The sequence below is a fragment of the Ziziphus jujuba genome, chromosome 10, assembly GCF_031755915.1.
Source record: "Ziziphus jujuba cultivar Dongzao chromosome 10, ASM3175591v1".
Lineage (NCBI taxonomy): Eukaryota > Viridiplantae > Streptophyta > Magnoliopsida > Rosales > Rhamnaceae > Ziziphus > Ziziphus jujuba.
Genome location: NC_083388.1, coordinates 20,520,177 through 20,592,265, shown reverse-complemented (window position 1 = coordinate 20,592,265; position 72,089 = coordinate 20,520,177). Strand labels below are relative to the sequence as shown.

General features: G+C 35.1%; 1 protein-coding gene and 1 pseudogene across 1 annotated transcript; one reads left to right on the top strand and one right to left on the bottom strand.

The window, feature by feature from the left end:
- Positions 1 to 13,916: 13,916 nt before the first annotated feature.
- LOC132799689 (glycine-rich cell wall structural protein 1-like) lies at positions 13,917 to 41,288 on the bottom strand. Its single transcript, XM_060812138.1, has 4 exons — positions 41,234 to 41,288; positions 14,881 to 15,069; positions 14,416 to 14,838; positions 13,917 to 14,334 (listed from the first exon to the last, which is right to left on the bottom strand). Exons 1-4 carry the CDS (start codon positions 41,286 to 41,288, stop codon positions 14,042 to 14,044), a joined length of 960 nt encoding a protein of 319 aa, XP_060668121.1. The 3' UTR covers positions 13,917 to 14,041.
- Positions 41,289 to 41,504: 216 nt separating this feature from the next.
- LOC107411765 (extensin-2-like) lies at positions 41,505 to 48,126 on the top strand (annotated as a pseudogene).
- Positions 48,127 to 72,089: the final 23,963 nt, after the last annotated feature.

The following is a 72,089-nucleotide window of genomic DNA, read 5'->3' as shown; positions in this document are numbered from 1 at the left end:
ATATGATATATCAAATAAAAATAATTAATACAGTATCATTAAAACAATCTTATAAAATCATATATACTTTTCCAACAATACTGCATCATAATAATACTTTAATATTCAAATTCCACCGCTTATTTAAATATTTCAAAATTTTTAAATCATCATTTCATGTGGAAAAACAGAAATACCATAGTGAAATATGTTCACCATAAACTGATTTTAAGCATCTACAAATTTACGAAATATTTGAACATGCTTAAAATCATAATAATTTTCAATATGTTTCTGAAATCAATTATTTTCCAAAATAATTTAAAATCACAATTCAAATACCAAGATATCTAATTAACATAATTCACAAGTTCACTATGAACCCATCAAAATTAAAAATCAATAAAAATAGTATTAAAATCCACATAAAATGAGAATTCATATAAGTGAAAGCAAATATTATATATGCATAAAGCAATCCTTTCAATCAATTTGTATATACGTAAAATATCCAACCACACATAAATATTATTGCATATACCCAAAACATTTAAAAATAATAACCACTCACAGTACTGCAGATGCTAACTCCTGTTCCCTTGCAGGACCGCCTCCAGACTTAACACGAGTGTCTGTAATATAATAAAATATTTCTCAGGCAATCCTCGACCATTGACTAGGCCATAGGAATTTCCCGTTAGGATAGGTGATTCTAATTGACACCCTCGAAGATTAGAGTTATTTAAACTCGGGTAACGGATCTGCTTTGACACAACAGAAATAAGTAAAACGAGAGATTAGACGCGGATGGGACGCACAACAATGCATAGTCCCTTAGGAATACTAGAACCTAGAGCTTTGATATCAACTGTCGGGACCCGTCCAAAATTCCTTATCGAAACCCTAGACAAGCCCTGATCCCAGGGAAACTCTCCCGGACCCTCCAAAGAAAAATCCGGCAGAACCTCCCCTAAGTGTAGGATTTACCTCAAAATTCCCTACACATAAAACACACTCCAATAAACACCACCTTATTCCTCCCACCTTACTACAATTTGTTTCCACAAATTTACAGCACTTCAAAATAATAACAGGGAATCAGTAAGCAATTAAACAAATATCTGTCCAATCCGTATACAGAGCGTTATACAAATAAATATGACTTTAGTACAATAACAGATAAAGAAGCAATACAAGATGGAGAGGAAAAAGGGAGAAAAAGCTTCTCTTGGACTTTCGGCAATGAATTGAGACGTCGGGCTCGTCCCGGATGATCAACGTCTACTAACCTGGACCTAAGGGAATGAAATTTAAAAATATGAGATGCTAATCATCTCAATGAGTAACCCAATCTACTATACAATAATAATAATAAAAGGGTAAATAACTTAGTTAATTGATTAATAATATGTAGTTAAAAATAATATTTTCCCTCAAAACCCTCACAATTCACTTGGTTGAAAAATTTTCCTTTTTAAAATATTTTCGCAAAACCCAACATTTTATGCCCCAAAAATCAAGAAATAATTAGTTAAATAAATTTCAAATAAAATACAAGAATTTAAGGATCCAAATTTATAATGGAAATATAGAATAAGACATCATTGGATAAAATAAATAAAATCATAAATAAACTTGTATTAAAGAAATTTGGCATAAAAAAAAAAAACCCAATATATAAATTATAAAATTTATTAATTAAATCAATGAAAAAATCAAAGAAACATTTTAAATCAATTTAAACATCTATATAAAACAAATGATCAAAATATAATAGAATTTATCTTAAAATACCAAATCGATTTAAATGATAAAATCAAGGCAAATAACTTTTAAACATTAACGAGAATAGGTAATAAAATCATGATAACAATGTAACACCCCGTCCCGAAGTACATTGGAAATTTCTCAAATTTGACCGAGGTTGACCGTTGACCAAGGGGTCAAAAGTTGACTTTTTGACTCGGATGGAATTCTAGGTTGACCAAGGTACCGTTACGAAGTACATGTTGGCATGAGTTCATAGACTAGTAGCACGTCGAAAACGGAGCTACGGTTTGAAAGTTATGAGCAAAACAAGTTGAGGTCCAAACTGTCTAAGGGTTGTCGGAGTTGACTTTTTATTCATGCAAAGTTGAGCTTTGACTCATGCATGGTTGTGAAGTACTCATCGATACGAGTCCGTAGACTAGCGGCACATCCAATTTGGACATGTGGTTTGAAAGTTATAGACATGTGAAGTTTTCCGAATACCGTAATATTTTAATATTTTTGAATCGGTGAACAGTAAAGCACCACGTGTCGCAATCTCAGCCATTCCTGTGAGTGCACAGTGGCACCCATGTGGTTTTTCTTAGGTGAGGTGGGAGAGAAGATAGAGAGAGAGCAAAGAGAGGAGAGAGAAGGAGGAGAGACAAAGAGAGGGGGAGAAAAATCGGCCACCACCAGTTGGCCATCTTTCGGCCATCGGAGGGCCACACACGCCACCCCACTGCCTCCACCTCCTCAATTCCGATCAGCCACCCAAATCTCACGGCCAACCGGCCGGTAACACGCCAGGATCGGAGCGTTTTCTGGAGATGGCCATTTTTCCCCTCCACCACCGGCCACCGCTGTTTGACCCATTTCCGGCCATTTTCAGGCCACACGCTCCAGCAACCCCTCACCACCTCCTCATCTCCGGCCAGCCCACCAAATTTCACGGCTACCAGACCTCCGATGCGCCGGGATCGGAGTATTTTCCGGTGAAGGGTCGAAAATCTTCAAACCTAGATCTCTTCGCCGTCCGGCCTCCGTTTGCCTCATCGCCAATCCCGTTGGAACCCTCTCCCTTCGATCTACAAACCCCCAAAAATCTCGGCCACCAGCCACCGGACGCACCACCGGCAGTGACGGTTTCCGGTGGGATTCGGCGGGTTGCCAGAAAATCCAGTTCCGGCGAGTACCCAGTTGCACCGCCGGTCCCTCCCCACTAATTCTGACCCCCTGAACTCAGATCCGGGGTCCTTTCCTCCAATTCGCGATGGTTTGGGAGAATTGAGGCTCTAAAGGCCGAGAGCTTTTCGGTGAGATTCCGGCCACCACCGGTCCGATCTTCGGGAAGTAAGACCAGATTCGTAATCCTCGTCACTCAAGCTTCGATTCGGTATATTACTCGTCAATTTTGGTTAACGTTTGTGTTTAACCCTCGGGTACCGGGTATTATTTACCCGAATAAAATAGTATTTTATTTGACTGTGTGTGAATTGTTGTTCTAGGAGCACGTGTGCATCGTGGAATTGATTCCATGGAAGATCTTAGGTTAATTGCGTGCTCCAGGTGAGTGACCCACCTTTAAAACTATTTTGGAGTGATTAATTATTTTTATTTGGTGTTAATTTGATATCTAGAATTATGCTCATGTGGTGGAATTTAAATATAATTGTGGAAAAAAAATATATATTATTTATATATGTACGTATATGTTTATTGCTGCTAAATGAAAATTTGGTTTATTAATGGATTTTTTATTATTATTATGATTTAATTGTATTTATTACGCATGAGTAATGTGTTTTCATTAATTAATTGTATTTGGATTTTAATATTATTTTTGGGCATGATTTGATTTTAAATATTTCAAGGAAAATATTGGTTTAAATTGGTGGTTTCAAATTTTATAATTATGCCCATGGAACATTATTTGATGGACTTGTGATACGAGAAGAATTATTTTTGTACTGGAAATGTTAAAGAAAAATGTGGGAGGTTGAGTTCGAAAATGGTATAATTCCCACGGTGGATTTTGGAAAAGTTTGCGTATCTTTTTATAATAAAATTTGGTTATTTATTTTAGACGCACTCATACAATACTGGTGTTCTGTACTGTATATGTGGATGAGCGCGCAAGTTATAATGTCTTCCGTGAGTTGCCATTGGACCAAGGGCAGGCAAGTTTTATATAATGCGCATCAGCCGCGCCCCTCCGTGGCCAGGATGACGGTTTAAGCAGCGGCACTGTCGGGATGCCGAAGCGACCGTATGCAAGTTTCTCTCTTTAACCCTCCCCCCCCCCCTCCCCCCCCCCCCCCCCCCCCCCGGCGCACGGTGCTCGGGACGCTGGGTATCAGAGGGCATCACTGGTATATAGTGTGGTGTGTTAAGTATAAATTTTCAGATAGAAATTTCAAACCCTAAAGTGTTCTAAAATTATTTATTATATTTTATTACATGTTATTTATATTTGGATTATTTAATTATTATTTATTAAATTAACGATTCCTTGATTTTGGGGCATATGAATAACGGGTTTTGCGAAAATGTTTTAAAAAGGGAACCTTTCCAACGGAGTGAATAGTGAGGGTTTTGAGAGAAAATATTATTTTCAATGAATTAGTATTTATTTATTTATTTAATTGTTTGGTATTGAGTAATTAAATTCCCTTTATTTGTTATACTATTAATATTAAAAATGTACAGTAGATAGGGTCACTCACTGAGATGATTAGCATCTCATATTTTTAAATTTCGTTCCCTTAGGTGCAAGGGGTGGTAGACGTTCTTCCGGAGCGAACTTAATCTCCATCGCTGTCAATAGTTCGAGAAGTTATCTTGTCTTCATTTATTTCAATTGTAATATCTCTTTCATCCTTGTTGTATAATTTCTATACTTAATAGTACTTCATGAAGCTCTGTATATTGTCTTGGACATTTATGTATTATTTATGCACTGATTTACTGTTATTCATTTGGAGTGCTGTAAATTTGTGGAATCAAATTGTAGTAATGTGAGAGGAATAAGGGGATGTTTCTAGAAGTGTGTTTTCAGTGCAGGAAAATTGTGGTAAGTCCAACCCTTAGGGGAGGTTCTGCCGGATTTTCCATTGGAGGGTTCGGTAGGGTTTTCCTAGGATCAAGGATTGTCTAGGATTCCGGTGAGAAATTTTGGACAGGTCCTGACAATAATTTCATAAAATTTGTGTAAAGCTTTAAATTTAAATAAATAATAAAAATAACATTAAATATATTCTTAATTTAAATACAATTTCAAATATTTATTTTGAAATCCATGTTCTGAAAACCATTTGATGCACCCACTATATACCAATGGCGCCAACGGTACCCAGCGTCCCAAGGTACCACCAAACAGGAGGTTAAGGAGAGAAACTGGCATACGACCGCGTGGCGTCCCACCGCGCCTCTGCAAACAGGCGTCCCGACCATGGAGGGGTGGCCTACCTTCATCCGATGGAAACCACAAGACAACCCCATAATCACCTGTGCGCTAATCACACCCACCTGTGCACTCATCACATCCACCTGTGCGCTAATCATATCCATGTATAAAGAACACCAGTACGTGTATGGTGCATCTAAAAATCATAAAACCAATATTTAAATTTTCAAATCTCAAAATCTCATAAATACCACCGGGTTTATTCCATCCAATTAAACCCGTAAATTTTCCACAATTCCTTTATAAATCATCGTCATAAATCCATTGCACAATTTCCATCAATTTCAAATGCATCAATTTCCCAATCCCAATATTCAAATGCGAAAGCATAATTTTTAAAGTAATATCCTTAAATCCTTAAAATTCAAGATAGGCATAATTTCATTAAAATCCCATAAAATTTTCAAAATTCACAAATCCATATAAATGCATTTTTATTAATCAAAATAAACTCACAAATAAATTCCACAATAAATCAATTAATATTAAAATCACAATTTCTTTAAATATCAAATTTTCATAAAATGAATTTCCATAATTTATCAAAATCGAAATATGCTTCGGTGCACACACATATACACATTTCAAATTGTCCAAATATTAGCATCCAAATTTAATTTGCAATTTATCACATAATTAATATAATATAAACATCCAAATATTAAAATATAACAAAATATAATTAATTTGACACCCGAAATTAATTTTTGAAGGTGGGTCACTCACCTCGAGCACACAATTAACACAAGATCCTCCATGAGATCAATTCCACAACGCACATGTGCTCCTAGAATAACAATATTACATAACTCAAATAAATTAATATTTTATTCGGATAAATAATATCCGGTATCCGGGGGCTTTAACACAAACGTTAATCAAAATTTGCGAGTAATATACCGAAACAAAGCTTATGGAATGAGAATCGCATTATTGGCCTCCATTGACCGCAATTTCGTCGGTGGTGGTCGGAATTTACCCGGGAAGTACTGGCTGAACTTCACATCCTCATGACTCACGAACCACTTCAAATTTAAACAATTGGAGACCATATTTGAACTCAGAAGATCTAAAATAGGAGGAAATGGGTGGAAGATCGGACTGGACTGGGCGAAAACGGCGAGAATCGCCGAAAAACTCAAACCCACCGCTGCTGACTTCACCGGCCCAATCTGGGCGCATCCAGTGGCGTTTGGCTGAGAAAATTGGAGGTTGGCATCGGTGGGGAATGGACTCCTTCCCTGGCCAGCGCGTGTTTCCATCCAGCCACTAAAATCAGGCCAAAACGATCGGTCAAAGAGAGAAGGGGAGAGAGTCAAAGGAGAGAGAGAGAGAAAAATCCCTGTGTGTTTTGCTGGTGCTTGACGGGCTTGGGGAAGAAGGAGAAGGGAAAGAAAGGAAAAGAAAAGAAAAGAAAAGTGTTTTCCCACGTGGCGAAAAGGAAGAGAAAAAAAAAAAAGACAAAAAGAAAAAGAATAAATATTAAAATCATAAAATAATAATATATAAAATAAAGACAAAATAATATAATATAGTATTTTCTTATTGCTGACATAAGTCACTTCTAAAATATTACACATGATGCATCCCACTTGGAGACACATGGCACAACTATTCACATATTTAAAAATAATATTAAAATAATACTGTATTTGAAAAACTCTACAGGTCCATAACTTTCAAACCACATATCCAAATCAGAGGTATTGCTAGTCTATGAACTCGTATCGATGAGTACTTCACAACCATATATGAGTCAAAGCTCAACTTTGCATGAACAAAAAGTCAACTTCGGCACCCCTTGGACAGTTTGGACTTCAACTTGTTTTGCTCATAACTTTCAAACCGTAGCTCCATTTTCGACGTGCTACTAGTCTATGAACTCGTGACAACGTGTACTTTTTAAGGGTACCCCGGTCAATGTGAAGTTCCATCAGGAGCAAAAAGTCAATATTTGACCCCTTCTCGGTCAATGACGGTCAAACCCGGTCAACCTTGGTCAAATTTGAGAAATTTCCAGTGTGGATGTTACAGGTTTGGACACTGATATAAAACTTATGCTTTAAATTTCTCAAAAAGATAACTTTTTATTCGTACCTCGGAATTTGGTATAGCACCAGTCTATGAACTCGTATCGATGAGATCTATATAATGGTACCTTATTCAACCCAAAAATGTTGCCCATTGAAAAAGTCAGCTTGGACCCACATATTGTTCACTTGATCAAATTTAGTTAAAATTGGTCAAACTTGTTAAAATATATGTATTTTTTGTATGGGGTGTTACAGTGGGTGGCTTTCCAATTGAGCCAAACTCACTTGGCAAAATGAATTTAATATTTATATCAAATTATATTAACAAAATAAATATCCCAACAATGCGATATTAGATTTTTTTTTTCTTTTATGAAAAGATAGCAAATGTTTATTGTAACATCCCACATCGGTTGGAAATGGTAACGAAGCATGGCTTATAAGCGTGTGGATACCTTTCCCTTCAAGAGGCCTTCCTGATAGGGAACGTAAAACCGTGAGGGGTAGGATTGGGCTCACCACCTAGCTGCCAAAGCAGACAATATCTCGGTTAGGCCTGGGAGGCCCGGGCCAGTGGGACTGGCAGGTGAAGGGGTGGGACCCCTAACTACTAAGAAGCCTTTTGCCAGTGGGACTAGCAGAAACAAAACCATGCGGGCTGGGCCCAAAGCGGACAATATCTTGATGTGGGTGGATTGGGCTGTTATAGTGGTATCAGAGCCAGTACCCGGATCGGTGTGCCAGCGAGGACGCTGGGCCCCAAGGGGGGAGGATTGTAACATCCCACATCGGTTGGAAAGGGGAACGAAGCATGGCTTATAAGCGTGTGGATACCTTTCCCTTCAAGAGACCTTCCTGATAGGGAACGTAAAACCGTGAGGGGTAGGATTGGGCTCACCACCTAGCTGCCAAAGCGAACAATATCTCGGTTGGGCCTGGGAGGCCCGAACCAGTGGTACTGGCAGGTGAAGGGGTGGGACCCCTAACCATTAAGAGGCCTTTTGCCAATGGGACTGGCAGAAACAAAACCGTGCGGGCTGGGCCCAAAGTGGACAATATCTTGATGCGGGTGGACTGGGTTGTTACATTTAATTAATTCTTTATTGAAATTATGGGTACATAAACATTCAAATATATATCATACTAAATTTTCTAAAATGTATATATATATATATATATATCTGCATGATTTTAATGTAGAGATATTCATAAACAATGTTTTCATAAAAACTGTCATCCTTGTGTGATTTACCGAGGATGGATTTTGAAAATCATCATTTTTGAATGTCACATTAATTATCGTCTTTTACTAAAATCGTCATCTTTGTGGATATCTACAAAATAAAATTGTATGGATATCTATATTATAGAAAAATCTATATCATACTTCATTAAAAGTGGCTTTGAATGTTGGAATTTGGCGGTAGTATGCAATATTAGTTGGAAAATAATGAAAATTAGTAATTTTATGATTGATTACTAGCTAGAGAGGGTAGGGGATTGAATTATAAGGAGAGTTAAACACATGTTACTGTTACACCAAATTAATTTTGACCTTCTTAAGTAACAATTAAATTAATTAATCACAATATATATATATATATTATTATATATATTATTCATAATATATATAAACAATAGCTTTTACAACTATATTATTGTTGCGTGGATTATATATTATTTATATTCAAATATCAATTGCTGATTATTTTTGAAAGAAAATGTAGAGCAACTTTAGTTTTCCTCACCAATTATATATGGTAGACTTAATTCAATGAGATGTTAACTTAATAGGATTGGTTAACATTTTTAGGGCATAATTCATTTTGTTCTTATTACTATTTTTATTTTAAAAAATTATTGGGTAGAATGGACCTACCACTTCAGCTATAGACCCGTCTAGTTAAATATTATTAATTCATTAAGATTTAACACATCACCCATTCAGTTTCTTTTTAAGGAATACTGTAACACCCCGTCCCAAATCGCACCGGAATCCGTGCACGTTGACCGAGGTTGACCGTTGACCGAAAGGGGTCAAAAGTTGACGTTTTGACTCGGTGAGAATTTTGAGTTGACTAGGGTACCGTGGCGAAGTGCACGATGCCACGAGTTCGTAGACTGGTAGCACGTCGAAAACGAAGCTACGGTTTGAAAGTTATGGACGAAACAAGTTGCGGTCCAAACTGTCCAAGGGGTGCCGGAGTTGACTTTTTTTTATGGAGAATTGAGCTTTGACTCATGCATGGTTGTGAAGTGCTCGTCGATACGAGTTCACAGACTAGCGGCACGCTCAAAACGGACATCCGGTTAAAAAGTTATGGACGTTTGAAGTTTACCGGATACCGTATTATTTTAATGTTTTTGGGTCGGTGAACAGTGAAATGCCACGTGTCAGCTTCTGATTGGTCCACGTGGCATGAACAGTGTCACGCGGGGTTTTTATTTGTTAAAACTCTCGGGAAAGAGAGAGAGGAGAGAGAGAGTCACCGGCCGCCGGTCATTTTCACGTTTTCCGGCCTAGTTACTGTACACGCACCGGCCATCCAGATTGCCAACCTCATTTCCGGCAAAACCTCCAAATTTCACGGCGAACGGCCGCCGGACGCGCCCGGATCGGACGTCCGAAGTTTGGCGGCGATTTTTCCCCCTCCACCGCCGGCCACCGCGAATCGGCACTGTTCCGGCCATTTTTCGGCCACATGCGCCTGACAGCCTTGATCCTCTCCTCAAGTCCGGCCTACCCACCAAAAATCACGACCATCGGACCACCGACGCGCCGGGATCGGAGCGTTTTCCAGCGAGGGGTCAGAAATCTTCAAACGGTGATTTCTCCGCCGTCCGACCTCCGTTTTGCTCACCGCCGGTCCCGTTGGATTGCTCTCCTCACGATCTACAAGTCTGCAAAATTTCACAGCCAACGGCCACCGCACGCACGCGCCGCCGGCGACTGTTGCCGGTGACCGAGGCGGCCCGCCGGAAAATACTGTTCAGGCGAGTACCCGAAATTTCGGCCAGCTCCAGTCCGCAGTGTTCGACCTCCTGAACCCAAATACGACTTCCATTTTCGCCAATTCGTGACGGTTTGGGAGAATTGCGGAGCCGAAACCTGAAAAGCTTCCCGATAAAATTCCGACCCCGTCGGGTACGATCATCGGAAATTAAGACCGGATCTGTGATTAGCATCACTCGAGCTTCGGTTCGGTATATAATTCGTAAATTTTAGTTATCGTTTGGTGTTCGCTCCTCGGGTACCCATTTGGGGATTACCCGAATAAAATATTAATTTATTTGACTGTCTGTGAATTTTGTTCTAGGAGCACCGGTGAGTCGTAGAATTGATCCCGTAGTGGATCGTGGGTTAATTGCGTGCTCCAGGTGAGTGACCCACCTTCAATTTTATTTTGGGGAATTTAATTGGTGAATATATTATGTGTGATTTAAATATTTGGAATTTAATTCCTATGTGCCAAATATTTATTGGATTTATTGTGGAATTATTTATGAATTTATTGGATTTAAGAAAATGGGCATTTTACAAAATTATATCATGTGAAATTATTTCATGGTTTTGAGGATTTTGAAATTGGTGTGGTTTTAATGATAAATTGGGCACGATTTGATTTTCAAATATTTCAAGGAAAATATTTGGTTATGTTGGTGATTTCAATTTTTATAAAATATGCCCATGAAATATTATGAGATTTGATTATGATATTTCGAGAATTATTTATGCTATTGGAAAAATGTGGATATTTGAATTGATGGATTTGGGAGTTGGTGGATTTGAAAATCATGGAATTTATGGTATTGATTATAAAGAAATTGTGGAGAATTTCTCGGTTCAAGCGGATGGATTATGCCCGCTATGTTTATGAAAAATGTGAAATTTGTTTTATAATTTAAATTGTGGATTTTATGATTTTAGATGCACCGTGCACGTACTGGTGTTCTGATTATGTGATATGGTATATGTGATATGGTTAGTGTGCACACGGTTGTGATTAGCGCGCAGGTGGGTGTGAGTAGCGCGCGGTTGATATTATGAGGGTGTCCTGTGGATGCCATCGGAGAGGGCGGCCACCCCCCTTTGGCCGGGACACCAGGTTAGCAGCGGCGCAGTGGGACGCCACGCGACCGTATGCCGGTTTCTCTCTATAACCTCCTGTCTGGCAGTACCTCGGGACGCTGGGTACTCTGGCGCCACTGGTATATAGTGGGTGCATCAAATGATTTTCAGAACTGTGTTTTAAAAATAAAATGTTTGGAAACTGTATTGGAATTAAAAATATAATTATTACTGTTCGGATATTTATTTGATGTCTTGGTTTTCGGGGAATATGAATAAAGGGTTTTGTGAAAATGTTTTAAAAGGGGAACCTTTCCAACTGAGAGAATTGTAAGGGTTTTGAGAGAAATTATTATTTCCAAATAATGATTATTTATACTTATTACTGTGATATTATATGGTATAGTAGTAGGGTCGCTCACTGAGATGATTAGCATCTCACACTCTTAAATTCCGTTCCTCTAGGTACCAGGTTGTCGGTGTTCATCCAGAGCGGACTTGATCTTCATCGCTGTTTTACTTCGTGAAGTACCCTGTTCTTCTTTATTGCAGTTGTACTATTTCTTTCACTCTTGTTGTATTTATCTTGCACTGGACTACTATATTTTTGTTTTGAAGTGCTGAAATTTGTGGAACCAATTTGTAGTTTGTGGGAGGAATAAGGGGATATTTTTGAAGTGTGTTTTCAGTGCAGGTAAATTTGTGGTAAGTAAATCCCTTAGGGGAGGTGCTGCCGGATTTTCCGTTGGAAGGTTCGGTGGTATTTCCCTGGGATCAGGGCTGTCTAGGGTTCCGGAGGAGGAATTCTGGACGGGTCCTGACAAATACTCTCATTTTAATTTAAATATTTTTGAAAGACAATTATATTAAAAGCATAAAGATATAAAAAAAATGTTAAAGATAAAAATAAATAAGAGATAAACATATATTAGAAAAGTAATTTGCATAACATAAACTGGTATAGATATGTATTTTGTATAATACCTGCTTATGCAAAACAAAATTAACTTGGGCACTAATATATATATATATATATATATGTAACACATATAAGTATTATATATCATACAAAAGGTTCGAGCATTATTATATAAAAAAAGAAAATGTACTTTACGCATGCAAAATATAATTTGATAAATTTATTTTTTTATTATTTTTTTGGTTAAATGTTTTGGTCTTTTTTGGATAATAAAATGTTTTGATAAAAAAAAAAAGTATTCCTTATAAATTTTTTTTTGAGAGAAAATTATTTTACAAGGAAATTGAATATGTTAAACATACTACAATTAAGCAAATTGATTTATCAGTAAAAAAATTACCAATTTTAAATTGATTATGAAGATATATATATAGATGATGTGTTAAATTTTAATGAGTTGGTAATCTTTAATTGAACGGTATGTACCACCTCAGTTATAGATCTGTCCTATCATATATCAGTCCTATCGAAATGTTTATTGATGAGATTAATACCACCACAAATATATATGCTTTAACATAGTAATTATCATACAATGTATTTAGTAATTATATGTAAATCATGTTAAATACAAGGCAACCAGATTTTGTTAAAATCTGAATATTTGGATGTGTAAAACAATCGTGCTTTAACAATGACATTCACAAACCCAAATATTAGTAATTACAAATATAATTTCAACATGAAAAATTGTAATATATATTTAAATTTCAAAATTACACATGCTCAGTACATCATTTATATATATATATATATATAACAAAACTATCATTTCTTTTGGAAAAGTTACGAATTCAATTTTAATTATTTTTTCCAGAATGAAAAATTTTCATTCCGAAATGTATTAACAGATTATGCATAAAGTGAATGAAATTTTGATTCCCATTTGCAACCATATTTAAAAAACTAAAAAAGAAAGCAGCAGCAACAACAACAACTCAGTACCATATGAAACGCAGTGTATACATAAATATGACACATATATACATATATATATATATATATATACATATACATATATATATATATATATGTGTGTGTGTGTGTGTGTATTCTTGAATATCGTTTGAAGGAGTACCCGTGCACACGTGTTTTTATAAATGATATACCAGCCACAACCAATTAATATTTTCGCTATCAAAATTAACTATAGTTCAAACTACGTACCGATTATGATACATCATTTCCTTTCTGGTTTTTTTCTTTTTTTGTATTTATTTGAAAAAATTATGAGATCGACTTATCTTATTAGTTTGTTTATATGTTAACAGAAATTTAGAACCAGCTAGAGCTATGAAGGCCGCCAAATTCTATATAGAGTACTTTATAGCTAGTATTACCGAAATGCTAAAAATTAACATATATAGTAATCTAAATGGTTTTATGTCAAAGTTTTAGCATGGATGGAATAGATTCAAACTACAAAGTTAAGAATAAAGAAATTGTAGAGTAATAGGTAGAGAGGGTAGGTAGCTAGTGAGATCCCTTCCCTTAATATGCAGTCGAATTAATGGTAAATTAAGAACTTGGTCAACCAAAAAAATAAAAAATTGTAAAATCAAGAAGTTAATTGGAGAAATGAGGATATAAATAGGTGATGCAACGGAGCAAGATCTCCTCAGTACTCACAGAAGTAAAAAGTGGAAAACAAAGATGGCGGTTAGTGGGGGTGGGTTTTGGGGTAATGTGGCAGTAGTCCTAATAGAAATCTTGATCTTCATCTCTATTACTTGTAGTAGTACCGCAGAAGCTAGAGACATTCCTCATCATGAAGTGGTTAAATCTTCTTCCTTGCCTGTTAATGATAACAAGATACTGTTTCCAATAAAACTGCCTCCACTCCTATTCCCTCCAATATTTACCCGCCCTCCACGACATCCCCCACCACCACCACCACGTCGCCCACCACCACCACCCTCACCATCACCGCCACCACCATCTCCACGGTATCCTCCACCACCACCACCACCCTCATCATCACCTCCACCCCCACCTCCACGATATCCTCCACCACTGCCTCCTTCACCTCCTCCACCACCACCGCCATCCCCAAAACCACCTACACCATCACCATCTCCAAAACCACCTTCACCACCACCATCCCCAAAGCCACCTACACCATCACCATCCCCTAAACCACCTTCACCACCACCTCCACCACCACCACCATCCCCAAAACCACCTACACCATCACCATCCCCTAAACCACCTACACCATCTCCGTCCCCTGAACCACCTTCACCATCCCCTAAACCACCTACACCATCACCATCCCCGAAACCACCTACACCATCTCCATCCCCTACACCACCTTCACCATCCCCGAAACCACCTTCACTATCCCCTAAACCACCTACACCATCTCCATCCCCGAAACCACCTTCACCATCCTCTAAACCACCTTTTCCATCCCCAAAACCACCTACACCATCTCCATCCCTGAAACCACCTTCACCATCCCCAAAACCACCTACACCATCACCATCCCCATCCCTGAAACCACCTTCACCATCCCCAAAACCACCTACACCATCACCATCCCCTAATCCACCTACACCATCCCCTCAACCATCTACACCATCCCCATCCTCGAAACCACCTACACCTACACCATCCCCATCCCCGAAACCACTTACACCTACACCATCCCCTAAACCACCTACACCATCCCCATCCCCGAAACCACCTTCACCATCCCCAACACCACCTCCACCACCACCTCCTCCAGGAGCACCACCGCCTCCACCACCTGGTCCACCACCACCTCCTCCAGAAGCACCACCGCCTCCACCACCTGGACCACATCCATATCCACATCCACATCCACATCCACATCCACATCCATATCCACATCCACATCCATATCCATATCCACATCCACATCCACATCCATATCCATATCCACATCCACATCCACGTCCACGTCCACATCCACGTCCACGTCCACGTCCACATCCATATCCACATCCACATCCACATCCACGATCTCCTCATCCTCCTAGACACACAGGTTAATCACCTCTGCAGTAACCGCCAGCTCTACTTAAGTTCAACTATACTACTACGTTCTTGTAAGTGAACACATTTTGACTTTTTTTTCTTATTCTTTCCATCTTCTTTTAATTATTTCTATTATCTGAAATTTTTCGACCTGCTTTACACTAAACTATATATTCCATCCGAAGAAAATTATATAATTACGAAATTCTTGCTTTTCTGCTTCTTTTTTCCTCTCGGCCAGGATAAGAATGAGATCTCATAATCAAGGGTAATAAACAGTTCAAATGCTCTAGAGGGTACCCAAAAAAATAAGAAAATGACATTGTAGTATATATGAAACAGATCAGGTTAACCAAATTATATATATATATATATATATAACAGAGGTTAGCCAAATTAATTAATGTTGGTCAATTTACTTTCAATGAAGAGGAATAGGACAGAATTGATCTTTTGACCAAAAAACGTTCCGTACGCTTTATGAAGATAGACGTAAACTTTTAATTATTGTCCTACGTACATCTTGCTGTTGATGATTTATTCAACGTTTTTTTTTTTTTTTTTTGATAATTTTTTTTTTCTGGTATTGCAGTTATAATATAGCTAGATTTGGTAATAAAACAATAAAATTGCCGCGAGAATAAAACTTCTTGTCTCGGCAATTTGCTGTGCACAGCCATTCAGCCTCATTACGTACGTGGGAAACCAGATTGCGATTAAAAGGAAGATACATGGACTTCATTTTCTGCAGCTACCTATTTTGCAACCTATATATATATAATAATAGTAATGGCTTGATATTTATGCCACATAATAAGGCAATTTGTAAAACTTTAATAAATTAATAAGTAATCTTATTTACATCGGAATTCTCTTTTTTCTTTTGTCTTTAATTATGAAGATATCAAGTAATTGTGTTCTTGAATCCAAGATGAGCATTTAATTATAGCATTCCTAATTGGTATTCCCTTTTTATTATAAAAACAGAGAGAATATTATATTGATTTTTGACATTGGAGAAGCACTTCTATAAAATTGTAATGCGCTGCAATTAAAACATTCAACAAGATAACAAAAGAATTAGAAAAAAAATAAAAATAAAATTGTTTTAGAGATGTAATTGTATCCCAACATATAATATAATACTCCATGTATATGTTACTTTACTAAAGAGTAAATTTATATGTTTTCTTATTAAATAATAAGGTCCTTTCGAAAAAAGAAAAGAAAGGACTAATTAATTAAATTAAGTTGTCAATCTCTTTCAACAACAATAATTAAATTAAAAATCTCTCCTTTTACTCTGTTTTATAAAATTAATTATGTAGCGATCTTGAATCTTTGACAATTATAATACTTTTAATAAACATTGTTTTGCTCTGTTTCATCATCTTCAACATCTACAATTTTTTTATGACTGAAAAATAAAGCTTTAGTCCTTGCAGAGATAATCCAATAGTAATTATAGTTATTGTTTTCTCGGACACATTAATATATGATAAAAGTTTGAATATTCTCATCCCAATATAATAGTAATTATAAGAAGAAGAAGAAGAAGAAGAAGGAGGAGGTTGCAACAGCCATTTTAGTTACAACTAAAAGATCTGATTACCCTGAACCCAATTTCATAACCAAATCTATTTTTAGCGACACATTTTGATCAACTTATAAACGTGTAGGATAACGTTTTACTCTGTAACTATTAAACAAAAGATCCGTGAGCAGGAAAAGACTAACATCTCACTGTGAAAAGATTAGAAGGAAAAAAAAAAAAAAAAAAAAAAAGGAAAGCATAAATCGAAAAGAAAAGGACTAAAAATCAGGGCAAAACACAAATTATAAGACAAAAGTTAATAAAAATGTGTCTTTCTGGCTTTGGCGACCTTCCATCCGATTGAGAAAGCACCCATTTTCATAAGTCAAAATTAATTTTTACAGGTAGACCAGAAAAATAAAAGGATAAGATATTTAAATGAACATACTGCAATAATAAAAAATCACGCAACAAGAAATCTGTTTAATTGAATCAATGTAGTGACTTTTTTTTTTTTTTTAATTAGTACTCAGGGTTCAATAAAAAAAAAATAAAATTAGTACTCAGCGTGTCTTTTCTTTTTAAAGGGAACCAATAACTTTTTTTTTTTTCCCCGCAAGAGGGAACTGGTAATTTTAGAAATTATTGAAAAACCCTACAATCATTAAAAATCTTGAGATGTGATTTATCATAACCATCAAGTACAACATGTCCATCTGTATACATTAAGCTTTTTTTTTTTATGATAAATTAAATTAAGCTTAACTTAACTAATGAGTAATGATATGAATATAAATTAATGCTATATATATATATATAGAGAGAGAGAGAGAGAGAGAGAGAGAGAGAGAGAGAATATATTCAGACCTAGTTCAGCAACTGAACTTTTCAACAATGGGAACTAGGATGTTTCATTGAAACTTTCCAAGGAAGGTTCCCAAGGAAAGTGATTGGGGAACATCTACTTAAAATTAATACAAAACTACTTCCTCCTGACAATTGAAGAATAATTGACACGATCTTTCCTTCATTTTGGTTTTTCAACAAATATATATATATATATATATATAGAGGGTTTCTATGGTGCGGACGGTCCGTGTACGTACATATCCAAAGCCGATGCTTTTTAAATGAAAGCGTCGGCTTTGTTGTACATATCAAAGCCGACAGTACCCGAAAATTAAAATCTAGCGACACTACGAAATAAATGTGTCTAAAAAAATAAAACCGCGACTCTGAGGTTAATGCGTCAGTAAGAATTCAATAAATAGACAACGCATACGAAAAATGTTGACGTCAAGAATTCGCTAGAAACAACAATACACGACGCATCCGTTAAGAGTCGCTGAATATTCAGCCCAACAGAGTCGCCTTTAATAGAGTGCGTATATTTTATATGAATTGTATTGTTTAAATGCTACACTAAAGAAAAATGTTAATCAATATGATTTTCTTTCAACTTTCAAAATAGGTGAAAATATTTAAGAAAATAATAGAGCTGGATTTTAATTTTTATCTTCATTCCACATTATTAATATCTGGCGACGCATAACAAACTCTATGCATCGCCTATTAACTTATTAAATTTTTTTTTTGATTTTTTGTAAATATTAATCAGTTGATTTTCTTTCAACTTTAAATAACAAGTGAAAATATTTAAGCAGCATCACAGAGATTTTTTCTTTTTTAACAAAAATATATACATCCGGCGACACATAGGCATATTGTGCGTCGCTTGATGCCCTTATATTTATTTATTTTTCTTTTTCATAAAATATTAATCAATCTGATTTCTTTCAACCTTAAAAACCAATGAAAATATTTAAGAAAAATAACAGTGCTGGATTTTTATTTTCTTGGAACACACATTATTGATATAAGGCGACGCATAATCAATATTATGTGTCGCCTGTTAATTTATTTTTTTTTTTTTTTGGTTTTTTGTAAATATTAAGCAGTTGATTTTCTTTCAACTTTAAATAACAAGTGAAAATATTTAAGCAGCATCACAGAGCTTTTTTTTTTTTGGTTTTTTTTCAAAAAATATTTGTATCACGCGACGCATAGTTATATTTTGCATCGCCTTATTCCCTTATATTTATTTATTTTTCTTTTTCATAAAATATTAATCAATCTTCTTTCAACTTTAAAAACCAGTGAAAATATTTAAGAAAAATAACAGAGCTGGATTTTAATTTTTTTTTCGTTCCACATTATTGGTATCCGGCGACCCATAACAAACTCTATGCGTCGCCTATTAACTTATTAATTTTTTTTTTGGTTTTTTGTAAATATTAATCAGTTGATTTTCTTTCAACTTTAAATAACAAGTGAAAATATTTAAGCAGCATCACAGAGATTTTTTCTTTTTTAACAAAAATATATACATCTGGCAATGCATAGGCATATTGTGCGTCGCCTGATGCCCTTATATTTATTTATTTTCCTTTTTCATAAAATATTAATCAATCTAATTTTCTTTCAACTTTAAAAATCAGTGAAAATATTTAAGAAAAATAACAGTGCTAGATTTTTATGTTTTTTGGAACACACATTATTGATATAAGGCGACGCATAATCAATATTATGTGTCGCCTGTTAATTTATTATTATTTTTTTTTGGTTTTTTGTAAATATTAAGCAATTGATTTTCTTTCAACTTTAAATAACAAGTGAAAATATTTAAACAGCAACACAGAGCTTTTTTTTTTTTTTTTTTACAAAAAATATTTGGATCAGGCGATGCATAGGTATATTTTGCGTTGCCTGATGCCCTTATATTTATTTATTTTTCTTTTTCATAAAATATTAATCAATCTGATTTTGCTTTCAACTTAAAAAATCAGTAAAAATATTTAAGAAAAATAACAGAGCTGGATTGTTATTTTTTTGCTCAGCATATTATTGATATAAGGTGACGCATAAACATCTCTATGAGTCGCCTGTTAACATATATATATATATATATATATATATATTTTGTAAATATTAATCAATTAATTTTCTTTCAACTTTAAATAAAAAGAAAAAATATTTAAGCAGCTTCACAAAGCTTGTTTTTGTTTTTTTTTTTTTCAAAAATTTGTTTATCAGGCGAACAAATGCATATTGTGCGTCGCCTATTCACTAAAAATTTATTTATTTTCTTTTTTCATAAAATATTCATCAATCTGATTTCCTTTCAACTTTAAATAATAAGTGAAAATATTTAAGCAGAATCAGAAAGCTTGATTGATTTATTTTTTTTGAACAAAATATTTGTATCAGGCGACCCAAAATCACATTGTACGTTGCCTATTACACTTTTATATTATTATTGGAATTTTTTTTTTGGTTTTCTTAAAATATTAATCAATTTGTTTTACTTTCAACTTCAAATAACCAGTAAAAATATTTAAGAAGCATAACTGTGTTGGATTTTTTTTTTTTTTTTTGGGTTGTATAAGGCGACACACAATATGGTTGCGCATCGCCAGTTACAATTTAATTTAATTTTATTTTATTTGTTTGGTTTTTAGAAATATTAATCAATCTGTTTTACTTTCAACTTCACATAATGAGTTAAAATATTTAAGAAGCATAACTGTTCTTGTTTTTGTTTTCTTTGCATTATTTGTATTAGGCGACGAATAATCGTATTATGCGTCGCCTGTTATCCTTTTATTTTTTTTGTTTTCTAAAAATATTAGTCAATCTGTCAGGACCCGTCCAAAAATATTAGCATAACAGTAATTTCTGGCGAGCCGCCGCGGTCACCGGCAACAGTCGCCGGCGGCGGCGCGTGCAGTGGCCGTTGGCTGTGATTTTTTGCAGATTTGTAGATCATGGGGAGAGCAATCCAACGGGACTGGCGGTGAGGCAAACGGAGGCCGGACGGCGGAGAAATCACGGTTTGAAGATTTTCGGCCCCTCGCCGGAAAACGCTCCGATCCCGGCGCGTCGGTGGTCTGATGGCCGTGAAACTTGGAGGGTCGGCCGGACTTGAGGAGGTGGTGCTGGCTAGCTGGCGCGTGTGGCTAGAAAATGGCCGGAAATGGGCCAATCGGCGGTGGCCGGCGGTGGAGGGAAAAAGTCGCCGCCGATCTTCGAACGTCCGATCCGGGCGCGTCCGGCGGCCGATCGCCGTGAAACTTTGAGGTTTTGCCGGAAATGGGGAGGGGAACCTTGCTGGCCGGCACGTGTACTGTATATCGGCCGGAAAATTTGAAAAATTTCGGCGCCGGTCGGACCCTCTCTCTCTTCCTCTAGAATTTTATCAAATAAAAGCCACTGTGTGATACTATTCATGCCACGTGGACCAATCAGAAGCTGACATGTGGCATTTCACTGTTCATCAACTCAAAAACATTAAAATATTATGGTATCCGGTAAACTTCACGCGTCCATAACTTTTTAACCGGATGTCCGTTTTAAGCGTGCCGCTAGTCTGTGAACTCGTATTGACGAGCACTTCACAACCATGCACGAGTCAAAGCTCATTTCCCCATAAATAAAAAGTCAACTCCGGCACCCCTTGGACAATTTGCACTTCAACTTGTTTTGCCCATAACTTTCAAACCGTAGCTTCGTTTTCAACGTGCTACTAGTCTACGAACTCGTGCCAACGTGTACTTCGTAACCGTACCTCAGTCAACCTAGAACTCCAATCGGATCAAAAAGTCAACTTTTGACCTCTTTTGTCCACGGTCAACAGTCAACCTCGGTCAACGTGTGAAAATTCCGACATGGTTCGGGACGGGGTGTTACAAATCTGTTTTACTTTCAACTTCAAATAACCAATTAAAATATTTAAGCTCATAACTGTCATGGTTTTTGTTTTTTTTTTTTTTTATTATTTGTATCAGGCGACCCTCAAGCATTTTGTGCATCGCTTGTTCACCTTTTATTGTATTTTTATTTTTTTTTTGGTTTTGTAAAAATATTAATCAATCTCTTTTACTTTCGGCATCAAATAACCCGTTAAAATATTGAAGCACATCACTGTGATGGTTTTTGTGTTTTTTTGCATTATTTGTATCAGGCAACGCTAAAGCTTATTGTGCGTTGCTTGTTCACCTTTTATTTATTTAATTTTTTTTTTTGGGTTTTGTAAAAATATAAATCAATCTGTTTTACTTTCAACCTCAAATAACTAGTTAAAATATTTAAGCACATAACTGTGATGGTTTTTGTTTTTTTTTTGCATTATTTGTATCAGGCGACTCTCAAGCATATTGTGCGACGCCTGTTCATCGTTTATTTTAATTATTTTTAATATTGTTTGAATTTTTGTAAAATTGGTATGTTTAAAACCAAAGTTCATGCAAAACAAATATTACCTTATGAGCGATTTTCACAAATTGGTCTACGATATTTTATATACAAACAAAAGCTATTAACAAAAGCTAGCTATTTCACTACCATGCATAGATATTCATTGGTTTGAGATACTTGTGATCATCGCTGTTGCCCATTCATCTCTAAATTCGTTGACATTTTCAGCTTGTGTTAATACATATACAAATACTCATAAATATTAATTATTACATAATAGAAATATGATGAAATCATTAAATTAATAATAATTTACCATTCCTCTTAAGTCCCAGGGAGGAACTTTGCGCCTAATGATATCTCGCATTATCATCATAATATAGTAACCGCATTCCGTACTCCCGACCAGCATCGGTGTCTAAATTTGCAAACAATAAATTATGTGTAATATTATATACGAATATATACAAGTATTTAAATTAACTAACAACTAATAATGCTAAGTTTATATATAATAATTACCTTAGTATTTTGCCACCGAAGTTTCTTTTCAGATGTCTTTCCTTGGTTCCATGCAATGAAGGAACTATATAGAAATATAAATATTGTATAAGATTATATTGTAGCTTCAAAAGTACAAATCCAATATAAGAACAATTAATTAAAAAAATTAGAGTTATTAACTTACTCGTCAATCAAAGTTTTTAGATCCTTATCAATTATATTCTTATGAGTCTTCAAAGAATCAAAAAACCATGTCACTGCTTTGTATAAATCAACAACACATAGCATCCAATGATTCCTAAAAACACCAATAAATATTTTAGTTAATATGATGTTTTTCAAAATTAATATTTTCACAACATAACTCAATTAAAACTAACACAATATTACCTTGCACAGTAGGGAAAGAACCATAGTTGATTATTTCTTGCATCTTGCCATCTACTCAATATATTTATCATCCGTTTATGAGGGTTTGGATGACCAACCGAAGCAATAATATCCGGATGAACAAAGCAATATTTCCCTTTGAAGGAGCCCGTCAATCCCTCACATAAATGCCTACATAATCTGATTACAAGTAATTATAGTGTATAATTAATTAAATTAAAGAATTAGTTATAAAGACATCCAAATTTAGTTTACCTTATGTAGAACAAGATGCATTCGGAAGATAATTCTTGCATGTAACAAAAATCATTTATATCACTCCTTGCTATGCCCAACTATTGTTCTTCCCCAAAGATCTCTTTTTTCATATTAAAAAACCATAAATGATCGCTATCGACGTCCTTGATCCAACGTAGCAACTCTCGGATTGTTGGGGTAACGACTAAGGGATCAACATTATCATCTTGATCATTCTCAACATTTGACCTGTTCGAGCTTCCCTACATATATCAACAAACAACATTTAAAGTAGAACAAAAATGAAATTATTTTAAACTTCATTATTATATACAAAAACGAAATTATTTTAAACTTCATTATTATATACAAAAACGAAATTATTTTAAACTTCATTATTATATTAGCTGCATCGAACAATACCTCCTCAGATGGCAAGATAACAAGATCTCTTGGCCATGCAACAAATGCACCTTCAGCATCACCGAAACGTATGATGTCAAATGACAGGATAGGCAAAGGTGCGAATCCATCAATAACGTCATCAACAGTGACCTTATAATTTGCTGCACTTAGCTTCACACCATGGCACATATCCGTTGGCAGCGAAGGTACCAAAGTGTCACGTGCTACTATATGGCCAACATTGCCTTGTGCAAGATTACATTTTACACCCTGCAAAGTTAAAAAAAAAAATTAAAAAAATTAATATATGTTCACATGACAATATTCTTTCAACTCAAAGACTCGATCCCATGACCTCATGGCGGTAGGTAGGGCTCTTCAACCATGGGAATTATATAGATAATAATAACCCATTTAAACATATATATATATATATATATATAATGAAATAATTGCCTCAGGATAGATCCGAGGAGCATCAACCCAAGATGTAGATTGGGTCCCAAGAGCAGCAACATCATCGACTTGGGTCCCAGGAGCATCAACATCATCAGCTGGGGGGGTCCTATGAGTAGCAACATCATCGGCTGGGGGGGTCCCTTGAGCAGTAACATCATCGACTTGGGTCCCAGGAGCAGCAACAGCATCAGCTGGATGAGTAAGTGACGGAATGTCAATACCACATGCCAATATGAGCGCATCAACTTGGGTAGCGCTGCTGCTACTTGAATTTCTGACAATCGCCACTAGACCTTTGAGCAGCATCTCATAGACTGCATTGTTTCCACTTCCCTTCGACTTGGTCTTTTTTTGTGAACTCGGCTTAGAAGTATGGAAAACGTTAGTCACCGTGTATCCTTTGCCTCGACCCCTAAACCTACCTCCATACTCCTCTTTTCCCAAAGCTTGTGTGAGGATATCCACCGAAGGTGAAGGCTGAATTTCTCCTTCTGTTGCCTTCTCTTTAAGTCATTCTACAACATATTGTTTAAATGATTAAATATACCAGTTTATATAATAATGAACTAAATAATAATATATGCAACAAATATTCATAAAAAATAGAAAACTCACAATTTTTTCCGCTACATGTTCAGTTTCTTCATTTGCATATTTTCCATCCTTCCCCATACGTGCCCGTATCCATAGGTCATCTCGGTCTACATAATCTTCGGTGCCTCTTTCAAGTTGCTTCGAAAGTTACAAATAAATTAATTTTAATAATGCAAGTGATCAAGTAACAATGACAAAATTAATATGGTTAAATGTAAATAAAAATAAATTGCATACAATGGCTCTTTCTAATCTCGCGTAGCCCATTGCACCCATCCTATGCAGATACTTGTTTAATTGCCGTTTTTCCAAATATTTTTAACTTAATGCCTATAAAAGTTATAAACATACATATTAGAAAACCCAAATAATTTAAGTCACCATAACAAATTTTAATTTTTATATAAATAATGACAGCGCAATTTAATACAACATTAATGTGCATTAAATAAAACTATACCTGGAATTTATCTGACAACCTTTGTTGTACAAAATCATCCCACACCTCTTGGCTTATGAATTCATACATTGAGGGTCGATGCTTCAACTTTTCGGGTGTGTCAATATATGGTCGAACAAAATATCTATATAAGTAATTCTTGAATTTTCTCCATTTGTCACAACAATCTTTTAAAGTTACCTTCCTAAAACTATCATCTTTACCCGTATATTGCTGCAAAATTAAAATATATATATATATATATATATTCAGTAACATTGATTGACAAGTAAATGCGGTAAGTTAGAAATGCAAGTAAAATGCATACAACCTACAAATGCAAAAAAGGAATTATAAAATCTTCATCAATTAAATATGATTCATAATAAACAATATTTAATAATAATGCACTCCGTACCTTTATTGATGCCCATAGGTTATCTTTTAACCTATCTGACACATCTCTCCAATTAGGTATATTAATTGGTATTGTGCTCCTAGCCAACGAGCCCTCCAAATTGTTCAGTTGAACGGCCTCAGAGTTAATAGCAACTCCACCCTCATTATATTGAGGTTCCAAGCTTTTGTTTCCCGCCAAATACTTCCTAAGGCCTTTCATTGTTGTAGCCCCTCGTTTTCTGCACCTTGGGGATGATGTATTCGGTCTTTCCATATCACTGGATGGTGATCCAGCGCCATCCCCATCCGAAAGGACATGTTCGTTAAAAGGATCCATAATTCTACATACAAAAAACATAAACGCAAATTAATATTACTAACAATATGAACATAGGGTGTAGTATAATTAATAAACCATTAATAACAATACTAAACGATAAATTCATGTAATTTATTTACCAAGTGATGCAGTAATAGTATCTTCTCTTAATATCTATCCTCTTTAACAGTCATTAACATTTTCAAACACAAAAGGCGACTAAATCACTAATGGATTTTGAGCCGTACAAACGACGTCGTTTTAAGACCCGTAACAGAGCACCATCTATGATACCGTTGACATTTCCCACGTAATTTATAAAGGCTATATCTTGAATTTAAACATATAAACACATAATACAAATATTAGCATATCATTTTGCTTTACATACAATCGAACCTTACTCAATAAATATAGCTATTTTTCCAAATAAAATTTAGCTAACCCATTGTCGACGACAAAATATGATTTTGACAACATAAAACCCCACCAAAATTACAGTAACGAACAAATATTTAAAAATACAAAAAAAACCAGCAAATAGAATTTTTTTTAAGCAAACACATACACCATCGAACCCCAAAACGGATGAAAAACAGCACACCTTTACAAATCCAGCAATCAAGAGGAACTTCAAGCCATCACAGCAGGCGACGGCACGGCAGAAACCCAGCAACCCAATCTCGGCGATGAGACGGCAAAAATCCCAGCCACCCACCGCGACGGCAAAGTACACGACCCACCGAACATGGCGACGGCCACGGCCACGGCAAAAGGGTGAAGTGCTTCCAACCCAACCACCGGCAAGAAGAAGAAGCAGAGGAAGAAGGAACTTTGAAATTTAGGAAAGAAACCCACAAAATCCTTCAAACACTTGAAAGAAACACGAATGCCTAATGAGAGCGTGATCCTTCAAAATCTTCTCATACTTCCTAGATTGCTTCCAACTCTCAAGTATCCGTACTTAGGGTTAACTATTGCAAAGAAAGCCCATCGAATAACGTGCCATTTTATTTTTAATATTTCCTAAATATTGGGGAATAAAAAATGGTTATTAAAAACATTTTAGGGATAATTAAAAATATTTAAAGACACAAACAAAAGAAAAAATCGAAATACAAAAAAAAAAAAGATATTAGAACGGGCGACTCATAAAGAAGAAACTATGTCGCCTATCAAAATAAAAAAGCATATAAATTTTAAGTGCTTTAAAAGTCTACATAGAAAATAAATATACTTGAAAGAAAATAAGATTGATTAAAAAAACTAAAAAAAAAAACTCATTTATGTTGTTTAAATATTTTCACTGGTGATTTGATGCTGAAAGAAAATCAGATTGATTAAATAGAAAGATCACACACCAAAAAAAAAAATTATTTGCTAACAAGCGATGCATAAATATTTATGCATCGCTCGTAACCATGATCTAAAAAAAAATGTTAATTTACAAGTTGCTTAAATATTTTCAAAGGATATTTGATGTTGTAAAGAAAATCAGATTAAGTTAAAAAAATACACAAAAAAAGAAATTATATTTGCTAACAGGCGACTCGGAATCATTTTTATGCGTCGCCTATTACTGATAATTAAAAAAAAAAAACACTAGTTTATGTTGTTTAAATATTTTCACTGGTGATTTGATGCTGAAAGAAAATCAGATTGATTAAACAGAAAGATTACACACAAAAAAAAAAAAAATTATTTGCTAACAAGTGACGCATAATAGTTTTATGCGTCGCCTCTTACCATGATTTAAAAAAAAATGTTAATTCAATAAGTTGCTTAAATATTTTCACAAGATATTTGATGTTGTAAAGAAAATGAGATTGAGTTAAAAAAAAAAACAAAAATAAATTATATTTGCTAACAGACGACGTGGAAACATTTCTATGCGTCGCCTATTACTGATAATTAAAAAAAAAAAAACACTAGTTTATGTTGTTTAAATATTTTCATTGGTGATTTGATGCTGAAAGAAAATCAGATTGATTAAACAGAAATATCACACACAAAAAACAAAAAAATTATTTGCTAACAAGCGACGCATAAGTAGTTTTATGCGTCGCCTCTTACCATGATTTTAAAAAAATGTTAATTTAATAAGTTGCTTAAATATTTCCACAGGATATTTGATATTGTAAAGAAAATCAGATTAAGTTACAAATGACACAAAAAAAGAAATTATATATGTTAACAGGCGACACGGAAACATTTTTATGCATCGCCTATTACTGATAATTAAAAAAAAAAACACTAGTTTATGTTGTTTAAATATTTTCACTGGTAATTTGATGTTGAAAGAAAATCATATTGATTAAACACAAAGATTACACACAAAAAAAAAAAAAAAAATTATTTGCTAACAAGCGACGCATAAGTAGTTTTATGCGTCGCCTCTTACCATGATTTAAAAAAAAATGTTAATTTAATAAGTTGCTTAAATATTTTTACAGGATATTTGATGTTGTAAAGAAAATCAGATTGAGTTAAAAAAAAAAAAACAAAAAAAAATTATATTTGCTAACAGACGACGTGGAAACATTTCTATGCGTCGCCTATTACTGATAATTAAAAAAAAAAAAAAACACTAGTTTATTTTGTTAAAATATTTTCACTGGTGATTTGGTGCTGAAAGAAAATCAAATTGATTAAACAGAAATATCACACAAAAAAAAAATTATTTGCTAACAAGCGACGCATAAGTAGTTTTTTGTGTCGCCTATAACCATGATTTAAAAAAAAATGGTTAATTTAATAAGTTGCTTAAATATTTCCACAGGATATTTGATGTTGTAAAGAAAATAATATTGAGTTAAAAAAAAAACAAAAAAAAAGAAATCATATTTGCTAACAGGCAACGTGGAAACATTTTTATGGGTCGCCTATTACTGATAATTAAAAAAAAAAAACACTAGTTTATGTCATTTAAATATTTTCACTGGTGATTTGATGCTTAAAGAAAATCAAATTGATTAAATAGAAAGATCACAAATCAAAAAAAAAAAAAAAATGTTTGCGAATGTAACCATGATTTAAAAAAAAATGTTAATTTAATAAGTTGCATAAATATTTTCAAAGGATATTTGATGTTGTAAAGAAAATCAGATTGAGTTAAAAAAAAAAAAATTATATTTGCTGACAGGCGATGTGGAAACATTTTTATGCATTGCCTATTACTGATAATTAAAAAGAAAAAACACTAGTTTATGTTGTTTAAATATTTTCACTGGTGATTTGATGCTGAAAGAAAATCAGATTGATTAAATAGAAAGATCACACACAAAAAAAAAAAAAAATTATTTGCTAACAAGCGACGCATAAGTAGTTTTATGCGTCACCTCTTACCATGATTTAAAAAAAAAAATGTTAATTTAATAAGTTGCTTAAATATTTTCAAAGGATATTTGATGTTGTAAAGAAAATCAGATTGAGTTAAAAAAAAAAACAAAAAAAAAAATTATATTTGCTAACAGGCGACGTGGAAATATTTTTATGCATCGCCTATTACTGATAATTAAAAAAAAAAACACTAGTTTATGCTGTTTAAATATTTTCACTGGTGATTTGATGCTGAAAGAAAATCAGATTGATTAAATAGAAAGATCACACAAAAAAAAAAAACTTTTTTTTTGCTAACAAGCGACGCATAAGTATTTTATGCATCACTTGTAACCATGATTTAAAAAAAAATGTTAATTTAATAAGTCGCTTAAATATTTTCATAGGATATTTGATGTTGTAAAGAAAATCAGATTAAGTTAAAAAAAAAACACAAAAAAAGAAATTATATTTGGTAACAGGCGGCACGGAAACATTTTTATGCGTCGCCTATTACTGATAATTAAAAAAAAAAAAACACTAGTTTATGTTGTTTAAATATTTTCACTCATAATTTGATGCTGAAAGAAAATCAGATTGATTAAACAGAAAGATTTCACACAAAAAAAAATAAAAATTATTTGCTAACAAGCGACGCATAAGTAGTTTTATGCGTCACCTCTTACCATGATTTAAAAAAAAAATGTTAATTTCATAAGTTGCTTAAATATTTTCACAGGATATTTAATGTTGTAAAGAAAATCATATTGAGTTAAAAAAACAAAAATAAATTATATTTGCTAACAGACGATGTGGAAACATTTCTATGCGTCGCCTATTACTGATAATTAAAAAAAAAAAAGGACTAGTTCATGTTGTTTAAATATTTTCACTGGTGATTTGATGCTGAAAGAAAATCAGATTGATTAAACAGAAATATCACACACAAAAAAAAAAAAAATTATTTGCTAACAAGCGACGCATAAGCAGTTTTATGTGTCGCCTATTACCATGATTTTAAAAAAAAATTTAATTTGATAAGTTGCTTAAATATTTCCACAGGATATTTGATGTTGTAAAGAAAGTCAGATTGAGTTAAAAAAAACAAAAAAAGAAATTATATTTGCTAACAGGCGACGTGGAAACATTTTTATAGGTCGCCTATTACTGATCATTAAAAAAAAAAAAAACACTAGTTTATGTTGTTTAAATATTTTCACTTGTGATTTGATGCTGAAAGAAAATCAAATTGATTAAATAGAAAGATCACACATCAAAAAAAAAAAAAAAATGTTTGCTAACAAGCGACGCATAAAATATTTATGTGTCGCTTGTAACCATGATTTAAAAAAAAATGTTAATTTAATAAGTTGCTTAAATATTTTCAAAGGATATTTGATTTTGTAAAGAAAATTAGATTGAGTTAAAAAAAAAAACAAAAAAAAAAATATATTTGCTAATAGGCGATGTGGAAACATTTTTATGCATCGCCTATTACTGATAATTAAAAAACAAAACACTAGTTTATGTTGTTTAAATATTTTCACTAGTGATTTGATGCTGAAAGAAATCAGATTGATTCAATAGAAAGATCACACACAAAAAAAAAAAAAAATTATTTGCTAACAAGCGACGCAATAATATTTTATGCGTCACTTGTAACCATGATTTTAAAAAAAAAATGTTAATTTAAAAAGTTGCTTAAATATTTTCAAAGGTTATTTGATGTTGTAAAGAAATCAGACTGAGTTAAAAAAAAAAAAAACAAAAAAAAAATTATATTTGCTAACAGGTGACGCAGAAACATTTTTATGCGTCACCTTTTACTGATAATTTAAAAAAAAAATAGTTTATGTTGTTTAAATATTTTCACTTTTGATTTGATGCTGAAAGAAAATCAGATTGATTAAACAGAAAGATCACACACAAAAAAAAAAAAAAATTTATTTACTAACAAGCGACGCATAAGTAGTTTTATGCATTGCCTCTTACCATGATTTAAAAAAAAAATGTTAATTTAATAAGTTGCTTAAATATTTTTACAAGATATTTGATGTTGGAAAGAAAATCAGATTGAGTTAAAAAAAAAAAAACAAAAAAAAATTATATTTGCTAACAGACGACGTGGAAACATTTCTATGCGGCGCCTATTACTGATAATTAAAAAAAAAGAAAAAAACCCTAGTTTATGTTGTTTAAATATTTTCACTGGTGATTTGATGCTGAAAGAAAATTAGATTGATTAAACAGAAAGATCACACATACAAAACAAAAAAAAAAAATTTTGCTAACAAGCAACGCATAAATATTTTTATGCGTTGCATGTTACCATGATTTAAAAAAAATATTAATTTAATAAGTTGATTAAATATTTTCACAGGATATATGATGTTGTAAAGAAAATCAGATTGAGTTAAAAAAAAATAAATAAATTTTCTAACGGGCGACATGGAAACATTTTTATGCGTCGCCTATTACTGATGACTAAAAAAAAAAAAAAACACTAGTTTATGTTGTTTAAATATTTTCAGTGGTGATTTGATGCTGAAAGAAAATCAGATTGATTAAACAGAAATATCATACACAAAACAAAAAAATTATTTGCTAACAAGCGACGCATAAGACTACTTATGCGTCGCCTCTTACCATGATTTAAAAAAAAAATGTTAATTTAATAAGTTGCTTAAATATTTCCACAGGATATTTGATGTTGTAAAAAAAATCAGATTGAGTTAAACAAAAAAACAAACAAAAAGAAATTATATTTGCTAATAGGCGACGTGGAAACATTTTTATGCGTCGCCTATTACTGATAATTAAAAAAAAAAAAAAAACTAGTTTATGTTATTTAAATATTTTCACTGGTGATTTGACGCAGAAAGAAAATCAGATTGATTAAATAGAAAGATCACACAAAAAAAAAAATTATTTGCTCACAAGCGGCGCATAAAAATATTTATGCGTCGCCTATTACCATGATTTAAAAAAAAAAACACTCATTTATGTTTTTTTAATATTTTCACTGGTGATTTGATGCTGAAAAAAAATCAAATTGATTAAACAGAAAGAGCACCCACCAAAACAAAAAAAAAAAAGATTTGCTAAGAAGCGATGCATAACTATTGTTATCTGTCGCCTGTTACCATGATTTAAAAAAAAAAATTATGTTCAGTTAATAAGTTACTTAAATAATTTCACTGGATATTTGATGTTAAAAGAAAATCAGATTGATTGAAAATAAAAAAACCAAAAAAATATATATATATATTTGCTAACAGGCGACGCATAAATATTATTATACGTCGCCTATTGTCTTTCGAAAGGGTCGCCTTATATGATATGGCGACCCATGTATGATTTAATGTGTCACTTGTTATTTTAAATAAAGAAACAAATGTAATCTATTATTTTATTTGAGTTCAAATAAACTATCACTGATAGCCAAAAATATGAAAGTTCAACTCGTTGAACATACTTACGTCCAACAATTGGACTATGGGTCTTTGCTTTAGATCAATTTACAATTGTTATATCCTATCTCAAATTATGTCGTGAGATGTGTTTTTGTGTTTGTGTATACACATATATGTGAATAATTGGAAAGAGCATTGATAAAACTATTTTCTATTTTTAGATTAATTGACTTGATGTTCATTGGAATGCTATGTGGAAATATTTTTAGATGAAATTAAAAAAAAAGTAACTAAAATTAAAAAAAAAATTTTAATTACTATTGGATAAGGCGACCCTTTTATATGTAAATGCGTCGCCTGTTTGTTTCAATGAGTCGCTAGTTCATCTAGTGTTTTAAACGAAAAATTACAAATTTAGAGTTATTGCCAAAAGTTTAAGAAGGAAATAAACAGTACTTGGAGAAACTTTTTTGTTTTAAAAGAATTAAAAAAAAGGGTCATCTATGAAACTGTTTATCCTTTAGCGACACAGTTTATCTCAATACGTCGCCTGTTTATCCATTTTCTTAAAATTTTTGACGCATTTTCAAATTTTACACGGGATTTTGAATACCATTTCTTTTCACAAAATATGTATTAGTACACTTCATAATAGGTGTTAGAATTGGAAGCAATCTAAAGAGACTTGAAGAGTGGGATATTTTGTGTTTAAGTTTCCATTTGCCTGCGTTGCTATCTGGAAGTTGGATTTCTTTGTGTCGCCCTCGTGGTTAGCTTGGCTTCTTCTTTCTTCGTCTCCATGGTTTCAGTGAGTTTCTTTTCGGTTTATGATTGGCGATGACATGTGGTGGATTGGGTTCTTTTTTATTTATTTATCTATTTATTCATTATAACCGAAGGTTAGGTTCACTGGGTTTTCTTAATCTTGCTTTTATCGATAATTTGTTTGCGATGGAATTTCTTAATCTTGCTTTTGTCGATAACTTTTTTTGTGATATTGTTTGATATTGTTTTGCTTGGATTGGTAGGGAAATGGATAAATCGTGGATAACAAAGGATAGAACCTCAAGCGATTTTGCTAACGGGGTGAGTGAATTTTTGAAATTTAGCATGGAGAGTGCCAATGATTGTAATGCCATACAGTGTCCTTGCATGCAATGTGGGAATATAAAAATCCATACTATTAGGGATATTAAAGGCAATATATATTGGAATGAGTTTGATGTCAACTATCGGCGATGGATTTGGCATGGTGAGTCATGTGCTGATGGTATTGGACCATCTTCTCATTTTGGGAATATTAATGTAGAATATAATGAAAATGATAGTAGTAGTAAGGAAGACGTGGCTTTCAATAGCTTAGACATGACCCGTGCTGCATTAGAAACTTTTGATAATGATCCTAATGAATTTTCTACCTTATTGGAGGATGCGGAGAAACCTTTGTACCTAGGTTGTACCAAATTTACCAAGTTGTCAGCCTTAGTTAAATTGTACAACTTAAAGGTAAGATATGGATATTCTGATAAGAGCTTTAGTGTATTGTTGCAATTGTTATCCGAGATGTTGCCAAATGACAATGTGTTGCCAACATCCATGTACAATATTAAGAAGACTTTGAGTGCTTTGGGAATGGAGTACATCAAGATTCATGCATGTCCTAAAAGTTGTATTCTGTTTAGGAAGGAATATGTGGACCTTAATGAATGTCCTAAATGTGGATATGCTAGATGGAAAATTGATAAGAATGGAGCTACTAGCAATATTCCAAATAAAGTTTTATGGTACTTGACACGGCTAAGAATTTGACATGGCATGCCAATGGAAGAAAGGTTAAGATAGGGGAAATGCAACACCCTGCGGATTCTCCATCTTGGAAGTTGGTTGATCGTTTATGGCCAAACTTTGCATCCAAAGATAGGAATTTGAGACTTGGGACCGCGGCCGATGGAGTTAATCCACATAATATGTTGAATAGTAGGTATAGTTGTTGGCCTGTGATGACGGTTGTGTATAATCTTCCTCATTGGTTGTGTATGAAGTAGAAATTTATGATGTTAAGTCTTCTAATTTTTGAACCAAAATAACCCGGAAATCAAATTGATGTATACATGGAGCCGTTAGTTGAAGACCTGCAGTGGTTGTGGAATGAGGGTGTTACGGTCTTCGATGCTTGCCGTCAAGAGAAATTCACTTTGAAGGCAGTGTTACTATGGACAATAAATGATTTTCCAGCTTATGGTAACTTGTCCGGTCATGCGATGAAGGGATATTATGCTTGTCCAATTTGCAGTGAAAATACTTTTGCTACAAGGCTAAAGCATGGAAAAAAATGAGTTTCATCGGGCATAGAAGATTTCTTCCTCCAAATCATCACTATAGAAGGCAAAAGAAAGCTTTCAATGGATTTCAAGAATTTGGAGTGCCTCCAAAACCGTTGACTGGAGAAGAAATCTTAGATAAGCTTAATGCAATGAGATTTGATAACTCAAACAAGAGGAAAAGGACTGTTGATTCTGAAGAATGTTGGAAGAGGAAGTCCATTTTTTTTTTAATTGGAATATTGGAAATTTCTCCATGTGTGACATAATTTAGATGTCATGCATATTGAGAAAAATTTTTGTGAGAGCATATATGGTACATTGCTCAATATTCCTGGTAAGACGAAGGACGAAGTTAATGCTCGATTAGATTTACAAGAAATGGGTTTGCGGAAAGACTTGGCCCCTAAGCCTCAAGGAAATCGAACTTTCCTACCACCGGCCTGCTATACATTATCAAAGCATGAGAAGAAATTGTTTTGTAAGTGTTTAGCGGACTTAAAGGTTCCAGATGGTTATTCTTCAAACTTTAGGAATCTTGTTTCAATGGAGGACTTAAAGATGGTAAGATTGAAATCTCATGATTGTCATACATTGATGCAACAACTCTTGCCTCTTGCAATTCGTGCAATCCTTCCTAAACATGTGAGACATGCAATTGCAAGACGCTTGAGAGAAATTCTTTCCACCATCATTTTTTGATGTAATGGTTCATCTAACTGTACATTTGGTTCGAAAGATAAGATTGTGTGGACCAATACATTTTAGGTGGATGTACCCGCTTGAGAGGTACATGAAAGTATTGAAATGTTATGTTCGAAATAAAAATCGGCTAGAAGGTTGTATTACCGAGGGTTACATATGTGAAGAAGTGATTGAGATTTGTAGTGAATTTCAGAGAGGGTTAGATGCAGTTGGAAACCCAATTGGTAGATATCAAAAGTTAAATGATAAGGATGATGTTGGTGCCCCCATTAAAGGTGGAAAAAATCAATCAATTGATCAACAACTTTGGGAGCAAGTCCATAGATGCGTACTTTCGAATACACCAGAAGTGGAACTGTATGTCAGGTGCGTATATACATGTTAATGTATAAATTAGTTGATATTTTTAATATATATATATATATATATATATCAACATGTATAATTTAGGTGATATTTTGAATATATTTATATGCATCAATAAGTTGATATGTTGGATATTTTTATTAATTACAACAACTTTTATTTGTTTTAGTATTCATTTTGAAGTCTTGAAGTCAAGCAAAAAAAATCGAGGAAAAAAAGCAAAATGGTTTCAAGACGAACACAAACGTACATTTATGTACTGGTTACGTGATAAGGTATGAGAAAGTTAAATATTCAATATATAATATCATTGTTTTAGCTTTAATTTTTCATATTTTTTTCAATTGACTAGATTGCACAGGAGCGAAGTCAACCTAATCACACAGTTTCTGAAACATTAAGATGGTTAGCCCATGGTCCGCAATGGGTGGTAACGAAACATGAAGGATATGCCATTAGAGGGATTAGATCCAACATTATAAATATGGATAATAAGAGGGTCACCCAGAATAGTAGTGTCAAAGTTATTACCAAAAGTGAGCATTTTGCTAGTGCTAAGGATAATAACCTAATTTTAGCTGAGATGGCATACTATGGGATCATAAGAGAGATTTGGGATGTCGATTACACTATGTTTCGAATTCCAGTGTTCAAGTGTGATTGGGTTGACAGTAGTGGTGTGAAAGTTGATGAAATGGGGTTTACATGTGTTAACTTTAGTAAAATTGGATATAAATCTAATCCATTCATCATGGCTTCACAAGTTCAACAAATATTGTATGTTGAAGATCAACTTGATTCGAGATAGTCTGTTGTTTTAATTCCACCACAACATTGTACTTTTGTTGAAGAAGAATTGGTTGAAGAAGATATTCTTGGCGATATTACAATGGCTCACAATCCATTTGCCATACAATTGCCAAGTGTTGATAAAACTGATCATGAGGATGAATTGAAAGTGGCTATGTTCGTAATGACTGTGAGGGGATATGGATAAACAATATCTTCTAAATAAATTGGTACATATATTTATTAACTTATGTTTTAAGTAATATTTATTTATTCATTAATTATTTTTTTTCTTATGTGTTTTCCACTTTAATTAGGAGAAATGTGCCACGCCAAATCTTAAGAAGGTAAATATTCATTAAATTTTCATTTACCAAATTACAAATTAATTTATTAATGATTAAGTTTTTACTAATTTATTTTGCATAAGTGTTAATAAATTTTTTTATTTTTCCATATACAGTATGAGGGTGTAATATCGTCAACACGAGGACGTCAACTTCCATCTCAATGAGTAGCATATGTAAAAATATATCAATGAGATGATATTTAATGATATTGATAATTGTTTTGTTATGAACAAGTATTTATTTTAAATTTTTATATTCTAATTATTTTGGACGAAGCTAGTTTGGGTTTTTTTGTATTATAATTACTTTTATATTTTAATAAATTTTTTAAAATTAAAAAATATAAATTTAAAAAAATATAAAAGAAATGGCGACTCATTAAGATACTAAAAAGTCGCCTAAAATATATAACGACATATAATAAGATAAATTTAGCGACTCATAAATTTCGCAACTCTACACAAAATGTTGTTAAAAGAATTTTTTTTTCCCATTTTAGCGACATAAATATATAGGGACCCTAAACGAAAACATCACTAATAAATTTTTAATGACTTTTTTGTAAAGTGTCGCTAAATCAATGAGTCGCTTTAAGTTAATTGCTGAATATGTCGCTAAATGAGAAAATGAGTCGCTAAAATGTCAGGACCCGCCCAGAATTCCTTCCCCGGAACCCTAGACAAGCCCTGATCCCAGGGAAATACCACCGAACCTTCCAACGGAAAATCCGGCAGCACCTCCCCTAAGGGTAGGACTTACCAAAAATTACCTGCACTGGAAACACACTTCTATAATCACCCCCTTATTCCTCCCGCAAAACTACAAATTGTTTCCACAAATTTACAGCACTTCACAACAATAACAGCAGCCCAGTGCATAAATAAAACATAAGTGTCCAAATAGTATATAGAGCTTCATGAAGTGCTAATCAACAGAAAATACAACAAAGATGAAAGAAATAGTACAACTGAAATGAATGAGTACAAAAGTACTTCTCGAAACACGATAGCGGCGGAGAATTGGTTCGCTCCGGAAGAACGTCTACCACCCCTTGCACCTAAGGGAACGGAACTTAAAAACGTGAGATGCTAATCATCTCAATGAGTGACCCTAGCTACTGAACACTTTTAATAATAATAATAATAATAATAATAATAATATGACAAATAAGGGAATTGAATTAATACCAACAATTAATAAATAAATAATAATAACAGTTGGAAATAATAATTTTTCCTCAAAACTCTCACTAATCACTCCATTGAAAATGTTCCCTTTTTAAATCAATTTCACAAAACCCGATATTCGTATTTCCCGAAAACCAAGGGATCAAACAATTTAATAAACAATAATAAATAAATACCCCAATATATAAATAAAATGTAATAAATTATAATAAATAATTTTTGAACACCTTTGGGGTTTGAAACCTTATCTGAAAATTACACTTGATGCACCACACCATATACCGGTGATGCCCTCCGATACCCAGCGTCCTGAGCACCGACTGGCGGGGAGATTAAAGAGAGAAACTTGCAAACGGCACTTCGGTGTCCCGATAGTACCGCTGCTGAAACCGTCATCCCGGCCAAGGAGGGGGGCGGTTGTGGCCAATAACAAACTTGCCTGCCCACGGTCCAATGGCAACTCACGGGAGACATAATACTTGCGCGCTAAACCACATATACATATACCAGAACACCAATACTGTATGAATGCGTCTAAAATAATTATTTAATCAACCGTACCGTTCTTTCCAAAATTACCGTGGGAAATATATTAAATTTTCACACTCACCATCCCACATATTTTCATTTAACAAACCGGTACGAAATATCGATAACAAGTAAAACAATAATTTTTCTCGTAATACGAGGTTCAACAACTAAAATACTGTGGGCATAATTATAAAATTAAACCACCATTTTAAACAAATATTTTCATAAAATATTTAAACCAATTATGCCCAAAAATAATACTTAAAACAACGTACGATTATTACCGAAATATACTTTGCTCATGCATAATAAATAAATTAAATCACAACAAAATCATAATTAAATTGTACCACATGAGCATAATTTAAATACCAATTAAACACCAATTAAACCTAATTAATTGCCCAAAATATTTTTAAAGGTGGGTCACTCACCTTAAGCGTGTATATCAGCTAAGATCCTCCACAGGATCAACTCCACTATTCGTACGCACACCTAAAACATCCACAGTATACCAACCAAATATATTAATATTTTAATCGAGTAACTCCCAAATGGGTACCCGGGGAGCGAACACAAACGATAACTAAAAGTTACGAGTTATATACCGAATCGAAGCTTGAGTGATGAGGATCACGAATTCGGTCTTACTTTCCGGTGATCGGACCCGAGGTGGCCGGAATCTCGCCGGAAAGCTTTCGGGGTTCGACTCCTCAATTCTCCCAAACCATCGCGAATTGGTGGAAAAGGATGCCGGATTTGGATTCAGGAGGTCGGAATCAGTGGACAGGGACCGGCGGTGCAACTGGGTACTCGCCGGAACAGTGACTTCCGGCGAGCCGCCGCGGTCACCGGCAACCGTCGTCGGCGGCGGCGCGTGCGGTGGCCGTTGGCTGAGATTTTTGGTGGTTTTGTAGACCGAGGGGAGAGGATTCCAACGGGACCGGCGGTGAGGCAAACGGAGGCCGGACGGCAGAGAAATCGGGGTTTGAAGATTTTTGGCCCCTCGCCAGAAAACGCTCTGATCCCGGCGCGTTGGAGGTCCGGTGGCCGTGAAACTTGGTGGGTAGACCGGACTTGAGGAGGCGGTGAGGGGTGGCTGGAGCGTGTGGCCTGAAAATGGTCGGAAACAGGGCAAACGGCAGTGGTCGGCGGTGGAGGGAAAAATCACCGCCGAGCTTCGCCGCCTCGATCCGGGCGCATCCGGCGACCAACGGCCGTCAGATTTTGGGGTTTGGCCGGAAATGGGAAGCCGCTTCCGTCTGGCCGGTGCATGTAGCAAGAGTTAGCCAAAAAATTAGATGATTCCGGCAGCCGGTCGGTTTTCTCTCTCTCTCTCTCTCTCTCTTTCTCTCTCCTCCCCGGCGTTTTTGCCAAATAAAAGCCACCGTGGTGACACTGTTCATCCACATGGACTAATCAGGTGATGACACATGGCGTTACTATGCACTTAAGCCAGATATAATAAAATATTACGGTATCCGGTGAACTTCAAACATCCATAACTTTTTAACCAAATGTCCAATTTAAGCGTGCCGTTAGTCTATGAACTCATATCGACGAGTACTTTACAACCATACAAGAGTCAAAAACAAAATTACACAACAAGAAAAAGTCAACTCCCGGCACCTTTTGGACTGTTTGCACCTCGGCTTGTTTTGCCCATAACCTTCAAACTGTAGCTCCGTTTTCGACGTGCTACTAGTCTACGAACTCGGGGCATCATGCACTTCGCCACGGTACCTTGGTCAACTAGAAATTCCAACTGGAACAAAAAGTCAACTTTTGACCCCCTCGGTCAACGGTCAACCTCGATCAACGTGCACAGATTTCAGTGTGATTTGGGACGGGGTGTTACATAAAAACACATAAATATGCGACTTTTATAATTTGTCGCTAAAACACGGATGCGTCGCTAATTTGGAGACACTAAAAAAGAGTCGCTAAAAAGGAGACTCACATAATTCATCGCTAAAACATCATGCGTCGCTAAATAGGCGACAAAAAAATGAGTCGCTATTCAAAATCTATTTTTAGCGACACAAATATTTCGCGATAGTTTATGAAGAAGTCGCTAGAAAATTTTTAGCGACAATATTTTAAAGAGTCGCTATTTTATGCGTCGCTAAAAATTAAATGTGCATTTCTAAAAATGTTAATAGGCAACTGTTATGACACGTCGCCCATTGTCTTACATATTTAGCGATAGGATATTTGGCGACTCCGTCAAATGCGTCGCTATTTATTTAGTGCGACGCAGTACTTGCATCGTGTATCAGCTCGATTCTAGTAGTGTGACGCTTTGGGTATGATCTGCATGTGGACCGTCCATACCGTAGAATTCTCCTATATATATATATATATATTCCCCATTTGTTTAATTAATTTGACCATTTTGAACACATTTTCGCATTATTCATCTTTAGAAAACTTCAAAGCACATACTCATGGATAGAAACTTTTCAGATGTTAGTGGGATCCCATTATCCCTATGGCCCATACCTAAAATATACAAATGACAAAACTTTTAGAATTTGATTTAGTGTTGGTTACAAGTTAAAAATATCATATAAGTTATTAAAAATGTGTCATTTAGATCCAAAAGGATTACTATATAAACTGTGAGCTTCTTCTTTGAACTCATTCACAAATAACACCTCAATCCTATAGCACAATAGAAGTAGAGGGGCTTCTCAGCAATTAGCATTGCTGAAACATGGCCAATTTTTGGCCTTGTCTGCTCCTTTTTTTGGAAGTATGCCTGGTTGCAAGTAATGTAGCTGCTACTGATGACTACAAACCTTACATTTATGCTTCTCCTCCTTCTCCTCCCTATGTTTACAAGTCTCTACCACCACCATATCCACAACGACTTCCTCCTTACTTCTATAAGTCTCCACCCCCACCTTCACCTTCACCTCCACCTCCACCTCCACGAGCACCTAAATACTACTATAGGTCTCCTCCTTCACTTCCTAAATACTACTATAAGTCTCCTCTTTCACCTCCTAAATACCACTATAAGTCTCCTCCTCCACCTCCCAAGTACTATTACAAATCACCACCTCCCCCAACTTATCTTTACAAATCCCCACCACCACCATCTCCATCACCTCCTCCTCCATATGTGTACAAGTCACCACCTCCTCCATCTCCATCGTCACCACCCCCTTATGTCTATAAGTCTCCTCCACCACTATGACCATCACCACCACCTCCTTATGTATACAAATCACCTCCTCCTCAATCACCATCACCTCCCTCTCCTTGTAAACATAAGTGTTACAAAATTAGAATAAAAACAATAGCAATAAAATAAAACAAAGCACACACAAATTTATGTGGAAAACCCTTGACGGGAAAAAATCACGGGCAAAGAGAGGCAAAACTTTTTATTTATGAAGATTGGTACAAAAGGTGAGTAAATATAGCAACAAAACTAATACATCTGAAAATACTATGGTCAAGGGCCGACCACCACAAAGCCCCATTTTTTCTCTCAAAATAACTTCACCAAATGGGTCACACTGCAAACTTTTTGGGTCGGGTCACCAATTCTAACAATATCCACCTTGACACAAGTTCCATACAAGGAATGAAAAATACAAAACTCCAATCTTCAATAAAAGTTGCCATCCTTTTCCACAAAAGCCAAAGCATAGCAACGAACACTAACCAAGTCCAGAAATGCTCAAACTTGGCTACTGGAAGTGTCTTCATCATCATGTCAGCAGGATTATCTTGAGTACTCACCTTGCTAACAACAATATCACCACAAGCAATAACATCATGCACAAAATGATACCGAACATCTATATGCTTTGTCCTCTCATGAAACATCTGATCTTTCATGAGAAAGATTGCACTCTGACTATCACAAAAAATTGTGGTAATCTGCAAATTATCACTAAGCTCACCAAATAATCCTTTCAACCAAATAGCTTCCTTACAAGCCTCAGTAATAGCCATGTACTCTGCCTCAGTAGTTGACAATGCAACTGTATTATGCAAAGTAGCTTTCCAACTAATAGCACAGCCACCAACAGTAAACACATACCCAGTGAGAGTTCTTCTTTTATCCAAATCTCCAGCAAAATCAGAAACTACATACCCAATGACTCCATCTCTAGTCCTTCCAAACTACAAAAAAACATCAGAAAAGCCACGCAAGTATCTGAAAATCCACTGAACTGTTTTCCAATGTTCTTTACCAGAGTTCGCCATGTATCTACTAAATGCACTAACTGCATATCCCAAATCTGGACGTGAACAAACCATAGCCTACATGAGAGATCCCACTGCACTGGAATATGGAACTCAAGACATATAATCAACATCATCATCTGATTGTGGAGATAATCAACAATAAGTCACCACCACCTCCATCTCCATCCCCACATCCTCCTTACGGTTATCAATCTCCTTCTCCACCATCTCCATCGCCTCCTCCTCCATATGTCTAAAACTCACCACCTCCTCCATCACCGTCACCACCACCCCCTTAAGTCTATAAATCTCCACCACCACCACCACCATCACCGCTACCTCCTCACATTTATCAATCTCCATCCCCAGCTCTTCCATATGTTTACCAATCCCCACCACCACCATCTCTGTCACCACCTCCTCCTTATGTTTATCAATCTCCACCTCCACCATCCCCATCCCCACCTCCGTCCTATGTTTACCAATCTCCACCTCCACCATCTCCATCACCTCCTCCTCCATATGTTCACCAATCTCCACTACCACCATCTCCATCGCCACCTCCTCCTTATGTTTACCAATCTCCACCACCACCACCATATGTCTACAAGTCTCCTCCACAACCTTCTTCATCTCCGCCACCTCCTCCTTATGTTCACCAATCACCACCTCCACCATCACCATTGCCACCTCCACTTTATGTTTACCAATCTCCTCCTCCACCATCTCCATCACCACCTTCTCCATCACCTTCTCTCTCTCCTCCTTATATTTATAAGTCACCTCCTCTACCATCACCACCACCTCCTTACAATTATCAATCCCCAGCTCCTCCTCCATATATCTACAAGTCCCCACCTCCTCCATCTCCGTCTCCTCCTCCACCATATGTTTACAAGTCACCACCACCTCCTTACGTCTATAACTCCCCACCTCCACCATCCCCATCGCCTCCTCCTCCATATGTCTATAAATCACCACCACCACCCCCCTCATCTCCGTCACCCCCACCACCATACAACTTCAACTCTCCTCCGCCACCATCCCCATCGCCCCCACCTCCATACTACTATAAATCACCACCACCACCTTCACCATCTCCTCCACCTTACTACTACAAGTCTCCTCCACCACCAACTGTTTACTAAGCACATTTCTAGCTACTTGTATTCTTTTCATGTTAGTGTGATGTTAGTGCCCCACTTTTATCATGTCTTCTCTTTTCTTAATTCAATCTTTATTTTCTAAAAAATGTTATCTTCACCATAAAATTAACAATATTTGCATTTTCTGCTGCAGGTTAAAGATTGGTAAGCAAATAATTGCTGGAAAATAAAGTATTTTCTTGGCGTCTTCTATAGTTTACATCGATTTTATTTAATTCAGTGAGAAACCTCTGTTTGAGAGGGCATGCATAACATGGCCTTAATGCTGCTTTGGAGCTGCATACAATTTACAGTTCTTAATTATGACTGTGGTTTATATGTGATACCTAAACCATATATATTCCTTGAGGTTTGCTATAAGATGTATGTAATCAATTTACCCAAAAAGATTTGTAATCAATTGGGCAAAATTTGTTCATTATTTTTATTTTTGCTTTTCTTCTCAAAGAAATAAATTTTCATTTACGTACAGCGAACTCTTCGATGTAGCCTTCATCGTGAGTTGAACGATAAACTCTTCTTCTTTTTTCCCTAAAAAATAAAAAATACATAAACAAAAAGAAATAAAAATAAACTACAAGAAAGACAAAAAATAATAATAATAATAATAATAAAAAATAACAACTAGAAGACTCGAGCTTCTATGTTTTCACAAAAGGATTTTTTTTTTGCTTCTCACTCTTCACGTCGGTCAATTTGAGAATATGACACAAGTACAAGTATGAACATATTAGCTAATTCTCGAAATACTAAAAAAAATTATTTAATTTATTGGAAAAGTTTCAGTTCAATGTTAGAGTATCTCCAATGATAAATATGAATTATTGTTTATATGATGTAGAAAATGATATGGTCTAAATTTAAATGCAGTGCATTTTAAAATTGTTTTTCAATAATAACGTACAAATATATATGTGGTTAATAATTAATTACATATATTCTATTATTTTTTTTAAAAAAATTAATTGTTTAAAGAAAATTTTATTTTGAAGGAAATTTTATAATATTTGACAGAGTTTTTAGAAGTAAAAAATCTTTTTTTTTTCCACATCAATTTGACAGGGATTTTTTTTTTTTTTTAATGGTTGTCTATCTTTCTAATATGGCCAAAAAGTTCTAATAATAGGAAAAGCCATTGAAGATATTCTTATACTCTGAGTCAATCTCTAAACAAAAATAAAATTAAAGAAAAAAATTAAGTCAATTGCTATAAAATATTCACCAAATTACATAGCACATGATGTTGAACATGAGTCTATCACTATAAAATATTCCAAAAATGTTAGAGTCATATAAAATATTCATTAAGTTTATGTACCAAATGATGTGATAAATGCTGTAAAATATTTAATTGATTTTTTTTTTTTTTACTTATTCATTAAGGATTTATTTTTTTATATTTAGATTATATGATTATGTCAATTAATAATATTTTAACCCTTATTGTTAATAAATTTGATAAATATTTTGATACTTAGTAACATCATCAAAGGAATATAAACTACCATAGTTTTTTTTTCTAACCTTAGGTACGACTTTAATTACGGCAATACTTAAAATTTTGATTGTTCTAATTACTATTAATATACAAATTAAGGAAATTGATACAGAGAAATTAATTATGCATCCTGCTTGCTTACCTAAAAAATTGTATAAATCAGCAAATTCATAATTACTACACCCTTGCTACAGATGATAAAGTGAAACAAGAACTGAATTAATTGAAAAGAAAACTGTGAAACAAAAACTAAATTAATTGAAAAGAAAACTGAAAAAATAAAGTTAACAGAACGTAAACAATGGGATTGAAAACAAAGTAATTATTATCAAAAAAGAAAAATATATAATTACTTGGTAATTAATAATATTTGAGCGACGCATGCCCTTTCAAACTTTAATTTACATCATAGATTCTTTTTTGCTAATCAACTTTGGACCTTTTGGTACTACGCATTAATTCAATATAAATTATAATGAGCAAATTATTAAGTCGAAATGCATAATATATAAACCGATGAGAATAAATTGAGATTGAAATTAAGCAGAAACAAAAGTTAAGAAATTTTCAAAAAGATAGAAAGCTATAAAGTTGTCTATTTCAAAGTTCCCAGTTGAAGATATTCCAGAAGGGAATTATGGAACCTAATTAAATTAAACCTGCTCCCTCTTAAAAGTTCAAACTTCCTCACGTATTTGGTTTTCCAAGACTTTAGGTTAATTTTTAATTTCTTTTTCTTTTAAAATTTTTATAAACCAGTTGACTATGTATTGTTCGTTTTGGTTGTCTTAGTCATCGTCAGACAGCTTGAAATTGTACACATGCATGAATATTGGACCTTGTATAGGCGACGTGGATCCCACTATCACCATAGGATACACAATGACAGAGTTCGAAGAATTAAATTAATTAAAATAATAGAATTTAATCAAGGCTAGTCTTTGTTACAGGTAGGAAACTTCAAAATATTATTAAACAAATGGTGCACTGACTCAAGGATATTACTATATAAACTGTGATCCTCCTCCTTTGTTCTCATTCTAGGCCTTCATATCCATAGAATTAAATTTGGGGGCTTCTCTCTAATTCTAAAAAATGGCCAAGTTTTGGCCTCTTTTATTATATGCTTGGGCAGTATGCTTCATGGCAACCAATGTAGCTGCTACTTCCAAACCTTATATTTATGCATCTCCACCTCCTCCACCTTATGTTTACAAGTCTCCTCCACCACCATCTCCGCATCGACTTCCTCCTTACATCTACAAGTCTCCGCCTCCTCCTTCACCTTCCCCTCCACCTCCACCTAAGCATTACTATAAGTCTCCTCCTCCACCTCCTAAGTACCACTACAAATCACCACCTCCTCCATCACCATCACCTCCCCCACCTTATATTTACAAGTCCCCACCACCACCATCTCCATCCCCACCTCCTCCATACATTTACAAATCTCCTTCTCCCCCATCTCCATCACCTCCCCCTCCATATGTCTATAAGTCACCACCTCCACCATCCCCATCACCGCCACCCCCTTACGTCTATAAGTCCCCACCGCCACCATCACCTTCACCACCACCTCCATATGTCTACAAGTCTCCACCACCACCATCACCATCCCCGCCACCTCCTTATGTGTATAAGTCACCACCTCCACCATCACCATCACCACCCCCTCCTTACATCTACAAATCCCCCCCACCTCCTTCTCCTTCACCCCCACCTCCCTATGTCTACAAGGCTCCACCACCCCAATCCCCATCACCACCCCCTCCCTATGTCTACAAATCACCTCCACCTCCATCCCCATCACCGCCACCTCCTTATGTATACAAGTCTCCACCACCACCATCTCCATCCCCACCACCTCCATACGTCTACAAATCCCCACCTCCACCATCTCCTTCACCACCACCTCCATATGTCTACAAATCCCCACCTCCTCCATCTCCCTCATCACCTCCTCCATATGTTTACAAGTCCCCACCTCCACCATCCCCATCCCCACCACCTCCTTATATGTACAAGTCTCCACCACCCCCATCTCCATCACCACCACCTCCCTACGTCTACAAGTCTCCGCCTCCACCATCCCCATCGCCTCCTCCTCCATACCTTTACAAATCACCACCTCCACCTCCCCTTGCATACTAAATTAATTAGTCAACAATTTCTGCTTTATTTATGTAAGTGTTACGTGAGGCAATGTGTGTGAAAATGAAATGATATTGATTATTGATTTCATGCGCTTTTTCTTTTTTTTTCTTTCATATATATTCATTTCAATGTAATTAATAATTTTTTTTTTCTTTCTTTACTATTTGTTTGCAGGTTTCTGGTTGTTTGTAATGAATAATCGCAGCTGCAAGAAGAATCCTGCATTTCTTTCTTGTCAAATGATTTATAATATTCGTTGATTATTAGTTATGTCGCGAAGAATAAGAGAATTGGGATGTAAAGGGGCATGAAGCTGGGCTTGAGCGGCTTTAATTTCCTGTCTAGTTTGTTCAGTGTGATTAATTTCTATACTTTTGTACTCTCATGTGTTCAAATTTAATTGATTTGTACTATCCATAAGATTTATATATCAGTTTATTAATTAATTAAAAGAAAAAAAGATTTGTTTCTATGTATAATTTATTTAATTTTGCGGGAATTTATACATGCTTTCTCTTGTGAGTGTGAATGTGACATTTTATACTTTTAGGAAATAGAAATATTATTATGCGAGACCAAAGAGAAAATTGGAGAAAAGTAATTTTTGGGAAGCTTTTGCAATGAGTTCCTACATATATATATATATATACACTAACAATCTCCCAGCTTGAAATCAAGCTTACAGTTTAGACGTAAATAATCATCTAATCTACTAATATGTTATTTTATATTTAATAATACTAATATATCAAAAAGTTCATTTATCCAGTTATATATATCCATTCATATGTCATATTGATATATTAATTAATCAAATAATAATACATATACTTTAGTAAAATTACTTATTTGAGAAACTTACAACATTATTGACAAGTAAATAAAAAATTAAAAGCAATGCACGGTCAGGGTGGCCTTGTGGTCAAAGGCGCCAGACCAAGTTCTACTCCTCGTTTGAGGGTGTCAGGATCTATCCAAAATTCCTCTCCGGAACCCTAGACAAGCCCTGATTCCAGGGAAATACCACCGAGCCTTCCAACGGAAAATCCGGCAGCACCTCCCCTAAGGGTAGGACTAACCAAAATTTTCCTACACAGAAAACACACTCCAATAATATCTCCTTATTCCTCCCACCTTACTACAATTTGTATCCACAAATTTTCAGCAGTTCAAATAAATAACAGGAATCAGTTCATAATTAATAACTAAATGTCCAATACAGTATACAGAGCATTATGCCAGTAAATATGAAATTAATAAGATGACAGATAAAGAAGTAATACAGGATGGAGAGGAAAAAGGAAGGAAATGCTTCTTGGACTTTCGGCAATGAACTGAGACGTCGAGTTCGCCCCGGACGATCAACATCTCCCAACCTGGACCTAGGGGAACGGAATTTAAAAAATATGAGATGCTAATCATCTCAGTGAGTGACCCTATCTACTGTACAAATATAATAGTAACGACAATCATAGTACATCTGATTAATTAAGAATAAATAAATAAGTAAATAATAATTAATTGAAGATAATATTTCTCTCAAAACTCTCACCATTCACTCGGTTGGAAAAGTTCCCCTTTTAAAACATTTTCGCAAAACCCGTTATTCGTATGCCCCAAAATCAAGGAATCGTTAATTTAATAAATAATAATTAAATAATCCAAATATAAATAAAATGTAATAAGATATAATAAATAATTTTTAGAACACTTTAGGGTTTGAAATACTTGACGCACCACACCATATACCAGTGATGCCCTCTGATACCAGCATCCCGAGCACCAACTGGGGGGGTTAAAGAGAGAAACTTGCATATGGTCACTTCGGCGTCCCGACATCACCGCTGCTGAAACCGTCATCCGGGCCACGGAGGGGGGCGGCTGATGCGCATTATATAAGACTTGCCTGCCCTCGGTCCAATGGCAACTCATGGGAGACATTATAACTTGCACGCTAATCCACATATACAGTACAGAACAACAGTACTGTATGAGTGCGTCTAAAATAAATAACCAAATTTTCCAAAAATTTACCGTGGGAATTATACCATTTTTCGAACTCAACCTCCCACATTTTTCTTTAACATTTCCCGTACAAAACCACCGATAACAATATACAAATAATTTTTCTCGTATTACAAAGTCCATCAAATAATATTCCACGGGCATAATTATAAAATTTGAAACCACCAATTTAAACCAATATTTTCCTTGAAATATTTAAAAATCAAACATGCCCAAAAATAATCTAAAAATCTAGATACAATTAATTAATGAAAATACCTTGCCCATGCGTAATAAATACAATTAAATCACAATAATAATAATTGGGAATTTCTTAATAACCCAAACTTCCGTTTAGCACCAATGGGTATATATATATATATAAAATAATATTTTTTCCACAATTATATTTAAATTCCACCACATGAGCATAATTCTAGATACCAAATTAACACAAAATAAATATAATTAATCACCCCAAAATAGTTTTAAAGGTGGGTCACTCACCTGGAGCACGCAATTAAACCAAGATCCTCCATGGGATCAATTCCATGACGCATCCGTGCTCCTAAAACAACAATATTACACAACTCAAATAAATGGTGGCCGGAATCTTGCCAGAAAGCTTTCAGGATTCAACTCTTTGATTCTCTCAAACCGTCACGAATTGGAGGAAAATGACCCCGGATCTGAGTTCAGGGGGTGGGGATTAGTGGGGAGGGACCGGCGGTGCAACTTGGTACTCGTCAGAATAGTGATTTCTTCGGTGAGCCGTCGTGGTCACGGGCAATCGTCGCCTCCGGCGGCACGTGAGGTGGCTGGTGGCCAAGATTTTTGGGGATTTTGTAGATTGAAGGGAGAGGGTCTCAACGGGACCGGCAGTGACAAGAATGGAGGCCGAAATGAGGAGATCTCGGCGGTTGACGAAATCGGCGCCGCCGCCGGAAAAAGCCCCGGTCCGGGCGCATTGCCGGTCGGTTGGCCGTGAAATTTTGGGGGTTGACCGGGAATGGAGAGGCACTCCTGCCTGGTCGGTGCGTGTGACAAGATTCGGCCGGAAAAGTTTGCAACTCCAGTGGCCAGTGGTTTTTTTTCTCTCTTTCTCTCTCTCTCTCTCCTTCCTCTCTTTCTCTGTCCTCCCCCCCCGTTTTGCCAAAAGAAAAGCCACCGTGGGTGACACAGTTCACCCACATGGACCTCTCAGATGTCGACACATGGTGTCACTGTTCACTCAAGCCAGATATATTAAAATATTACGGTATTCGGAAAACTTCATATGTCCATAACTTCTTAACCAGATGTCCAATTTAAGCGTGCCGCTAGTCTATGAACTTGTATCGATGAGCACTTTACAACCATACAAAAGTCAAAGCAAAATTCTACAACCATAAAAAGTCAACTCCCGGCACCTTTTGGACAGTTTGAATCTCGACTTGTTTTGCCCATAACTTTCAAACTGTAGCTCCGTTTTTGACGTGCTACTAGTCTACGAACTCGTGCCAATGTGTACTTTGTAACGGTACCTCAGTAAACCTAGAATTCCATCCGAGTCAAAAAGTCAACTTTTAACCCATTGGTCAACGGTCAAAGTCAAAGGTCAACCTCGGTCAAAGTTGGAAAATTTCGGTTGTACTTTGGGACGGGGTGTTACAATCTTCCCCCCTTATAAAAATTTCATCCTCGGAATTTCTTATGTGTCTGAATCGTATAAAAATATCAGTCGCGGTTTACACGACTCTCACGTCACTTTCCTCGACTATGTGGATTCACCAATAGACTTTAACTTAAGAAATAGTTTTGTTGACCAATACGTATCCTTCACCTCCTAAGATCTGTATACACACAACTGTATAGCTCTTCTTCCGAACCTGAGCAGCTTAACTTATCAAGTATAATAGAGGCCTCATCCACTATCACTACACTACCATCACGCCTAATAGTGAATTTTAACTTTCCTCTTGTGCAACTTTCCTCCTCATGCGCCCTAATTAAGGATATTCTAACTAGGCCATGAGAACACGATCTACAAGTCTTGGTCATAGTTGAACGCTAACCATAAAGTGCTTCTGAAGCATGCATCCCTAAATCAACAACCAACTCTCGTAACTCGATCAGCAATTCACAAGGTAAGATTAGAACTTAAGTCTAATTTCCTCAAATACTGGTATCACCAAGTTAAGGTTGAGATTAATTCTCTTGTCTTTGATTACCCTCCTAGTACTTACAATTATAAAACCCTTGCTCCTCATTGATTAACCAATAGTCTTAACCTCGACAAACATCAATCTTTCTTTTAACTAAATTCATCAAGGTCATGAATAAAATTTTTCAACATCCAAATACCATTCTTGAAAACCCTAAGTTCCCCCAATTTCAAATAAATTCCATGAATCCACACCTCAAGCAATAAGGAATTTAAATCTTAATTCTAGCATCACCACCAATACTATGAACAAATCACTAGATCCTTAACCCATAAAAGTATTCCACATTTCTTAAATTCTAACTACGTCCCAAAAATCATATTCCTTATCATTGTAAATTATCACCAACAATATCAACCACCTTGAATTGATAAAGCACCACCAATACGAACCATAAATCTCCAAGAAAATAAGATATCAAGATCTTAGCTTCTAGAATGAAAATAACCATGCTTAAACATCTAACCAATTCTTCCAATAACCCCGTAGAAACTAAGATAATGAGAACTTAGCTCTCTCAATCAACCAAAGCGTACGACTCTCTTCTACAGAGATAATTTCAAAAAAAAAAAAAAAACTCAATCTTGGACTTCAAATTCAAGATCTTTTCCATGCACATCGGCTTAACTCATTGTTGATCCTAAGCGGTCTTCAAACTCTCTCAGATGACCTTCACCTTATTCATAGTCATTCGTAGGTGTTCGAATCCAATTCACGTTGGTCATCATATGGTGCTTCTCCTCACCCACTTCATTTCAACACTGTGGAGTTCGGCGTTGTCTCTTATATAGAGCTTCGTACGAAAACATTTCAATACTCGCTTGGTAGCGAATATTACAACGGACCTTATTAACGACAATTGCTTATTCCCACTTCATTCGATATTACATCATGCACGGTCTTAGTATAACTTCCGAAGTATAAATTCTGCACTTCACTTGTCCATTGGCCTGTGGTGGAAGGTGATGCAGTAGTTAAGTCTCGCTCCACGTGTATTTGTTAACCTTCATCATAGTCTTGAAGTAAAGCTTGAATCTCAAATAGTCGTGATGGTGATTGATGCTCTATGCAGACTCATAATACACTTTACGAACAGCTTGGCCGACTTGTCTCAGTGAGAACCACTCTCGTACCAGTAAAAAGTGCGCCAACATTTCTACTTCCCGTTTCCACTTGTCGGTAGCTTACGTACCTTGATTCTAATTCGGCAACTTCCTTTATCGTGCCCATCCACCAATAATATTTAGTGAGCATTTGATATATCTTTATACCTTTGGGGAGTATCACATACATCGAATCACGTGCTCCCTTTAGGATCTCCTTTTTGAACTCAACGATATCCTACTTTGGACTCTCAATTGGCGATACTTAAATCTTAAGTCGCTCTTGGAAAAACCATAACATAAAACAAATAATAAAATATATTTTTCAAATATACCACCAACATAAAATATACACAATTCATCAACCCAATTTAAATTTCCAAACTTCTTCGAAAATCAAAATATAATTTATAAAATTTACTAATTAAATTAATTGAATAATAAATAATAAGAAAATTATTTTAATTAGTTTAAAAAACCTTAACTTGCATAGGCAATTGTTAAAACTCCACATTGGATGTAACAGCCCAGACCACCCGCATGAGATATTGTCCGCTTTGGGCCCAGCCCGCACGGTTTTGTTCTGCGACCCCATTACACTGTGGGTCCACAAAACGCGTCTTAATGGTTGGAGGTCCCACCTCTTTAACCTGCCAGTCCCACTGGCCCGGGCCTCCCAGGGCCAATCAAGATATTGTCCGCTTTGGGGTATTCCAGGTCGTAGCCCCCCTCACAGTTTTACTTTCCCTCCCACAATACTACAAGTTGATTCCACAAATTTACAGCACTCCAAATGAATAACAGTAATCCAGTGCATAATTAATACATAAATGTCCGAGACAGTATACAGAGCCTCATGAAGTACTATTAAGCATAGAATACAACAAGGATGAAAGAAATATTAAAATTGAAATAAACGAAGACAAAGGTACTTCTCGAACTAAGATAGCAACGGAGATTTGGTTCGTCCCGGAAGAACGTCTACCACCCCTTACACCTAAGGGAACGGAATTTAAAAATGTGAGATGCTAATCATCTCAATGAGTGACCCTATCTACCGAATACATTTTTAATATTAATAATATAACAAATGAAGGAAATTAATTAATACCAACAATTAAATAGATAACTAAATAATAAACAATTGAAAGTAATAGTTTCTCTCAAAACCCTCACTATTCACTCCGTTGGAAATGTTCCCTTTTTAAAACATTTTCACAAAACCCGATATTCGTATTTCCCGAAAACCAAGGAATCAATTAATTTAATAAACACTAGATAAATACCACAAATATAAATAAAATGTAATAAAATATAATAAATAATTTTTGAACACTTTGGGGTTTGAAATTTCTATCCGAAAATTTATACTTGACGCACCACACCATATACCAATGATGCCCTCCGATACCCAGTGTCCCGAGCACCGACTGGCGGGGAGATTAAAGAGAGAAACTTGCATACGGCACTTCAGCATCCCGGCAGTACCGCTGCTGAAACCGTCATCCCGGCCACGGAGGGGGGCGGCTATGTGCACTGTATAAAACTTGCCTGCCTTCGGTCCAATGGCAACTCACGGGAGACATAATAACTTGCGTGCTAACCACATATACAACCAGAACACCAATACTGTATGAGTGCGTCTAAAATAATTATTAAATTTCTTATTACCGTATCGATTTTCCTAAATCACCGTGGGAAATATACCAGTTTTCAAATTCACCATCCCACATTTCCTTTTAACATTTCCGGTACAAAACTCTCGATAACGATATAAAAATAATTTTTCTCGTAACACGAGGTTCCACAAATAATATTCCACGGGCATAATTATAAAATTTAAACCACCAATTATGCCCAAAAAATAATATTAAAATTCAAATACAATTAATTAATGAAAATGCTTTGCTCATGTGTAATAAATACAATTAAATCACAATAATAAAAATCGGGGTTTCTGAATAACCCAAAATTCCTGTTTAGCACCAATAAACATATACGTACTTATAAAATAATATTTTTCCACAATTATAATTAAATTTCCACCACATGAGCAAAATTCCAGATATCAATTTAACACCAAATAAATATAATTAATTATTCCAAAATATTTTAAAAGGTGGGTCACTCACCTTAAGCATGTATATCAGTCAAGATCCTCCGCAGGATCAACTCCACTACCCACACGTGCACCTAAAACATCCACAATACACCAAACCAAATATATTAATATTTTAATCGGGTAACACCCAAATGGGTACCCGGGGAGCGAACACAAACAACAACCAAAATTGACGAGTAATATACCGAATCGAAGCTTGAGTGACGAGGGTTACAAATCCGGTCTCACTTCCCGGAGATCGGGCCCGAGGTGGCCGGAATCTCACCGGAAAGCTTTCGGGATTCAACTCTTCGATTCTCTCAAACCGTGGCAAATTGGAGGAAAAGGATGCCGGATTTGGATTCAGGGGGTCGGAATTAGTGGAGAGGGACCGGAGACGGGACTGGGTACTCACCGGAACAGGGATTTCTCCAGCAAGCCATTGCGGTCACCGGCAACCGTCGCCTCCGACGGCGCGTGCAGTGGCTGGTGGCTGAGATTTTTGGCGGTTTTGTAGATCGAGGGGAGAGGGTTCCAACGGTACCGGCGATGACAAGAACGGAGGTCGGAATGTGGAGATCTCGGCGGTTGAAGGATTTGGCACCGCCGTCGGAAAAAGCCCCGATCCGGGGGCGTCGCCGGTTGGTTAGCCGCGAAATTTTGGGGTTCGGCCTGGAATGGGGAGGCGCTCCCGTCTGGCAGGCTCGTGTGGTCGGAAAATTTGACAACTCCGATGGCCAACGATTCTCTCTCTCCCTCTCTCTTTCCTCTCTTTCTTTCTCTCTCTTTCCCCGTCGTTTTTGCCAAATAAAAGCCACCGTGGGTGACACTGTTCACCCACGTGGACCACTCAGGTGTCGACATGTGGCATCACTGTGCACTTAAGCCAGATATAATAAAATATTACGGTATCCGAAAAACTTCACACGTCCATAACTTTTTAACCAGATGTCCAATTTAAGCGTGTTGCTAGTCTATGAACTCGTATCGACGAGTACTTTACAACCATACAAAGGTCAAAACAAAATTATACAACTATAAAAAGTCAACTCGCGGCACCTTTTGGACAGTTTGCACCTCGACTTGTTTTGCCCATAACTTTCAAACCGTAGCTCCGTTTTCGACGTGCTACCAGTCTACGAACTCGGGGCATCATGTACTTCGCCACGGTACCACGGTCAACTAGAAATTTCAACTGGAACAAAAAGTCAACTTTTGACCCACTCAGTCAACGGTCAACCTTGGTCAACATGCAAGAATTCCGATGTGGTTTGGGACGGGGTGTTACAACCTTCCCCCCTTATAAGAATTTCATCCTCGAAATTCCGCACGTCACTGGTGTAACAGCCCAGACCACCCGCATGAGATATTATCCGCTTTGGGCTCAGCCCGCACGGTTTTGCTCTACGACCCCGTTACACTGTGGGTCCACAAAACATGTTTCAAGGGAAAGGTATCCACACCACCTTATAAGGCGTGCTTCGTTCCCCTTTCCAACCGATGTGGGATGTTACATTGGAACAATAATAAAAACATGAATAAATGCATAAAATCATATCTTAAAATCCATAGCATAAAATGAAATATGCACGCTTGTAATGGAGGTACGTATGATACCTTCTAACATGCTACGTGATCCATGATTTCAGTTGTCGCCGACACTCTGCTACCAATACAAACCAGGGTGGTTGCCTATATTGGCCGTCCGATCCCCTGGACTCGTAGGCAACATGATTATGGGGCTAGCTCTACATGGACTACATTGGTTCGCCGCCTCCGTATGGTGCGGTATATGCAATATAATATCAAACAATATAACATACAAATACATGTACGAACATAAACAAAAAAATACTTGAATAAAATACCTTTAATTTCAAATATCACTTTGAAAAGTATTTAATTTTTAATAATCGATCGGAAAAATATCTTGACCTTAAGGTTGATCGACACACATCCATACTCGACAACAAGTATCGATTATGGGTGGTCACCTTGTTAAGTCATTGGTAACCGATACACACCCTTAGGCAATCATCTTTCTTCTCCATGAACGAAACAGATGCCATTCACGATGATAAGCTTGATCTAATGAAACCTTTATTCACCAAATCTTGCAGCTGAGCCTTTAAGCTCCTTTAACTTTGATGGAGTCGCACGGTATGGCGGTACAGAAAATAGATCGGTATCCAAAGCCAATTCAATGGTGATTTGATATCCTTTTTACGGTCGTAATCCAGGTAACTTGTTGGTAAAACGCTTTCAAATTGCTTCCCACTATGAGCAGTTCCAACGCTCACCATCTACTCGGGCATCAACCACATGGGTCAAATACCTTTGACAACCATTATCCGATAGCTCATTGGAGACGAGGACAGAAATTAACCACAGCAAAGGCCTCCTAACTCCAACACGAAGCACCACTTCAGGTAAGTTGAATCACTTTAACTTTACTCCTTTATGCTAGCGGTCCATAAACATAAGATGCATAACTACTCAATCCATATCTAGGGTCGCTTCAGATCCCAAAAAGATTCAAGGATTAGATCTGCCCCCATTACTTGACCTTCAAAAAGAAAAGGCAATTCTCGACAATCGACTAGGCCATAGGAATTCCCCGTTAGGATAGATGATTCTAATTGACACCCTCGAAGATTAGAGTTATTCAAACTCGGGCAACAAATTTGCTTCGAGAAAAAGGGAAAGAATGCTTTAAGACGGGTAAAACGAGAGATTAGATGCGGATGGGACGCACAACAATGCACAGTCCTTTAGGAATACTAGAACCTAGAGCTCTGATACCAACTGTCAAGACCCGAGGTGGCCGGAATCTCGCCGAAAAACTTTCGGGATTCAACTCTTCGATTCTCTCAAACCGTCGTGAATTGGAGGAAAAGGACCCCGGATCTGAGTTCAGGGGGTCGGAATTAGTGGGGAGGGACCGGCGGTACAACTAGGTACTCGCCGGAACAGTGATTTCTTCGGCGAGCTGTCATGGTCACAAGCAACCGTCGCCACCGGCAACCGTCGCCGCCGGCGGTGCGTGCGGTGGCTGGTAGCCAAGATTTTTGGGGGTTTTGTAGATTGAAGGGAGAGGGTCTCAACGGGACCAGAGGTGACAAGAATGGAGGCCGGAATGAGGAGATCTCGGCGGTTGAAGAAATCGGCGCCGCCGAGGGAAAAAGCCCCGATCTAGGCAAGTCGCCTGTTGGTTGGCCGTGAAATTTTGGGGATTGGCCGGGAATGGAGAGGCGCTCCTGTCTAGCCGGTGCGTGTGGCAAGATTCGGCCGAAAAAGTTTGCAACTCCAGCGACCAGTGGTTTTCTCTCTCTCTCTCTCTCTCTCTCTCCTCCCTCTCTTTCTCTCTCCTCCCCCCCGTTTTGCCAAAATAAAAGCCACCATGGGTGACACTATTCACCCATGTGGACCTCTTAGATGTTGACATGTCGTGTCACTGTTCACTCAAGCCAGATATATTAAAATATTACGGTATTCGGAAAAATTCACATGTCCATAACTTCTTAACCAAATGTCCAATTTAAGCGTGCCGCTAGTCTATGAACTCGTATAGACGAGCACTTTACAACCATACAAAAGTCAAAGCAAAATTCTACAACCATAAAAAGTCAACTCCCGGTACCTTTTGGACAGTTTGAATCTCTACTTGTTTTGCCCATAACTTTCAAACCGTAGCTCCGTTTTCGACGTGCTACTAGTCTACGAACTCGTGCCAACGTGTACTTCGTAACGGTACCTCAGTCAACCTAGAATTCCATCCGAGTGAAAAAGTCAACTTTTGATCCCTTAGGTCAACGGTCAATGGTCAACCTTAATGAAAGTTGAAAAATTTCCGTTGTACTTTGGGACGGGATGTTACAAAGGCGTCACAACCCACTTCTGACAATATTTTTGGGGTTTTGCTTTTTTTTTGTTTTTTTTTTGTTAGATAGAAAAATCTTTTCTGGCTCAGTTAACTGGTTTCAACACCTTGGGTATAGAAAATAAATAAAAGAATGGATATATTTGCTATTTATACATATTTGTAGTTTATGGGTTAGAGTGGCCCTCTATTTCGCAAAGCGCCAATTGCAAAGAATGAGACTTCCAAAAAAACTTGCAATTACTTAATTTGTGTGGAATTAATGTCATGGGTTTATATTAAATAACAATACGTTTGCTTTGTTATTACTATCATTCTTATTTATTCGTTCTTTTTATAAACAATATGTCCAATTAGGACCACCTAGCTTGACACATTCTGATATCTCATGCTCTAAGATGTATGTAATCTGTTTACCAAAAATGAATTGCAATCAATTGGGCAAAATTTATTCTTTATTTTTATGTTTGCTTTTCTTCTCAAAGAAATAAATTTTAATTTACGTATATCGAACTCTTTGATGTAGCCTTCATTGTGAACTGAACGATAACCTCTTTGTTTTTTTTTTTTTTTTTTCCCTAAAAACTAAAAATATAAAAACTAAATAAAAATAAACTACATGAAAGACAAAAAAATAAATAAAGAAAGACTAAAGACTAGCCCACAAAAGGATTTTTTTCTGCTTCTCACTCTTCGCGTCAATCAATTTGAGAACACGACACGAGTAAAAATATGATCATATTAGCTAATTAGCTAATTCTCAAAATGCTACTATTAGAATATTTTATTTATTGTATTACAAAATAATTATTTAATTTATTGAAAAAGTTTTAACACAATGTTAAAACATCTTCAATAATAAATATGAATTATTATTTATATGACATAGAATCTAAGTGCCACAAATATACAATCTATTTTTAAAAAAAAAATCAATAATAATTAACAAAGATTATTTATGGCTATTAATTAATTATATATTTTTTATTATTTTTTTGGGAAAAAAATTGATTTTTATGAAAATTTTATTTAGAAAAAAATTTCATAATATTTGACAAAGTCTTTAAAAGTAGAAAGTCATCTTAATGGTGTTTTTTTTACCACATCAACTTGACAAAATATTTAAATAGATCAATTGAAATTATTTTTTATTTTAATGGTTATTTACTTTTTGGATGTGATAAAAAAGTTCTAGCAATATACAAATCTATTGAAGATACTCTTATACTTCAAGTCAATCTCCAAACAAAAATTAAGAAAAAAAGAAACTTGAGTCGATTACTGTAAAATATTCCAAAATTTCCCGGAATATTACTCTCTCAAATCTGATAAAATTAATCCACCCCCACAAATTAAAAAGAAAGCAGCAGCAAACATGGTGTTTAAATTTAGGGGTAGTTTGGCAACACTAAGCTTGATTTTTAGCAGTAATTGTATTATAGATAATGTAGAAGGTAGACAATTTCCTGCAGCTAGTGAAAATGATAATGTGCGAATGCTCTTGCCAGGGCCTATCTTGATATATGGCCATTTCCAAACATGCCACCATTTCCACGTCCTCCACCTCTGCCCGTCCCCATCCCAAATCTCCCGACAGGTGCTGGTATTCCGCCTCTACCCCTCACCATCCCAAAACCCCCAATTGGAATTTGGTGGTAATATATATCTACTCTCTATGTTTTCATGATGTAAGTACTCTTCAATTTACTCCAAAAATTCTTCTTAGCCTTTGTTTTTCTTTTTCTTCTATTGTAACAATTATTTTCTGTTTCATGGATATTTTTATATTTTATTAGTGGAAATTCAAACTTAAAAATTATTATCTCTAAAATTAAAGTAAATAAATAAAAAAGAAGATTTTGTGGATTATTTTTTTTTTACTTCCAACTGCTTGCTTTTGAGTTTATTAAAACTTGTGATGCATAATAAGAATTGATATTGCATTAATTAATTAATTTGGCAAAAAGAATGTTTTCTATAAATGTACAATAGTTCCTTAACAATGTTTTCTATAAATGTACAATGGGTCATTAACTTTTTTTTTCTTTTTTTCTTTTTTTTAATTTTCTCGCGGCTGAGTTCTGTTTTTTGTTTATTGCTGGTTTTATGAAATACAGATATATGGTAAAAAAAATAAATGCGGCCAGAATAAATACAGTTATGTTGGCGATTTTTGCTGCTGCATCGATTCCCTTCAGCCTCATCATATATATGTGGCAAACTGTATAGCGAATAATTAATAATGCTTTGCTGCTAGCTTTCTTTACAAACTATAATACAATATATTAATAATGGCTAGATATGCCATATACCAAATATAACGTAAAACTTCCTTAATAAAGTAATATTTTATATTATATATGCTTATGGTGTACATGTTTATTTTGTTCTTCATGATCCACTGAAGCCTCCTCTGGCTTTTTGCTGTGTTTAAATTTTAAAGTTAAGTAATTATCCTTGAACCTATAACCAGGGAGGGAAAAAAAAAAAAAAAAAGGAAAAAACAAAGAAAGAAATCCATTATTGCAGTTTAATTTGTTGGACAAATTGCATGCATGACCCAAAAATATATGAAAGTGAAAAGTTATATAGATAAAAATGATGCCATCAGCTGCTGGCCAATTTGATCATATACAGTTGGCCATAGCTATATATGGTGCTCAATTCAATGTCAGAACAATCGTTTTTTTGCCTCTTTTTTTTTATTGCAAACCAAATCAAAACTGAACCACTGGGAGAAATGAAGGCAAACTGAACCAAGTATTGTTGTTTTGATTCATTTTGATTTCATTGATATCGATTTTGGTTCAATATTATATTATTTTATTATTTTTTACTTTGATAATAATTAATTAAAAATATTATTCTTTTTTAATAATTTGAATTTAATATTGATAGTATCTTAAACTAAATAGTTTAAAAAATAAAAATATAATTAATAGTAATAAAATATTACAAATTATAAATATATATATATATATATATATATATACATATGTGTGTGTGTGTGTGTGTGTGTGTGTGTGAGCAATTCGGTTTAGTTTGGTTTTGGTTAAAAATTGATAACTGAATCAAACTAATCATAAACAAAAAATTATATTAAATCATATCGAATTGTTTGGATTAGATTAAATTAATTGGTTTAGATCCATTTGTGTCCACCCCTAACTTTAATCATCTGAAAAATTGATGGATGGTGTATTGAGGTTGATTTTGAGCTCTGGATTCAATGGGGTTGGTGGCAACATTCTATGGTGGACAGGGGTGATTTAAGTTTTGGAATTCAAATAATAGGAATAGTAGCATGAATGTTTATCGTGAAACACTGATCAAACACAATTTGAAATATTTGACATTTCAATTTGCAATTTTGAAAAATGAAAATTGTGTTCTATACATATAATGTTGAAGGACACCCCATACTCCTGTTTTATTTTTTTTATTTTTTGTTAAATTATATTATATATACCTATTTTGTTTTTTAGTTATATTAAGATGATATGTTTCTAAGTTGCATACTTTTTATTTTTATTATTATTATTTTTCTTTTATATTCAAGAACTTGATAATAAGAAAATATTTTAATCTACCAACAAAATAAATAAATATTATTAAACTTAGTAAATATTTTAATATATGTAATTATTTCAGTAATGCTATAGATATTAAAATGTTCACCAAATGATATGTGTTAAATTTTATTAGTTAGCATATTCATATAATCTAAATATAGAAAAGTAAAAATTTAAATAGATAAATAAAATAAATAAATAAACCAATTAAATAGTGTCACATCATCTGCTACATTATTTAGTAAATAAATTTAGTAAATATTTTGATAGGTTTAACATTATTGTAATTATTGTGGTAACTTAAAACTATTGAATATATCACTTTCCAACTTATTTTGTAAGATATTTTTGTGTATATGTACACCATATTTCTAGATGTCTAGTTTTTCTTATTAAGAAGTGACTTTAATATTTTTTTGATTTTTGATTTTTTGTTTTTTCCCATCCTGATGGATCAAACTCATGGCATCCCAATCGTATATGTGGGTGGCTTTCCAATTAAGCCAAACTCACTTGGCAAAATGAATTTAATATTTATATCAAATTATATTAACATAATAAATATCCCAACAATACGCACTACGTGAAAATTGATATCTAGCGACACTCACTTAGCGACGCTACAAAATAAACGTGTCTGAAAAAATAAAACCGTGACTTTAAGGTTAACGCATCAATAAAAATTTAATAAATATATGACGTATCCCAAAACAGTCGATGTCAAATGGTCGCTAAAAACAACAACACACGACACATCCATTAAGAGTCGTTGAATATGATGCTGAACAGAGTCGCTTTTAATACTGTGAGTATATTTTATCTGAATTGTATTGTTTAAATGCTAGACTTATGAAAAATGATTAACCATTCACTTATCTATATTTACATAATAACAAAATTTAATTATACGAGGTTGTTATTCAATTATATAATTTTTCATGTACAGTTTATTCTTGCAAATCTCTTAAATAGTATTTTTTTTTTTTAAAAGATATTGGTAACAAGCGACACACAAAAATCATTCCGAGTCGCCCGTTCCCCTTTTGTTTTTTTTTTAAATCAATCTGATTTTTTTGAAAACTTCAAATAGCCAGTGAAAATGTAACACCCCGTCCCAAACTACATCGAAATTCTTGCACGTTGACCGAGGTTGACCGTTGACCGAGTGGGTCAAAAGTTGACTTTTTGTTCTGGTTGAAATTTCTAGTTGACCGTGGTACCGTAGCAAAGTACATAATGCCCCGAGTTCGTAGTCTAGTAGCACGTCGAAAACAGAGCTACGGTTTGAAAGTTATGGGTAAAATAAGTCGAGAGCCAAACTGTCCAAAAGGTACCGGGAGTTGACTTTTTATGGTTGTAGAATTTTGTTTTGACTTTTGTATGGTTGTAAAATACTCGTTGATATGAGTTCATAGACTAGCAACACACTTAAATTGGACATTCGGTTAAAAAGTTATGGACATGGAAGTTTTCCGAATACCGTAATATTTTAATATATTTGGCTTGAGTGAACAGTGTGTGCCACATGTCGCAATTTCAGCCAATCCCGTGAGTGAACAGTGTCACCCATGGGTGGCTTTTATTCAAGCAAAAATGCGCGAGTTGGCGGAAGGAGAGAGAAAGAGGGGAGGGGAGAGAGAGAGAGAGAGGGCTAGAGAGAGAAACCGATCGGCCACAGCCACTTAGCCGTTTTTCGGCCACCCTTTCCTCACACGCACCACCCCACCTTGAAGACCACTTGAAAACCGGCCGGCCAGCCAAAAACCACGGCCAACCGACCTCCGACGCGCCCGGATCGAGGCTTTTTCCGACGGCGGTACCGATTCCTTCAAACCCCGATTTCTCCCTATTTTGGCCGCCGTTTGCCTCACCGCCGGTCCATTGAGTTACCCATCACCAGATCTACCTTCCCAGCAAAAATCACGGCCAGTGGCCAACAGACGCGCACGTCACCCGGTGACCACGGCGGGTCGCCGGGAAAATTGATTTTATGGCGAGTTTCTGACTACACCGCCCCTCTTTTCCCACTAATTCTGACCCTCTAAACCCAAATCCAGTGTCTCCTTTCCTCAAATCTCAACGGATTGAGATAATCGAGGAGTTGAATTCTGAAAGCTTTCCGCTGAGATTCCGGCCACCTCGGGTCCGATCTCCGGGAAGTAAGACCGGATTTGTAATCCTTGTCACTCAAGCTTCGATTCGGTATATTACTCATCAGTTTTGGTTGTCATTTGTGTTCGCTCCCCGGGTACCCATTTGGGAGTTATCCGATTAAAATATTAAATAATTAGTTTTGTGTACTGTGGATATTTTAGGTGCACGTGTGAGTAGTGGAGTTGATCCTGCGGAGGATCTTGATTGATACACGTGCTTGAGGTGAGTGACCCATCTTTAAAACTATTTTGGGGTGATTAATTATATTTATTTTGCGTTAATTTGATATCTAGAATTATGCTCATGTGGTGGAATTTAAATATAATTGTGGAAAAAATATTACTTTATATATATATATATACCCATTGATGCTGAATGAAAGTTTGGGTTATTAAGAAATTCTCGATTATTATTATTGTGATTTAATTGTATTTATTATGCATGAGCAAGATGTTTTCATTAATTAATTGTGTTTGGATTTTAATATTATTTTTGGGGCATGATTTGATTTTTAAATATTTCAAGGAAAATATTGGCTTAAGTTGGTGGTTTCAAATTTTATAATTATGCCCATGGAACATTATGTGATTTAATTTATTATATTTCAAGAATATTTATGCCATTGGGAAATTTGGATATTTAAGTTGATGCATTTGAAAGTTGATGGATTTGAAATTGATGAAATTTATGCGATAAATTTATGTTGATGATTTAAAAAGAGAATGTGGAAAATTACGGGTTTAATTGGATAGAATAAACCCGATGATATTTATGAGAGTTGAGAATTTAAAATAAATATATTGACTTTATAATTTTTAGATGCACCATACATGTATCGGTGTTCTGTATATATGGATGTGATTAGTGCGCACATGGATATGATTAGCGCGCAGGTGGGTGTGAGTAGCGCGCAGGTGATTTATGGGGTTGTCCTGTGGTTGCCATCGGATGAGGATAGGCCTGCCCTCCATGGCCGGGGACACCTGTTTGCAGCGGCGCGGTGGGACGCCACGCGACCGTATGCCGGTTTCTCTCTTTAACCTCCTGTCTGGTGGTACCTCGGGACGCTGGGTACCGTTGGCGCCACTAGTATATAGTGGGTGCATCAAGTGATTTTCAGAACTTGGATTTCAAAATCAATATTTTGAAATTGTATTTAAATTAAGAATATATTTAATGTTGTTTTTATTATTTATTTCAAATGGAGGTTTTATTTTGATTTAATTTTTTTCCTTTGCTTAATTATTCGATAAATTGATTTATTTTAATTATTTAATTATTTCCTGAATTGTCTTAATGTAAGTTTCATTAATATTTTTGTATTATTTGTTTATGACATTTATTAATCATTTAGTAATTGTTATGAAATTATTTTTATTTATATTCCTATTTTATTTTCATTATAAATTTTGGATGCTTGATTTATTATATTTTAGTGATATTTAGTTGAATAATTGATTCCTTGGTTTTCGGGGAATACAAATAACGGGTTTTGCGAAAATGTTTTAAAAGGGGGACTTTTCCAATCGAGGGAATGGTGAGGGTTTTGAGAGAAAATATTATTTTCAAATAATTAATTATTATTTATTTACTTATTTATTGTTAATTAATCAAGTGTACTATAATTATTCTTACTATTATAATTGTACAGTAGATAGGGTCACTCACTGAGATGATTAGCATCTCATATTTCTAAATTCCGTTCCCCTAGGTATAAAGATTTGTCGACGTTCATCCAGAGCGAACTTGATCTTCATCGCTGTCGTAATTCGAGAAGTTCTCCTTGTCTTCATTTATTTCTATTGTAATATTTTTTTCATCCTTGTTGTATAATTTCTATACTTAATGGTACTTTATGAAGCTCTGTATACTGTCTTGGACATTATGTATTAATTATGCACTGATTTCCTATTATTAATTTGGAGTGCTGCAAATTTGTGGAATTAAATTGTAGTAATGTGGGAGGAATAAGGTGGTGTATATAGAAGTGTGTTTTCAGTACAGGAAAATTTTGGTAAGTCCAACCCTTAGGGGAGGTTCTGCCGGATTTTCCATTGGAGGATCCAGTAGGGTTTCCCTGGGATCAGGGATTGTCTAGGGTTCCAGTGAGGAATTTTGGACGGGTCCTGACAGAAAATATTTAAGCAACATAACTGAGCTAGTTTTTTTTTTTTTTTTCAAAAAATATAGGTAACAAGCGACGCTTAGTCTTCTTTATGCATTGCCTATTCTCTTCTTTTTTTTTTTTTTTGTTCTTTTAATCAATCTAATGTTATTTCAACTTCAAATAACCAGTGAAAATACTATAGCAACATAACTGAGCTGGTTTTTTTAAAGATATTGGTAACAGACGATGCATAGGCTTCTTTGTGCATCCTTTTTTTTTTTTTCCCTTTTAATCAATCTAATTTTATTTCAACTTCAAATAACCTGAAAAAAAAAATTTAAGCAACATAACTAAGCTGGTTTTTTTTTTTTTTTAAAGATATTGGTAACAGGCGATGCACAGGCTTCTTTGTGCGTCGTTTTTTTTTTTCCCCTTTTAATCAATCTAATTTTATTTCAACTTCAAATAACTAAAAAAAATTTAAGCAACATAACTGAGCTGATTTTTTTTTCCTTAAATATAGGTAACAGGCGACCCACAGTCTTCTTTACGCGTCCCTTGTTCTCTTTTTTTTTTTATTCTTTTAATAAATTTAATTTTATTTCAACTACAAATAACTAGTGAAAATATTAGAACAACATAACTGAGCTAGTTTTTTTTTTTTTTTTTTAAGATTTTCGTAACATGCGATGCACAATGAAGATTATGCATCGCTTGTTCTCTTTTTTTTTTTTTTATTCTTTTAGTCAATCTAATTTTATTTCAACCACAAATAACCAATGAAAATATTAGAGCAACATAACTGAGTTGGCTTTTTTTTTTTTTCTTAAGATTTTGGTAACAGGTGACGCACAATGAAGACTATGCATCGGGCCTATTCTCTTTTTTTTTTTTTTTCTGGTTCTTTTAGTCAATCTAATTTTATTTCAACTACAAATAACTAGTGAAAATATTAGAGCAACATAAATGAGCTATTTTTCTTTCTTTTTTTTAAGATTTTGGTAATATGTAACACCCCGTCTCAAAGTACATCGGAATTTTTGCACGTTGACCGAGGTTGATCGTTGACCGAGTGGGTCAAAATTTTGATTTTTTGTTCCAGATAGAATTTCACGTTGGCTGAGGCACCGTTACGGAGTACACATTGATCCGAGTTCGTAGACTAGTAGTACATCAAAAGCGAAGCTACCGTTTGAAAGTTACGAGGAAGACAAGTTGAGGTCCAAACTGTCCAAAGGGTGCTGGAGTTGACTTTTTGTTCGTGCAAGGTTGAGCTTTGACTCATGCATGGTTGTGAAGTACTCATCGATACGAGTTCATAGACTAGCGGCATGCCCAATTTGGACATGTGGTTTGAAAGTTATGGACATACAAAGTTTTCTGAATACCGTAATATTTTAATATATTTTGACTTGAGTCAACAGTGTGTGCCACATGTCGTATTTTCAGCCAATCCTGTGAGTGAAAAGTATCACCCACGGGTGGCTTTTATTTTGGCCAAAACACATGTGGGCCGGGGGGAAGAGAGAGAAAGAGGGGAGGAGAGAGAGAGAAGAGAGACCACCACCACCGGCCACCATCGTTGACCGCCATCTGGTCAGTTCCCACCTACACGCATCACCCCGCCTTGACGCCCACCCGAAAATTAGCCGGCCAGCCAAAAACCACGGCCAACCGACCACCAACGCGCTCGGATCTGAGGTTTTTCCGGCGGCGCCACCGATTGCTTCAAACCCAGATTTCTGTCCATTCTGACCTTCATTTGCCTCACTGCCGATCCCATCCGTTCACTCATTCTTCAACCTACCCGTTCTCCAAAAATCACGGCCAATGGCCACGGGACGCGCCACCGGCGGTGATGGTTTCCAATGACCACGGCGGCTCTTCAGAAAACTTGATTCCGGTGAGTTTCCAGTCACACAGCCCATCCTCTTCCACTAATTCCGACCCCCCTAAACCCAGATCTGAGATCGGTTTCCTCCAACCCACAACAGTTTATGAGATTCGGGGATCCAAAACCCAAAACCTTCCCAGCGAGATTCCGGCCACCTCAGATCCGATCTCCAGAAAGTAAGGGTCAATCCTTAATCCTCATGTTGTAAGCTTCGTGTCGGTATATTATTTGCAAATTTTAGTTACCGTTTGTGTTAGCTCCCCCGGATACCGTGTGTTGTTTATCCAAATAAAATATTAATATATTTGATCTTGTGTAATGTTGATATTTTAGGAGTACGTGTGAATTGGAGGATCGATTCTATGGAGGATCTTGGTTGAATTACGTGCTCGAGGTGAATGACCCACCTTCAAAACTATTTTGGGGACTATTAAAAATATATATTTTGTGTTATTTGAAATTATGAAAAATAAATGTGTTTGATATTGAGAGGAATTGATATTTAAAATTTATAATGTCAAATTATGATTAATTAATATATGTAATGTCACTGAACTGTATTTTGGGATTGTGAAAAAATATATATATATATATATATATATGGTGCTAATTGAATTTATGAAAAATGTGCTATATGTGTTTAATATTTAAGAAATTGTTATTTGAGCTTATGATGATGATTTATGTTGAATTAGTGCATGTATTGCATCAAAAATTATATTTTGGGTTTTTAAATAAATTATGTTTTAAATTGTTATTAAATTTATTTTTGAATTTATGATGCCAAAAGTTTATTGATTTAAGCATATATTGCATGGAATTCATATATTTAGTTTTAAAGAAGTTATGGATTTAAATTATGATCGATTATTGTTAAATTTATATTATGGAATTTATTGCGTATAATAAATGTACTTATATGGATTTAAGCAAATATGAAATTTATGTGATTTTAATATAAATTGATTTTAAGATTTTGGGACAAATAATTGTATTTTAGTATTGAGTTCAAAATCTGTATTTATACATTTGATTATTTATGGATCAGGTTTTCATGGTGTTGAAAATCGTTATATTTAAATGGATGGATTTGAAATTGATGGATTTACGATGAGGATTAAAGAAAAATGTGGGATTGTGAATTTGAAAAATGGTATAATTCCCATGGTAAATTTTGGAAAAACTTGATATTTTAATAAATTTAGTAATTTATTTTAGACGCACTCATACAGTACTGGTGTTCTATACTGTATATGTGAATATGATTAGGGTGTTGTAATGTCTCCCGTGAGTTGCCATCGGACCGAGGGCAGACAAGTTTGATATTGGCCATAAGCCGCCCCCCTCCATGGCCAGGATGACAGTTTAAGCAGTGGTGCTGTCTGGACGCCGAAGTGACCGTATGAGAGTTTCTTTCTTTAACCTCCTGCTGAACGGTGCTCGGGATGCTAGGCATCGTAGGATATCACTGGTATATAGTATGCTGCGTCAGGATATTCTCGATATGATTTTCGAACAAAATATTTTAAAATCGTATTTAAAATGTATTTAATGATGTCTTTTAACAAGTATTTAAATGATATTTTTAAAAATGCATTTCACTATGATTTTACCATTTAAATTGATTTGATGATTTAAATTTTTTTTTTTTTTTGTGTATCCAATGTAAACTTTGAGTCTAAATTATCATTTGTATTTTATGAGCATTTTAATTATTGCATTTTATTTATTTAATGTTCCTTTGCTTATTTCTGATGTGAATCTCATTGTGATTTGTTTTATTCTGTTTATGACAATGTTTTACAATGTAATAATTGTTATTAAAAGTTATTTTTATTTCTCATTATAAATTTGTATCTTTAGTTTATAGTATTTTATTATCAATTTATTCAATTGATTATTTCGTGATTTTTGGGGTATACAATTATTGGGGTTGTGAAAATGTTTTAAAAGGGAAACCTTTCCAACGGAGCGAATGGTGAGGGTTTTGAGGGAAAATATTATTTTCAATTAATTATTATCTATTTATTTATTTATTCTTAATTAATCAAGTGTACTATGATTATTATTACTATTATAATTGTATAATAGATAGGGCCACTCACTGAGATGATTAGCATATCATGTTTTTAAATTTTGTTCCCCTAAACCTAGGTTAGTAGATGTTCATCGTCCGAAGGGGAATTTGATGTCTTGGTTCGTCGCCGAAAGTCCAAGAGACTATTCCTTCCTTTCCTTTCTATCCTGTGTTATTTCTTTTCATCTTTTATTGTATTAAATTTCATATTCAATTGTATTGATAAAGCTCTGTATACTGTTTTGGACATTTATATTTAATTATGCACTGATTCCCTATTATTCATTTGAAATGCTGCAAATTTGTGGAATTAAATTGTAGTAAGGTGGGAGGAATAAGGTGGTGTATATAGAAGTGTGTTTTCAGTGCAGGGAATTTGTGGTAAGTCCAACCCTTAGGGGAAGTTCTGTCGAATTTTCCATTGGAGGGTCCGGTAGGATTTCCTTGAAATCAGGGCTTGTCTAAGGCTCCGGTGAGGGATCTTGGATGGGTTCTGACATAATAGGCACCGCACATTGCATGTCTCCACTTAGTAATAGGCGACGCACATTGTGCATCTCTAGTTATGTGCGTTGCCAATTACCAATATCTTAAAAAAAAAATTAAAAAAAAAAGAGCTTAGTTATGTTGCTCTTATATTTTCACTAGTTATTTGTAGTTGAAATAAAATTAGATTGATTAAACGAACCAAAGACCAAAAAAAAGAAAAACGGAGAACAAGCGATGCACAATCTTTATTGTGCGTCGCCTATTACCAAAATCTTAAAAAAAAAAAAAAAAAAAAGAAGGAGCTTAGTTATGTTGTTCTAATATTTTCACTGGTTATTTGTAGTTGAAATAAAATTAGAATGACTAAAAGATCCAAAAAAAAAAAAAAAAAAAAAGAGAATAGGCCCGATGCATAGTCTTCATTATGCGTCACCTGTTACCAAAATCTTAAAAAAAAAAAAAACAAAAAAGCCAACTCAGTTATGTTGCTCTAATATTTTCATTGGTTATTTGTGGTTGAAATAAAATTAGATTGACTAAAATAATAATAATAAAAAAAAAGAGAACAAGCGATGCATAATCTTCATTATGCATCGCATGTTATGAAAATCTTAAAAAATAAAAAAAAAACTAGCTCAGTTATGTTGTTCTAATATTTTCACTAGTTATTTGTAGTTGAAATAAAATTAAAT

Bases quoted from the DNA above. Each gene is read 5' to 3' on its own strand.
- LOC132799689 (XM_060812138.1), bottom strand. From the start codon at position 41,288: ATGGGCCATAGGGATAATGGGATCCCACTAACATCTGAAAAGTTTCTA. The intron at 15,070-41,233 runs GTATGTGCTTTG...GATGTGGTCCAG, and splicing joins TGAAAAGTTTCTATCCATGA to GTGGTGGAGGCGGTGGTGCT. The intron at 14,335-14,415 runs GTGGTTTAGGGG...GTGATGGTGTAG, and splicing joins TGGTGGAGGTGGTGGTGAAG to GTGGTTTTGGGGATGGCGGT.